The sequence below is a fragment of the Anomaloglossus baeobatrachus genome, unplaced genomic scaffold, assembly GCF_048569485.1.
Source record: "Anomaloglossus baeobatrachus isolate aAnoBae1 unplaced genomic scaffold, aAnoBae1.hap1 Scaffold_3513, whole genome shotgun sequence".
NCBI classification, from domain to species: domain Eukaryota; kingdom Metazoa; phylum Chordata; class Amphibia; order Anura; family Aromobatidae; genus Anomaloglossus; species Anomaloglossus baeobatrachus.
Window position 1 is genome coordinate 886 of NW_027442875.1, and position 72,089 is coordinate 72,974.

A 72,089-nucleotide genomic window follows, 5' to 3' on the forward strand; every position below is an offset into this window, starting at 1 on the left:
AATAAAGTAGAAGTCTCATAAACTTTGCTGGGGGAGGTAGGTGCATGTATTTGGGTGCGTCTTTGTGACCTCAGGGATGCACCAATAGATACATTTATTAAAAAACAATTCATATATATTTGAGATAAACAACAATGAAGTTCATATAAAGGGTGCACTAAAGGCCCATTTACACACAGCGACATCGCTAGCGATGTTGTTGCCGATTGCACCCGCCCCCGTTGTTTGTGCGTCATGGGAAAATCACTGCCCATGGCACACAATATCGTTAGTCCCCGTCACACATACTTACCTGCCTAGCGACGTTGCTGTGGCCGGCGAACTTCCTCTTTTCTAAGGGGGCGGTTCGAGCGGCGTCACAGCAACATCGCGCGACAGGCAGCCAATAGAAGCGGAGGGGCGGAGAGCAGCTGAAGGAAAGACACGCCCACCTCGTTGCCGGAGGATGCAGGTAAGATGTTGTTTATCGTTCCTGAGGTGTCACACGTAGCCATGTGTGCTGCCTCAGGAACGACGAACAACCTGCGTCCTGCAACAGCAACGATATTATGAAAATGAACGACGTGTCAACGATCAGCGATTAGGTGAGTATTTTTGATCGTTAGCGGTCGTTCGTACGTTTCACACGTAACGACATTGCTAACGAGGACGGATGTGTGTCACGAATTCCGTGACCCCAACAACATCTCATTAGTGATGTCGTTGCGTGCAAATGGGCTTTAGACGATTCACACTACCAATGTTTTAAAAAATTGCTTCCTGCTAGGTTTTTCTGTATAGAGAGGAACAATTTCGGTTACTCTGTTAATTTTTGTATATTTTTTAAATTGTATTCTACATTAAGATTGATTGAATTAGCATTGGATAACCTGTTGAGGAAAATGTATCAATCCATACTGGATAAGATGTGATACATTTAAATGATACTGGTATAACTCTGGTTTTATCTTTGTGTTTCAAATGGGGTCATCCTGTTCTGTAAGGTCTATATTTTGATTAATATCGTAATGCTTCTGGTCCTAATAATTCCCCTGCTTCCCCTTTTGGTAAAAATAGCATTTTCTTTATGGCTATACAATTACGATTATATTACAGCTACTCACTCCTCATGGGGATTTAGCTATTCTAGATAAATGTTTGCAAAAATCCAGTAAAAGATTTTCATGCAGCTAACGGACATTTAAACACCTGTACATAGATCCAAATCACCCTAAGTAATAAGCTCTTTATACATCTTAATATACTACCGCTTTTGAATCATTAGAGGTATGTTTTAAATGCTTTAATGCTTTATTCATCAGATCCTCCATCTGCATGCTATTGTAACTAGAAATAATAAGGATGAAGGCAAAAAGCTGCTAGATATATCTTGTTTCTTGGACACAGGCAGGAGAGGGACCCTTTGCAATAAAAGTATAGTCATGGCTAAAAATGTTGGCACCCTTGATATTGTTCCAGAAAAAGTATTTCTCCCTGGAAGAAAATTATCGGAATTACTTATGTTTACACATTTGTTTCCCGTAAGTGTATTGGAACAATAGATGAAAGTTGGACATAATTTTACACAACCCCTAAAATGGGCCTGTAACATTGTTGTGATTTTTCCAAAATTGTGGGTAAACAACTTTTTCAAGCATGTGATGCTCATTCAAACTCACCTGTGGCAAGTAACAGGTGTGGGCAATAGGAAAAGCACACCTAAAACTACATAAAAAGGCAAGAAGTTTACTCAATCTTTGCACTATGTCTGTGTGTGTCACACTAAGCATGGAGAACATAAAGAGCAGAGAAGTGTCTGAGAACTTGAGAACCAAAATTGGTGAAAAATATCAACAATATCAAGGTTACAAATTCATCTCCAGAGATCTTAATGTTCCTTTGTCCTTGGTGCGCAATATAATCAAGAAGTTTACAACCCCTAACACTGTAGATAATCTCCCTGGATATGGACAGCAGAGAAAAATGAATGAAAGATTGCAACACAGTGTTCCAAGGGAGGCATTTAGTTTGAAAAAAATATTGTTCAAAGCAGGCAGACATGCTAGGAATAATGGAATATGACTCAATTTCGATTCTGTTTGTTGTCAGTACAGGAGGTTATGATTAAGAGGGGAAAACAAAGTGAAGGAACTGGAACTGAATGTGGCAGACCAATTATTCAGTATATGGACACATATTCTTCAACCATGTTGTTGAAAGGCTGCTTCCTGTAATATTGAGTATATCAGATGGTCATGCAGGATGTTATGGCCTACTGAGGAATATTCTGTCACCTGCGTGCACTATAGGAAAGTGTTTCATTTAGATGAGTAGCACAGATCGACCATGCCCTCTCCTTGCAGCAGCTCCACCACCAGCAGCAGCATCACGGCGACATCACATATTTGATGCTCTCCACATTCTTTGCACCCAAAAAAGTGCAGTCTTACATGGCCTTTATAAAGAGAGAAAGTGTACCCATAAGATTATTATACTGCCTGTTTTCATAGTTCCCTCACAGAACCAAAATTTCAGCTTCAGTACTGTACACTATAGCTGTTGTAGTTAGAAAGCTGGCCATTGGATGTGGGTTGGAAAAGTTCCTCTATAGAGTAACAATTTAAAAAAGTCCCCTACAGAACCTGTTTTCACAGTTGACCCACACAGCAATGATTGACAAAGTTCTCCCACAGTGGATCAGTTTTCCAAAAGGCCCCTACAGAGCCTATTTTCATAGTTGACCCACACTGCCAATATTGGTAGAGTTTACCAACATAGCAATGATTTTAGAAAATGCCCTCTACAGAGTCTTTAATCAGAGTTGACCCACACAGCCAAGATTGGCAGAGTCCCCCAACAGAGCAACAATTTTCAAAATGGCCCCATAGAGCCTGTTTTCACAGTTGAGCCAAACAGCTAAGATTGGCAGTTCCCCCACAAAGCAACAATTTTTTTAAAAAAAGCCCTTACAGAGCATGTTTTCAGAGCTGAATCACATAGCCAAGATTGGGAGAGTTCCCTCACAGAGCAACAATTTTCTAAAAGGGCCCAACAGAGCCTGTTTTCACAGTTGACCCACTCTGCCAAGATTGATAGAGTTCGTCAACAGAGCAACAATTTAATAAAAGGCCCCCTATAGAGCCTATTTTCAGAGTTGACCTACACAGCCAAGATGATATGGTATTACAGTGATTTGCAGGCAATTCTTGCTTGTTTATTGGCTGAAAAACAGCTGCTTTTCTTGCGGGACAGGGACTTGAGCATGAGCACCAAGGATACTTGATTGAGTATAGAGCATATCCGAACACCCTAATGCTCGATCCAGTATCGAGCAGGGGTAAGCACGCTTTCCCATCACTAGTGACTGTATCAAGCATGTTCAAATGTGGCAAGAAGATCTTTATTTTGTTAAGATACATCTTGGTTGTCAACATACATATTAAATTTTCATTAGATCCTCTATACCCTATGTCAAAGCACATAATTCTGTGCCCCCATCCATGGTAGTGATGTCACTCACTGGTATTAAGTCCACCCCCTTACGACATCTTCTGACTCACTTAGAAGCTACGGCAGCAAGGGTGATAGAAGGAGAGAGCCAGCACCGGTCTCACAGTCCCACAGTCTCACAGCATCTATCACCCAGCATTCAAGACGTCTTCAGAGGGAGCAGTGATGCAAGTAACTGTAGTGAGTTACTGTAGCGCTGCCCTCTATAGCTAAACAAGACAGTTCAACTGTAGAGCTATGCAAATGTACTGCTCAATCTATTTATTGTATATAAAGTAAATTAAAAAAAATAGCAATTTTTTTGGCTTTTTCAAAACAATCCTGAAAATGTTTATGTAATGTTTATGGTGAGTACAAAAAAACGTTTAAGCATTTCGATGTTAGATTGCTAGTGGTATGACATGGAGCTGTAACTTGGTCCTGCAACCAGATGCAAACAGCGTGACAAAGCAGACCACCATAGTTGCAGTTCTCAAGAGTGGCCACTAAACAGTGTATGGAGCTGTGGTGTTCTGCTCCGTCACACTGTATCCACCTGCTGCTAGAGTTGCTACCAACTGATTGTGGGTGTGCCTATTTTTTGGACCTTGATGACCTAATTTTGATAAGTTATCTTAAGTTATTTAAGACAGTCCTATTTAACGAGATTACTGATCAGATGCATTTTCAGTTGTTTTGTACGTTATTTACAAAGCTATAACCTTTTCTCTTGATAGAATATTTAAATATTTTTAATGCATTTTTATTTTTTTATAAATGGGGCATTACTTTTATCTCATATTCTCACTTTTTCTTGAATTTACTGGAAAAAAAATAAGAAAATAAGTGTCTGTTTCCTGAACTCCCCCCCCCCCCTTTACAAGAGACGAGAGTATTTTTTAAGGATTCAAATTAGCTGAATTTCCCCTCCAAATTTGATTCAAGATGAAAAAATTAGCACAAATTGTATAATTAAAGACTCTTTAATTGCCTGGAAAATACATTGTGATTTCCCATTGCAGTCAATTTAACATGTTTTAAGCTTTACAATGCAAACAATATTTTTCATGTCTACTGACTTCCACCTATCTGGCTAGGGGAGAACGGATGTTAAATAGAGTTATCCTAACCAACAGCCTGTTTCACAACACTGCAGTATCATACTTTTTAGGCTTCCTAAATTTTATAAATGGTTGAAAAATTAGCCATTTTGCGGGGTGCAGATGGAAGTTAAATGGTAGTAAGTATACTTATACATACCTTGCTTCATGGTGTTACCCAGAGGATAATGCTGCAGTCAAACTCTCTTCCGTCCTGCTAATTAAAGTTCATCAATATTCACTACTTCCTCCTCCCACCTTCTGTGTCAGTGTCTGTGATTGGTGCAGACTGCTACACATGTCCCCCACCCTGTGTCCATGTCTGTGATTGGTTGCAGTCAGTTTGCTGTAAAGTAGTGTAAAAATAACTAAATAAATAATAAAGAAATGACATAGGCTTCTGCCATATTTTGATAGCCAATGCGGGTAAAACAACAGCTGTAGGTTTCAGTCCCCTCCTGTGAGCTTTACCATGGCTGGATATCAAAATAAAGGGGGAAAAAAGACATAGTGTCCCCTCTAGTTTTGATATCCAGCCACAGTAAAGCAAACAGGTAGGGACCAGTATTATCAGGATGGGAGGAGCCATGATTATTCCCCACCCACCCAAAATATACTAGCCCGCAGCTGCCCAGAATTGCTGCATTCATTTGATGCGAAAATGCCGCTACTTTTCTAAGCTCATCCAGATTGCCTTGGTACGGTGGAAATTAGGTTAATATAAGAGGTTAATCACTGCTGAGATTTGTAAAAAAATTACAGCTGTCATCAAGCACTAGATTAGTAATGTGAGGTGTCTATGAGACCCCCCATTACTAATCCTGTAAGTGAAAAGAAATAAACTGGCTGTGATGGTTCCAGAATTACCTACAGCCTACAAGCTTGCTGATCAGCTGCTCTGCAACCTTTCAATAAGCAGGTGACAAACCCGAACAGGAATCGGATGTACAGTCAAAAGTCTGTGTTCAGTGTTCAGCACCGAATACAAGGTGTTAGGTATGGATACTGAACTTTACAGTTCTGGTTTGCTCATGTCTAGCTGAGATTTAAGACTTGTCAGGAAAGAAGATACTTGGGAGTTTAGGGAGAGCAACGGCAGTCCCGGCAGCAGTACAGTCAAGCACTATGAAACACAGTGGGCTGCCAGTATGTGTGTGGCTGGCATGGTTATGCAATGGCTGGGACTTGGGTAGCATAGTAAAGAGATAATATAGGGTAGACAATAAATTGCTTGGAAGTTTAAGGCCAGAAATGTTAGACCTGGCTTTAGAAGTACTATAGTATACATGACATGGTCAAATTTTCCTGTTAATGTGTCAATGTTTGTTACCAAAAACTTTCTTAATATATTTGTAAAGAATTGATCTTTTTTGGCAGAAATTTAATTGAAGAAATTCAAATAATTTTTGTTCCATAATTTTGAAACAATTTTTCCCTTTCCGACCTGCTTTACACAAGGACAATGCACACACAGTGAGCGAAGTCAACACTTCGTGGGAGATTTTCTGGTGAGCACATCAAACAGGTTTTAACAGGTGAAAACACATTATAACTATAAAACATATACAACTGCACACTGAAATGCTAACAGTGAATAAGGGAACTCTGGTATTGCATTACTGCTATAGGATTATTTGAAAAAAAAAAAAAAAAAGAGAGAGGTATTTAGCATATGTATTGGCCAATGCATGTAAGCCCAGTAACCAATGGCAAGGTAATCTCTGTATACAGGGAACCTAACCTGTAATGCCACTATCTGGGTTTATAACCTCCATGTCTGGGCAACTAGACTAAAAACCTAACTTGAAATGCCACTATCTGGGTTAAAACTTCCATGTCTGAACAGCTAGACTCCTGCTATAAAGGATATAAAAACAGCCTGGTGATAGGGTGGAGTGCTCAATCAGAAAGAGATGCACTACAAATATCCAAAAAGACTGACCCATACATCCAACAAGTGTGAACAGGTGCTACCTGAAAATACATTATAACTAAAAAAACATATACAGCTGCACACTGAAATGCTAGCAATGAATAAGGGAAGTCTGGTATTGCATTACTGTGAGCCTGGTAAACAAATGGCAAGGTAATCTCTACATACCGGTAACCTAACCTATAATGCGACTATCTAGAAGCCCAGACATGGAGTCTGAATACCCCGCCCCCCAAAAAAAGAAAAATGTTAAATGATCAACAGTTGTTCTTAAATAGAGATGAGCGATGTTCGAGGTTCGCCAATTTCATGTTCGAGTGATTTTGGGGGGTGTTCGAGTCGTTCAACGAATTCGAACGATTTGCTAAAAGTTCGGCAGTTCGAGTTACGTTCGAGGACGTTTCGAGCATCAAAAGTGTGGCTTTTTACAGTAAGTATGTGCGCACCTTTCGTATCTGCATGCGTCCTGCATCCCCAGCACAATCCCTCTCTCTTTCCTACTCACCGATCATGGGCGTCTTGCTGCATGGCTGTCACAAATCTCCATCGGCAGTTCCTCGTTTGAAAATGGCTGCCGCTTCATTATTCAATTAGTTATTCCATGCTTTGCCCGCCCACCGGCGCCCATGATTGGTTGCAGTCAGACACGCCCCCACGATGAGTGACAGCTTTCTCACTGCAACCAATCACAGCCAACGGTGGGTGGCTCTATATCGTGCAGTAAAATAAATAAATAATAATAAAAATAAAAAATGCGGTTCCCCCCATATTTGATACCAGCCAGGATAAAGCCACACACCTGGAGGCTGGAATTGTCAGGATGGAGAGTGCCACATTATGGGGAGCCCACCACCCTAACAATATCACCCAGCAGCCGCCCGGAATTGCCGCATCCATTAGATGCGTCAGTCCCGGGACTCTACCCCGCTCATCCTGAATTGCCCTGGTGCGGTGGCAATCTGGGTAATATGGAGTTAATCATGGCAGGCATCTCCCCGAGATACCTTCCATGATTAAACTGTAAGTGAAAGTAAATAAACACACACAGCGAAAAATCCTTTATTTGGAATAAAAGACAAAAAAACACCCTCTTTTACCATTTTATTAAAATCACCAAATACCCCTCCAGGTCCGAAGTAATCCACACGACATTGTCAGCTCTGCTACATGAAGATGACAGGGAGCACCGTAGAACACGATTGCTGTGTCCTCTCCACGTAGCACCTGAAGTGAATCGCGCTGTCACTGGAGACTGCACTCTGCAACGCAGACATCAAGATTATCAAATCTGCCTATGTTTCTCATTAGAGCCAGGCTGAATGGTTAGAGCTCTAGCCTAAGGCTGGAAACACATCTATGCGAGTAAAATCGGTCCGAGTTGGCTGAAAAAAACTCGGCTGATTTTAGTTCACGTTAGGTCCGAGTGCAACGCAAGTGCGATGCTTTTTCTGAATAAATTAATGATTTTACTAGCGTGTGTAATGCGTATTTTTTACTATGTCATCTGCCATTCAGCTCTGCTACATGGCCGCTGACAGCAGACACAGACAGCCATGTAGCAGAGCTGAATGGCAGATGACAGAAGACACAGACAGAGCCGCACGATCAGAATGAACTCGGGTTAACTTCACCCGACTTCATTGTCATGCTGCGGCTCTGTCTGTGTCGCGTCCTGATTAGCGGTCACCAGTGAAGGACTCACCGGTGACCGCTAATCCCCTGAGTGACTGAAGTTAGCAGCCCTCTCTCATTCTCACCGATCCCCGATTCCTGGCGCGGCGCTGCACGGCATTCACACTGCTGCGGCGGCTTTTACTATTTTGAAAAAGCCGGCTGCTCATTAAACAATCTCGTATTCCCTGCTTTACCCGCCCACAGGCGCCTATGATTGGTTGCAGTGAGACACGCCCCCACGCTAAGTGACAGGTGTCTCACTGCACCCAATCACAGCAGCCAGTGGGCGTGTCTATACTGTGCAGTAAAATAAATAATTAAATAATTAAAAAAAACCGGCGTGCGGTCCCCCCAATTTCAATACCAGCCAGATAAAGCCATACGGCTGAAGGCTGGTATTCTCAGGATGGGGAGCTCCACGTTATTGGGAGTCCCCCAGCCTAACAATAACTGAATAGGATAACTGAAGTGAGCACTAATATATATATATATGAGTGCAAGCCAAAAATACATACTATATATAAGAATAAGGCTGCACATCAAACTTAGATAATGGTATAATGCCTCAAGCATATGGAAAAATATTGGAATATACAATGAAAAATGCTACTTGCTAATTTGAACATGTGAATAATGAATTGCATACCTGCCATGAATATTAGGAAAAAGGAGATATTTAGCAATCGCATTGATCAATGTAACTGAGCCCCAAGGCCTCGTCAAGGCATATCTCTATATTGGGGTCCCTAGCTCTGTGACCCTAACTGTGTGTCATCTCATTGCAATTAAAAACTGCTATGGGTGGAGAGGGGTAACTAAGGACTTTCTTATATAGGAGATGGAAAAAACATGGCCGAAAGGGGCGGAGCTGTGTTCACATTCAGAAAAAAACTACATATAACTGAATAGGATAACTGAAGTGAGCACTAATATATATATATATGAGTGCAAGCCAAAAATACATACTATATATAAGAATAAGGCTGCACATCAAACTTAGATAATGGTATAATGCCTCAAGCATATGGAAAAATATTGGAATATACAATGAAAAATGCTACTTGCTAATTTGAACCTGTGAATAATGAATTGCATACCTGCCATGAATATTAGGAAAAAGGAGATATTTAGCAATCACATTGATCAATGTAACTGAGCCCCAAGGCCTCGTCAAGGCATATCTCTATATTGGGGTCCCTAGCTCTGTGACCCTAACTGTGTGTCATCTCATTGCAATTAAAAACTGCTATGGGTGGAGAGGGGTAACTAAGGACTTTCTTATATAGGAGATGGAAAACACATGGCCGAAAGGGGCGGAGCTGTGTTCACATTCAGAAAAAAACTACATATAACTGAATAGGATAACTGAAGTGAGCACTAATATATATATATATATGAGTGCAAGCCAAAAATACATACTATATATAAGAATAAGGCTGCACATCAAACTTAGATAATGGTATAATGCCTCAAGCATATGGAAAAATATTGGAATATACAATGAAAAATGCTACTTGCTAATTTGAACCTGTGAATAATGAATTGCATACCTGCCATGAATATTAGGAAAAAGGAGATATTTAGCAATCGCATTGATCAATGTAACTGAGCCCCAAGGCCTCGTCAAGGCATACCTCTATATTGGGGTCCCTAGCTCTGTGACCCTAACTGTGTGTCATCTCATTGCAATTAAAAACTGCTATGGGTGGAGAGGGGTAACTAAGGACTTTCTTATATAGGAGATGGAAAAAACATGGCCGAAAGGGGCGGAGCTGTGTTCACATTCAGAAAAAAACTACATATAACTGAATAGGATAACTGAAGTGAGCACTAATATATATATATATGAGTGCAAGCCAAAAATACATACTATATATAAGAATAAGGCTGCACATCAAACTTAGATAATGGTATAATGCCTCAAGCATATGGAAAAATATTGGAATATACAATGAAAAATGCTACTTGCTAATTTGAACATGTGAATAATGAATTGCATACCTGCCATGAATATTAGGAAAAAGGAGATATTTAGCAATCGCATTGATCAATGTAACTGAGCCCCAAGGCCTCGTCAAGGCATACCTCTATATTGGGGTCCCTAGCTCTGTGACCCTAACTGTGTGTCATCTCATTGCAATTAAAAACTGCTATGGGTGGAGAGGGGTAACTAAGGACTTTCTTATATAGGAGATGGAAAAAACATGGCCGAAAGGGGCGGAGCTGTGTTCACATTCAGAAAAAAACTACATATAACTGAATAGGATAACTGAAGTGAGCACTAATATATATATATATGAGTGCAAGCCAAAAATACATACTATATATAAGAATAAGGCTGCACATCAAACTTAGATAATGGTATAATGCCTCAAGCATATGGAAAAATATTGGAATATACAATGAAAAATGCTACTTGCTAATTTGAACATGTGAATAATGAATTGCATACCTGCCATGAATATTAGGAAAAAGGAGATATTTAGCAATCGCATTGATCAATGTAACTGAGCCCCAAGGCCTCGTCAAGGCATATCTCTATATTGGGGTCCCTAGCTCTGTGACCCTAACTGTGTGTCATCTCATTGCAATTAAAAACTGCTATGGGTGGAGAGGGGTAACTAAGGACTTTCTTATATAGGAGATGGAAAAAACATGGCCGAAAGGGGCGGAGCTGTGTTTACATTCAGAAAAAAACTACATATAACTGAATAGGATAACTGAAGTGAGCACTAATATATATATATATGAGTGCAAGCCAAAAATATATAGTATGTATTTTTGGCTTGCACTCATATATATATATATTAGTGCTCACTTCAGTTATCCTATTCAGTTATATGTAGTTTTTTTCTGAATGTGAACACAGCTCCGCCCCTTTCGGCCATGTTTTTTCCATCTCCTATATAAGAAAGTCCTTAGTTACCCCTCTCCACCCATAGCAGTTTTTAATTGCAATGAGATGACACACAGTTAGGGTCACAGAGCTAGGGACCCCAATATAGAGATATGCCTTGACGAGGCCTTGGGGCTCAGTTACATTGATCAATGCGATTGCTAAATATCTCCTTTTTCCTAATATTCATGGCAGGTATGCAATTCATTATTCACATGTTCAAATTAGCAAGTAGCATTTTTCATTGTATATTCCAATATTTTTCCATATGCTTGAGGCATTATACCATTATCTAAGTTTGATGTGCAGCCTTATTCTTATATATAGTATGTATTTTTGGCTTGCACTCATATATATATATATTAGTGCTCACTTCAGTTATCCTATTCAGTTATATGTAGTTTTTTTCTGAATGTGAACACAGCTCCGCCCCTTTCGGCCATGTTTTTTCCATCTCCTATATAAGAAAGTCCTTAGTTACCCCTCTCCACCCATAGCAGTTTTTAATTGCAATGAGATGACACACAGTTAGGGTCACAGAGCTAGGGACCCCAATATAGAGATATGCCTTGACGAGGCCTTGGGGCTCAGTTACATTGATCAATGCGATTGCTAAATATCTCCTTTTTCCTAATATTTATGGCAGGTATGCAATTCATTATTCACATGTTCAAATTAGCAAGTAGCATTTTTCATTGTATATTCCAATATTTTTCCATATGCTTGAGCCATTATACCATTATCTAAGTTTGATCCCCAGCCTAACAATATCTGCCAGCAGCCGCCCAGAGTTGCCGCATATATTAGATGCGACAGTTCTGGGACTGTACCCGGCTCTTCCCGATTTGCCCTGGTGCGTTGGCAAATCGGGGTAATAAGGAGTTTTTGGCAGCCCATAGCTGCCACTAAATCCTAGATTAATCATGTCAGGCGTCTCCCTGAGATACCTTCCATGATTAATCTGTAAGTGACAGTAAATAAACACACACACACCTGAAAAATCCTTTTATTAGAAATAAAAAACACTAACAAATTCACTGGTTCACCAATTTAATCAGCCCCAAAAAGTCCTCCATGTCCGGCGTAATCCAGGATGGTCCAGCGTCGCTTCCAGCTCTGCTGCATGGAGGTGACCGGAGCTGCAGCAGACACCGCCGCTCCTGTCAGCTCCACGCAGCAACTGAGGTGAGTATCGCGATCAGCTGAGCTGTCACTGAGGTTACCCGCTGTCACTGTTGGAGGATCCAGCGGTGGCCGCGGGTAACCTCAGTGACAGCTCAGCTGATCGCGATACTCACCTCAGTTGCTGCATGGAGCTGACAGGAGCGGCGGTGTCTTCTGCAGCTCCTGCCACCTTCATGCAGCAGAGCTGGAAGTGACGCTGGAGCATCCTGGATTACGCCGGACATGGAGGGCTTTTTGGGGCTTATTAAATTGTTGAAACAGGGAATTTGTTAGTGTTTTTTATTTCTAATAAAGGATTTCTTTGGGTGTGTGTTTATTTACTATAACTTAAAGATTAATCATGGAAGGTATCTCATAGACGCCTGACATGATTAATCTAGGAGTTATTGGCAGCTATGGGCTGCCAATAACTCCTTATTACCCCGATTTGCCAACGCACCAGGGCAAATCGGGAAGAGCTGGGTACAGTCCCAGAACTGTCACATCTAATGTATGCGGCAATTTTGGGCGGCTGCTGACTGATATTGTTAGGCTGGGGGGCTCCCCATAACGTGGAGCTCCCCATCCTGAGAATACCAGCCTTCAGCCGTATGGCTTTATCTGGCTGGTATTAAAATTGGGGGGACCGCACGCCGTTTTTTTAATTATTTAATTATTTATTTGACTGCACAGTATAGACATGCCCACCAGCTGCTGTGATTGGGTGCAGTGAGACACCTGTCACTCAGCGTGGGGGCGTGTCTCACTGCAACCAATCATAGGCGCCTGTGGGCGGGTAAAGTAGGGAATACGAGATTGTTTAATGAGCGGCCAGCTTTTTCAAAATAGTAAAAGCCGCCGCAGCAGTGTGAATGCCGTGCAGCGCCGCGCCGGGGATCGGTGAGTATGACAGAGGAGGGGAAAATGAGCGACAGACTGTGAGAGAGGGACAGAGATAGTGATGGACCGACAGAGAGAGAACAGAGACCGAGAGGGAGAGACCGACTGACAGAGAATAGTGATTGACAGACATTGTGAGACATCACTCGTTTCCAGTGTTTTAGGAAACATGCGAGAAATGTATTTAGAAAATCGGATGTCACTAGGATGGTGTGAGTGCCGCCCCGTGACATCCGATTTTTTACACGCTCCCATAGACTTGCATTGGAGAGACTCGCAGTAGAAACTCGCAAAAAAGCAGCATGCTGCGATTTTTTTCTCAGTCCGATTTGGACTGAGAAAAAAAGTCGCAAATGAGAGCTGAATCATTCACTAACATGTGTCCGATTCCAATGCAAGTTTTTCTCGCATTGCTCTACTGCGAGAAACTCGCAAGTGAGAAGCAGCCCTAAGAAGCATTAGTTTAAGTCCCAGCCATCCCGGGAAAGAATTTAATTTATTTGTAAATTTAAATTATAATTATTATTTATTTATAATTCTAATTTAATTTAATTATGCACTGAGGGGAGGAGCCAGACATCAGCTGTGAGCCGCGGGACACACCTCTAAAATCGGAGCAGTTCACGGAATGAGGCTGCATTGCTCTCTCCTCTCTATCTTTTCTATCTTCTCTCACTTCTCTCTCTCTCTCTCCCTCTCTCTCACTCTCTTTTTCTCTCTCTCCCTCTCTCTTTTTCTCTCTCTCTCTTTCTCTTTCCGTCTCTCTTCTCTCTCTCTTCTGTCTCTCTCCTCTCTCTCTTCTCTCCTCTTCTCTCCTCTCTTCTCTCTCTGCTCTCTCTCTGCTCTCTCCTCTCTCTCCTCTCCTCTTCTCTCTCTCTCCCTCTTCTCTTTTCTCTTTCTTTTCTCTCTCTCCTCTCTCTTTTCTCTATCTTCTCTCTTCTTTCTCTCTCAGACCTGGCGATGATCAGCTGATGCGGTCACCTGACGGAATCACCTGACACTATAAGTCGAGCGGTGAGGCCAGCTTTTTACCACCCGGCTGGCTAAACTATCAGCTGCTGCTGTCGGACAGGAGTCTTCACTGAAGTGTGTAGTTTTTTTTTTTGCACTGATGCATCAGCTGAAAAGCCGTTTATACAATCAGCTGCTGTGTCATGTGATTCAGGCCCTTGAACCTGACACATCATCTGATTGCTTTGCCTTCCAGCAAACTGATCAGATGATATTGGATCTAGATTGGACAACGCGGGACCTTGACCCAGGATTACTGCGGAGGGGGGTTCTTTATTTCAATAAAGATGGAGTCACTAATTGCGTTGTATTTTATTTCTAATAAAAATATTTTTCTGTGTGTTGTGTTTTTTTATCTGTACTAGAAATTCATGATGGCCATGTCTAATATTGGTGTGACACCATGAATTTCGGGCGTGGGGCCAATTGATAATATACAGCAAGCCCTAACCCCATTATTACCCAGCGAGTCACCTGTCACCAGGGCAGCTGGAAGAGTTGGATACAGCGCTAGAAGATGGCGTTTCTATGAAAGCACCATTTTCTAGGGTGGCTGCGGACTGCAATTCGCAGCAGGGGTGCCCAGAAAGCTTGGGCACCCTGAGCTGAGAATTCCAATCACCAGCTGCCTAGTTGTACCTGGCTGGACCCAAAAATTGGGCGAAGCCCAAGTCATTTTTTTTTAATTATTTCATGAAATTCATGAAATAATTAAAAAAAAAAGGGCTTCCCTATATTTTTGGTTCCCAGCTGGGTACAAATAGGTAGCTGGGGGTCGTGGGCAGCCAGTAGCTGCCTGATGTACCTGTCTAGCATACAAAAACATGGCGAAGCCCATGTAATTTTGTTGGGGGGGGACAAAAAACTCCTGCATACAGGCCTGGATGGAGTATGCTGAGCCTTGTAGTTCTGCAGCTGCTGTCTGCTGCCTGTCTGTATGGAGAAGAGCAGAGAGCAGCTGCAGAACTACAAAGCTCAGCATAATCCATCCAGGACTGTATGCAGGAGTCTTTTGACCACCAAACAAATGACGTGGGCTTCGACGAACTGAACTGAACTCGAACGCTAGGGAGGTGTAACGGGGGCTGTCTGATTATAAAAACCAAAGGGATATCAGTCAGGGTCCACCGTACAAAGTCTCTGCTGCAGACTATGGCAGAGGATAAGGGGTATCTTGTACTATGGAAGCAGTACTGACACTGATACGTCTCAGTGACACTAGAGCCAATCACGGCATGTACTGTTAAAGTCACAGCGACTACCGTATTTAGCATTAACGTAAAAGGGATAGTTTAATGAGTGAGGAAGAGTATATAAGTGTGTCGCTGTAAATAGTAGTAGCACAAGTGCAGAGTGCAATACCTCTGTTAAACTCACAGAGGCATATAGTTAGGAAATAAAGCAATTCCTCCCTTACTCGGAGGGTGTGTGGTATGGTCTCTGTTAATGATAACAGAGACAAAAGCAGTGAGTGTGAAATGGCACCTACCTAGGTCCATTCCTCTAGTGGTGCAAGGAGACAGACAGCAGCGTAAGCCGCACAAAGCTCCTACCTGCGTTCGCTCCACTAGTGTGCGAGGACACGAACCACGAGATATGGCACCTGCCTAGGTCCGCTCCACTAGTGGTGCAAAAGAGACGGACAGCAGCACAAGCCGCACAAAGCTCCTACCTATGTTCGCTCCCCTATTGTGCGAGGATATGAACAACTGTCAGACGCAGTATAAGGAACATTACCCTAGCGGCAACGTCCACCTACGAGTAGAATCACAAGGTCCAGCCGGACCATGTGCCTCAGGCACCTGCCTTTATCCGCTCCACTAAGATGTAAGGATACGGACCGCAGCCGAAGCTGTAAGGTACAAGAATTCTACCCTGCCGGTAGCGCTCACCTAGCATAGACAGAGAGATGCCTAGAGGGACATGCACATAGCATCTACTCTCATGCATGAACCAAGAGGACTGAGCGCCGGGCGTCAGGGTCTTATATAGACTCTGTGCCTCATCCAAGATGGAGGACACCAGAGCCAATCCGCTGCCAGAACGACAGCAATGACGTCACGCTGGCCTATCACCGAGAAAAGCGTCACAAGCACATGACCAGCGACCAATCGGCATAGAAGGTGTCAGAGACATGTGATCACGTGTCACAAGCACATGACCAGCGACCAATCGGCATAGAAGGTGTCAGAGACATGTGACCACGTGTCACAAGCACATGACCAGCGGCCAATCAGGTTAGGTGGTGTCAGAGACATGTGACCTCGTGTCAGCGATGATGTCACCCGCACATGTGCAATGGCTCCAAGATAGGACTTAGTCTCCAGCGCTTGCACATGTGCAGTAGCAAGAAATCCGAACATAGTCTCCAGTGCCACAGCAACCATAACAGGAGGTGGCTCATCTCTATTTTTAAATCCAGGCATACATGTATTAGAGACCAAACATTGTCCAAGAAAGAGTTTGCCCTGAAATAAAAGTTCCTTAATACACTGTGCCATGTGTCATAGTACATCGTGCCATATGCCATTATATATCATTTCATAATACATTGTGCCTTAATCAGGGCCGCCATCAGGGCATTATTACTGGGCCTGGTGAAGAGGGGGGGGCCCGGCTGAGCCAGGAACAATTACTTAGTTTTATTAAGCCCCGGGCCAGCCGGGCCCTCCCCCCTCTTCACTGTGTCCCAGTCACATTCACAGCAGAGGGGCCCGGCAGTGCTGCTTTTGCCGCTATACACGTGGCTAATTTGCATCGCATGCAAATTAGCCACGTGTGCTGGAGATACCGCTGCAGCTGCACTGTGCTCCGAGGTTCAGGGGGACTCCCTGGCCTGTCAGGAATGAGGGAAATCTGACCTGTAGCTGTTCAAGGCTCTGGGGGCTCCTGGCCAGATTGCCCTCATGGCATGCAGCGTGCCAGGCAGGGAGCGATCCGCAGCTCTGTACAGTGTAGAGAGCGGAACTCAGGAGTCTGTCCTCTGCTCTCTGCCCTGCACTTTTCTGTGTGACACAGGAGCGCACTCCTTGATGACGTCATCACGCTGCGTGCACCTGTGTAATTTGAAAAGTACCCGGGAGCTAGGAGGTGAAGAGACGGCGCGGCACGGGTCCATATAGCAGATACAGGAGAGGTAAGGGTTAACTTTGCTTTTTTTTTTTATTTCAGGGGCACAGTGTGGGGTAAATGTATGTATACAATATATGTGACCTTGTTATTTTCAGGGCTGCGGTGATCAATGTGACAAGAAGAGTAGTGGCTGTAAGATGGCGACATGAAGGTCTGACCAGATGGAGAAGAGACAACAGAAAATAACTTACCAGTAGAGTTGAGCGCGGTTCGTGGTTCGTGGTTCTCCAGTTCGCGGCTCGAGTGATTTTGGGGCATGTTCTAGATCGAACTAGAACTCGAGCTTTTTGCAAAAGCTCGATAGTTCTAGAAACGTTCGAGAACGGTTCTAGCAGCCAAAAAACAGCTAAATCCTAGCTTGGTTTCTGCTGTAATAGTGTAAGTCACTCTGTGAATCAAACTATTATCACATTTCAGTGTATAGTGTGCGTGAACAGCGCCTTCAGATCACTGCTGTTTCTATAATGGCGATCGCCATTTTTTTTTTTTTTTCTTGTCTTCCTTCCCTAAGCGCGCGCGTCTTGTGGGGCGGGCCAGCATGTCAGCCAATCCCAGACACACACACAGCTAAGTGGACTTTGAGCCAGAGAAGCAACGGCATGTGTGATAGGATCTGCATGTCACATGTCCCTGCATTATAAAACCGGACATTTTCTTCACGAACGCCATTATCTGCCTTCTGCGTCTTTGGTGTCAGACATCAGTGTCGCAGCTCCGTCCTCCTGAGTCCTATAGCCGATACAGCTGTATGCGCTGCATACACAGCGTTAGACAGCTTAGGGAGAGCACATTCTAGCAGTCCTTTTAAGGGCTCAAAGCGGCAGGGTCAGAGAGCCATAAGTGACAGGTCCTGCAAACAGCAACAGCGTCTGTGTAGCCCAGGTCAGGGATTTCCTCCCTGCATTTCACCATTAGGAGGGAATAGAAAGGCAGGCTTCCATTCCTCTACCCAGAGCACCACAATCCTGCCACTGTACCCTCTTGTCCTCTGCACACTCCAACTCATTCTAAGTAAGCCATTATACTAGCAAACACTCAGTGTACCTAGTGGCATCCTAAACGTGGCTATTGGACTTTGCTATAGTCCCACTAGTGCAAAGACATTAGCAGAGCACATCTGCCTGCATTGCACACTCCAAGTTTTTTAAACTAAGCAATTTTACTAGCAAACACTCAGTGTACCTAGTGGCATCCTATACGTGGCTATTGGACTTTGCTATAGTCCCACTAGTGCAAAGACATTTGCAGAGCACGTCTGCCTGCATTGCACACTACAACTTTTTTAAACTAATCAATTTTACTAGCAAACACTCAGTGTACCTAGTGGCATCCTAAACGTGGCTATTGGACTTTGCTATAGTCCCACTAGTGCAAAGACATTATCAGAGCACATCTGCCTGCATTGCACACTCCAAGTTTTTTAAACTAAGCAATTTTACTAGCAAACACTCAGTGTACCTAGTGGCATCCTATACGTGGCTATTGGACTTTGCTATAGTCCCACTAGTGCAAAGACATTTGCAGAGCACGTCTGCCTGCATTGCACACTACAACTTTTTTAAACTAAGCAATTTTACTAGCAAACACTCAGTCTACCTAGTGGCATCCTATACGTGGCTATTGGACTTTGCTATAGTCCCACTAGTGCAAAGACATTTGCAGAGCACGTCTGCCTGCATTGCACACTACAACTTTTTTAAACTAAGCAATTTTACTAGCAAACACTCAGTGTACCTAGTGGCATCCTATACGTGGCTATTGGACTTTGCTATAGTCCCACTAGTGCCAAGACATTTGCAGAGCGCATCTGCCTGCGTTGCACACTCCAACTAATTATAACGAAGCCATTATACTAGCAAACACTCAGTGTACCTAGTGGCATCCTATACGTGGCTATTGGACTTTTGTCAATTCACAGTATTGGAACGTTATTTGCATGACATCTGCCTGCATTGCACACTCTAACTTTTTTAAACTCAGCCATTATACTAGCAAACACTCACTGTACCTAGTTGTATCCTAAACGTGGCTATTGTACTTTTGTCAATTCACAGTATTGGAACGTTATTTGCATGACATCTGCCTGCATTGCACACTCAAACTTTTTTAAACTCAGCCATTATACTAGCAAACACTCACTGTACCTAGTTGTATCCTAAACGTGGCTATTGTACTTTTGTCAATTCACAGTATTGGAACGTTATTTGCAGGACGTCTGCCTGCATTGCACACTCAAACTTTTTTAAACTCAGCCATTATACTAGCAAACACTCACTGTACCTAGTTGTATCCTAAACGTGGCTATTGTACTTTTGTCAATTCACAGTATTGGAACGTTATTTGCAGCACGTCTGCCTGCATTGCACACTCAAACTTTTTTAAACTCAGCCATTATACTAGCAAACACTCACTGTACCTAGTTGTATCCTAAACGTGGCTATTGTACTTTTGTCAATTCACAGTATTGGAACGTTATTTGCAGGACATCTGCCTGCATTGCACACTCAAACTTTTTTAAACTCAGCCATTATACTAGCAAACACTCAGTGTACCTAGTTGTATCCTAAACGTGGCTATTGTACTTTTGTCAATTCACAGTATTGGAACGTTATTTGCAGCACGTCTGCCTGCATTGCACACTCAAACTTTTTTAAACTCAGCCATTATACTAGCAAACACTCACTGTACCTAGTTGTATCCTAAACGTGGCTATTGTACTTTTGTCAATTCACAGTATTGGAACGTTATTTGCAGCACGTCTGCCTGCATTGCACACTCAAACTTTTTTAAACTCAGCCATTATACTAGCAAACACTCACTGTACCTAGTTGTATCCTAAACGTGGCTATTGTACTTTTGTCAATTCACAGTATTGGAACGTTATTTGCAGGACATCTGCCTGCCTTGCACACTCAAACTTTTTTAAACTCAGCCATTATACTAGCAAACACTCACTGTACCTAGTTGTATCCTAAACGTGGCTATTGTACTTTTGTCAATTCACAGTATTGGAACGTTATTTGCAGGACATCTGCCTGCCTTGCACACTCAAACTTTTTTAAACTCAGCCATTATACTAGCAAACACTCACTGTACCTAGTTGTATCCTAAACGTGGCTATTGTACTTTTGTCAATTCACAGTATTGGAACGTTATTAGCAGCACGTCTGCCTGCATTGCACACTCAAACTTTTTTAAACTCAGCCATTATACTAGCAAACACTCACTGTACCTAGTTGTATCCTAAACGTGGCTATTGTACTTTTGTCAATTCACAGTATTGGAACGTTATTTGCAGCACGTCTGCCTGCATTGCACACTCAAACTTTTTTAAACTCAGCCATTATACTAGCAAACACTCACTGTACCTAGTTGTATCCTAAACGTGGCTATTGTACTTTTGTCAATTCACAGTATTGGAACGTTATTTGCAGGACATCTGCCTGCCTTGCACACTCAAACTTTTTTAAACTCAGCCATTATACTAGCAAACACTCACTGTACCTAGTTGTATCCTAAACGTGGCTATTGTACTTTTGTCAATTCACAGTATTGGAACGTTATTTGCAGGACATCTGCCTGCATTGCACACTCAAACTTTTTTAAACTCAGCCATTATACTAGCAAACACTCACTGTACCTAGTTGTATCCTAAACGTGGCTATTGTACTTTTGTCAATTCACAGTATTGGAACGTTATTTGCAGGACATCTGCCTGCCTTGCACACTCAAACTTTTTTAAACTCAGCCATTATACTAGCAAACACTCACTGTACCTAGTTGTATCCTAAACGTGGCTATTGTACTTTTGTCAATTCACAGTATTGGAACGTTATTTGCAGGATATCTGCCTGCATTGCACACTCAAACTTTTTTAAACTCAGCCATTATACTAGCAAACACTCACTGTACCTAGTTGTATCCTAAACGTGGCTTTTGTACTTTTGTCAATTCACAGTATTGGAACGTTATTTGCAGGACATCTGCCTGCCTTGCACACTCAAACTTTTTTAAACTCAGCCATTATACTAGCAAACACTCACTGTACCTAGTGGCATCCTAAACGTGGCTATTGTACTTTTGTCAATTCACAGTATTGGAACGTTATTAGCAGCACGTCTGCCTGCATTGCACACTCAAACTTTTTTAAACTCAGCCATTATACTAGCAAACACTCACTGTACCTAGTTGTATCCTAAACGTGGCTATTGTACTTTTGTCAATTCACAGTATTGGAACGTTATTTGCAGCACGTCTGCCTGCATTGCACACTCAAACTTTTTTAAACTCAGCCATTATACTAGCAAACACTCACTGTACCTAGTTGTATCCTAAACGTGGCTATTGTACTTTTGTCAATTCACAGTATTGGAACGTTATTTGCAGGACATCTGCCTGCCTTGCACACTCAAACTTTTTTAAACTCAGCCATTATACTAGCAAACACTCACTGTACCTAGTTGTATCCTAAACGTGGCTATTGTACTTTTGTCAATTCACAGTATTGGAACGTTATTAGCAGCACGTCTGCCTGCATTGCACACTCAAACTTTTTTAAACTCAGCCATTATACTAGCAAACACTCACTGTACCTAGTTGTATCCTAAACGTGGCTATTGTACTTTTGTCAATTCACAGTATTGGAACGTTATTTGCAGCACGTCTGCCTGCATTGCACACTCAAACTTTTTTAAACTCAGCCATTATACTAGCAAACACTCACTGTACCTAGTTGTATCCTAAACGTGGCTATTGTACTTTTGTCAATTCACAGTATTGGAACGTTATTTGCAGGACATCTGCCTGCATTGCACACTCAAACTTTTTTAAACTCAGCCATTATACTAGCAAACACTCACTGTACCTAGTTGTATCCTAAACGTGGCTATTGTACTTTTGTCAATTCACAGTATTGGAACGTTATTTGCAGCACGTCTGCCTGCATTGCACACTCTAACTTTTTTAAACTCAGCCATTATACTAGCAAACACTCACTGTACCTAGTTGTATCCTAAACGTGGCTATTGTACTTTTGTCAATTCACAGTATTGGAACGTTATTTGCAGGACATCTGCCTGCCTTGCACACTCAAACTTTTTTAAACTCAGCCATTATACTAGCAAACACTCACTGTACCTAGTTGTATCCTAAACGTGGCTATTGTACTTTTGTCAATTCACAGTATTGGAACGTTATTTGCAGGACATCTGCCTGCATTGCACACTCAAACTTTTTTAAACTCAGCCATTATACTAGCAAACACTCACTGTACCTAGTTGTATCCTAAACGTGGCTATTGTACTTTTGTCAATTCACAGTATTGGAACGTTATTTGCAGGACATCTGCCTGCCTTGCACACTCAAACTTTTTTAAACTCAGCCATTATACTAGCAAACACTCACTGTACCTAGTTGTATCCTAAACGTGGCTATTGTACTTTTGTCAATTCACAGTATTGGAACGTTATTAGCAGCACGTCTGCCTGCATTGCACACTCAAACTTTTTTAAACTCAGCCATTATACTAGCAAACACTCACTGTACCTAGTTGTATCCTAAACGTGGCTATTGTACTTTTGTCAATTCACAGTATTGGAACGTTATTTGCAGCACGTCTGCCTGCATTGCACACTCAAACTTTTTTAAACTCAGCCATTATACTAGCAAACACTCACTGTACCTAGTTGTATCCTAAACGTGGCTATTGTACTTTTGTCAATTCACAGTATTGGAACGTTATTTGCAGCACGTCTGCCTGCATTGCACACTCAAACTTTTTTAAACTCAGCCATTATACTAGCAAACACTCACTGTACCTAGTTGTATCCTAAACGTGGCTATTGTACTTTTGTCAATTCACAGTATTGGAACGTTATTTGCAGGACGTCTGCCTGCATTGCACACTCAAACTTTTTTAAACTCAGCCATTATACTAGCAAACACTCACTGTACCTAGTTGTATCCTAAACGTGGCTATTGTACTTTTGTCAATTCACAGTATTGGAACGTTATTAGCAGCACGTCTGCCTGCATTGCACACTAAAACTTTTTTAAACTCAGCCATTATACTAGCAAACACTCACTGTACCTAGTTGTATCCTAAACGTGGCTATTGTACTTTTGTCAATTCACAGTATTGGAACGTTATTTGCAGGACATCTGCCTGCCTTGCACACTCAAACTTTTTTAAACTCAGCCATTATACTAGCAAACACTCACTGTACCTAGTTGTATCCTAAACGTGGCTATTGTACTTTTGTCAATTCACAGTATTGGAACGTTATTTGCAGCACGTCTGCCTGCATTGCACACTCAAACTTTTTTAAACTCAGCCATTATACTAGCAAACACTCACTGTACCTAGTTGTATCCTAAACGTGGCTATTGTACTTTTGTCAATTCACAGTATTGGAACGTTATTTGCAGGACATCTGCCTGCATTGCACACTCAAACTTTTTTAAACTCAGCCATTATACTAGCAAACACTCACTGTACCTAGTTGTATCCTAAACGTGGCTATTGTACTTTTGTCAATTCACACTACTGCAAATCTATGTGCAGCACCTCTGCATGACAACCTCGTGCTCTGTTTTTAATAAGCTATAATGATAGCACAAAATACTGCCATTTTGTGGCATCATAGAACTGGCTGTTGTATTCCATTAGTGCCCCACTGGTGACAAGCTATTTCTAGCACCTCTACATCACACCCTCATGCACATTTTGCTACGCTAATGTTATAGCAAACTCATGGAATTCATTGCTGCATTTCATAATTCGGAGGGATAGAAAGTCAGGCTTCCTTTAGCTTTTCCTTCTGTTCATAGACAGCATCTCCAAGACAAATTTCCCCTCCACGTCTAAGTGTGGAGAGGCAGCTAGTGCGCATGCGTGTGCCGATGTACCCCAGCTGCAGCATAATTACAGTGTTTCGCCTAGTGAGTATGCTCAGCCTGACTGTGCCATTCCTGACGCTAAGTTTTCATTTCGGGATACAGCGCATGCTCCCACACTAAGTGTGAAAAGCCTCTTTGCACAGGTGCTTGCATTCCGTGCCGGGTATAAGTCCTGTTTTGGGCATAGACACCATGCTAAAGCTGATAGTCTTTTTTCAGAGACTGTATTTCATGCTACTGAGCATGCTCAGGCACTTCCTGCATCAGAGACTAGGTCCGGTAATGAACTCTTTGGCCCTGGCCCTGATGTGGGGGTCCCATATAGACCACAGGGCATCAGGTGTCCTCCCAAATGGCTTGCAGAGGCCCACACCTATGACTTGTCACCGCATTATTGATGCTCAGACGATGACTGGTGAGGTGTTTGGGTCATGGCAGCCATGAGGTCATCATTGAAGTTGCGTTTCCAAATAGGACGCTAGTTATGCCACTCATGACGTGTCACTCTACTTTTGTCTCCAGGAGGTGCATTGTGGTTCACCCTGGTTTGGGGCGGACCCAGGTTATAAAAGGGGCTGGAGCCAACAAGGAGGTGCGCAGTCTTCTATTATGCTCCGAAAGAGCACACCTCCATGTGTTGAACCCATTGCGGCTTTAGGCCAGAGGTAGGCAGGGATCGGGTGGTGGATGCAGGCCACCACCACAGTTGGTAACGCAGAACGGTTAAGACCAGCTCCTGTCCTAACAGTCCTGCTTGTGCAGCCCAGTGGCATTAACAGGCCTGCTGCTGCTGATGCGCCTGCTGTCCACAGGTGTGGCCCCTACGCACACGGTCAGCGTACTCAATGGCCCCTGTGTTGTTAACAGGGAGTTCCTGGGCTGGGTGGGCATGTGGACCCTGTGACGCTAACAGGGCTCACAGTCTCCAGATCTGAATGGCGTCTAACTCGGTTCAGGCTACTATTAGTTTCATAGCCACACAGCTCTGTATCCTCCACCAAACCTTCAAGTTGCCAACCTCTCCTTTTCCAACTGGGAGCACGGTGGACACTGACTGCTGATGGGGATATATACCTTTCTCTTTCTTTTCTTATTAATTTTCGTTATATAGCGGTCACAGATTATATACCACTTTATCCAAATCTGCCAGTCCCACTGTAACAGATGTTGTTTCTTCAGCAAATGTTACAGTTGCTTAACCACCAAATCCACGGACCAAAACTTTTTTCCCCTTTCCAACACACCTGTTCCCCTTTCCAACAGCATCTGTCCTTTTTCAACTCATTTTGGGATATGACCAAAAGTGCAACTGTGCAGGGACACCGTACTCAACGCCATCTCAGCACAGCAGCCATCCCTCGGTCCCTCCGATGTGGACAAGTAAAAGACCATTTCCTCCTATCCATGACAAAGCGTTGAGATTCACTCTGTGCAGCACTGGTGTTTAGTGGACAAGTAGATCTAAGATTGCGTACCACATTCTGCAGATACTCCTGTATACGTGCGTCTATTTCTATGGCAGGAATTAGTTCGCCAAATTTTGTCTTGTACCGGGGATCTAACAGTGTGGCAACCCAGTATTCAGGATTAGTTCAAATTCATACAATCCGAGGGTCATGTAGGTAGTGCAGCAAGAAGGCGCTCATGTGTCTTGTGCATCCAGGAGGACCAAGTCCTTGGTGTGTTGGTGGCAGAGAGGTGAGAATCGTGCATCCTTCCTCTGCCCTCTCCCCCCAACCTCGCACAACCGAAATGTGAGCAAGCTCTCACTCATCTGCTGAGTCTTCCATGCCCATCGCCAGTTCGTCCTCCATTTCTTCATGGGCTCCTGCACTTTCATCAACACTTTTTGCTGATACTATGCGCCCTTGTTAATCCCTCTCCCTCACCATGACTGCCGCATAGGTGCCGCTGACCATCTGGACCTCGTAGATCTTGTTATCCCTTCCGCATATGACTCCTCCTGTACTTCCTCCCCTTCCTCTTGTCCCAACACCTGACTCCGAATAATAATTACAGTGTGCTCCATCATGTAGATGACCAGAATTGTCACGCTGAGAATGACATTGCCAGTGCTAAACATCTTCGTCGACATTTCAAAACTGTGTAGCAGGATGCATAGGTCCTTGATCTGACACCACTCCAGCAGCGTGATCTGCACCACCTCTGGATCAAGTTATCCCAGGCTATATGTCTTACCGTATTTCAGCAGGGCTCTGCGGTGCTGCCACACACGCTGCAACATGTGCAGATTCCAATTCCTGCGTGTCGAAACATCGCATTTACGGCGTTTAACTGCCAGACCCTAAGACTTCCGGAGTGATGAAAGTTGTTGAGCTGCTGTGTGCGCACGATGGAAGTGAGCACATAGCGAGCGTGCCCACTGCACAAGGCCATGTAGGCCGTGATGGTGTTTTAAAAATTGCTGGCGAATTCGGTTCAACACGTGAGCCCTAAAAGGCACGTGTGTCACATTGCCCTGAGGATGGCCCGCAGCCAGGTTTGCATCATTGCCGCACACGGCTGTTAAGTCACCAACGGAGTCCGCTCCGTCAATTTGTACTCCGGTCGCCAGGTGACAACGTGTTCCTTTCATGAATAGTGCTGATGATGGGAGAGTAGTCGATGCCAGCGGCGCAGGTGGACGCAGGTTATGCTCACCCACTGGGCTGCATTACCTTGACAGATGCAGAATCTCTGGCTGAATGTAGCTGGTGGGTATCTCACAGATTAAATACCATCATTCAGCTACAACCAATGGGAAGACACCACACCCTTTTTTATGCCCATCCTGTCTGCAGACCACTGCCAGACATAGCTATGAACCTCTGGTTAATTTTACCCCCAGTTCAGTTTTATGATTTTGTGTGCTTGTTACCTGACTACTTTTCCTGCTTGCTGTTTATGTACCTTGTTGGCCGATACGCATTTCACCTCTGCTTGTTTTCTGATTCTTTCCTGGCCGTCCCATTCTGTTCCTGTTCCTCAATTAATGTTTTGACCCTGCCTGACTACTATTCTCTGTAATAGTGGTGTGACTCACATTTCCCATACATTTCAAAGTAAAACTTTGACCGCCTGATGGCATTGAGCTCTGCTGCCAGCATAGTAAGGAGGTGTGTGGTAGTCCTTGTGCGCAGTTGCAAGGAAGGGTGGCCTGACCACACAGGGTTTGCGCCAAGGTAGAGGACCCACACGAGGTTGAAGAGGCAGAAGCAGTGTATTAACTTCTACATACAGAACAAGGATTGAAACAACTCGTGGGGACGGCAAGACTTGTACAGCAGACCCTTCTCCATCTCTCACCATAGTTTGCCAGTGCCCAGTCAGTGACATGTAATGACCCTGTCTATGCTTACTGGTCCAAGTATCTGTGTTGAAATGCACCCTGTCGCACACAGATTTTCTCAAGGAAGTGGTGATGTTGTGTGCGACATGCTGGTGTAGCGCGGGCATGCTTTTCTTGGAGAAGCAGTGGTGATTGGGCATCTGGTACTGGGGCACAGCGACAGACATAAGGTCTGTAAAATCCTGTGTGTCCACTACGCGTAAAGGCAGCATTTCGGTAGCCAACAGCTTACAGAGGGATAGAGTCAACCACTTAGCTTTGTCATGGGTCGCAGTAAGTGGCCTTTTATTTGACCACATCTGAGGGACAGAGATCTGGCTGCTGTCTGTAGACGGTGTTGAGTAGGGTGTCCCTGGAAAAATGCAGGTTTGTGAGAAAAGTGCAGGCGGAGACATGATGTTGCCTTCATCTTGCCTTCAGATCTGTTCATCTTGTATCATTTTTAAAAAACACAGCAAGCAAGGGTTACTCCAAGCGGAGTCTACCTTTTTTCCCCAAATTGGGCACACAGACACCCCATCAGTGGCAGGACTTGTGCCCTAGTTGCAAACAGGATGTTTTGATTTGCATCAAGCACATTCCAAATCCACAAGCATTTACTCTCCCCAGGATGACACAGGGGTAGTAAATTCCTTCTGGATCCATGACTTGTTCATTTTGATGAACGTCAGTCTGTCCACATTGTCACTGGACAGACGCGTGCGCTTATCTGTCAGCACACACCCAGCAGCACTGAAGACACGTTCAGAGACAACGCTGGCAGCTGGACACGACAAAATCTTCAAGGCGTAACTGGAGAGCTCTTGACATTTTTCTAGATTTGAAGCACAAAAGGAGCAAGGCTCCATTTGCAAAGTCATTGCATCGATGTTCATTTGGAGATACTCCTGTATCATCCTCTCCATCCGTTGACTATGTGACACACTTGATGTCTCTGGTGGCCTTGCAAAGGAGGGTCTAAAAAAATTATGAAAAGATTCCATAAAATTGCTGTTACCAGCACCAGATACGGTCCTACTGGTACGGGTAGACTGTTGAAGATGACGAGGCCGTCCCATGTTTGTCAAGTTACAACTGGGAGAATCACTCCCTTCACCTGCACGGTTGTTTGGTGGAAAAGCCGAGCTAAGATCGAGTAACAGCTTCTGCTGATACTCCTGCATACGTGCGTCCCTTTCTATGGCTGGAATTATGTCACAAAATTTGGACTTGTCCCGGGGATCTAATAGTGTGGCAAGCCAGTAGTCATCATCACTTCTAATTTTGACAATACGAGGGTCATGTTGGAGGTAGTGCAACAAGAAGGCACTCATGTGTCTTGCGCAGCCATGCGGACCAAGTCCACGCTGTGTTTGTGGCATAGAGGTGCTAACCGTTCTTTCTTCCTCTGTCATCTCCCCCCAACCTCTTTCAACTTAAATTTGACCAAGGTCCCCCTCATCAGCTGAGTCTTCCATGTCCATGGACAGTTCGTCCTCCATATCTTCATGTCCTCCTGCACCTTCCTCAACATCTCGCCTGCTACCATGCGCCCTTGTTGATCCCTGTCCCCCATGGTCCCATGCCTGCCGCGTTGGTGATGATGAACGTCTGGACCTTGGTGATGTTGTTGTGTCTTGCGCATATGAATCCTCCTGTAGTTCCTCCCCTTCCTGTTGTCCCACCCCCTGACTCCGAATAGTGTTTAGCGTGTGCTCCAGCATGTAAATGACTGTAATCGTCATGCTGATAATGGCATTGTCAGCGCTAAACATATTCGTCGCCATGTCGAAACTGTGCAGAAGGGTGCATAGGTCCGTGATCTGAGATCACTCCATCAGGGTGATCTGCCCCACCTCTGCATCTCGTTGGCCCAGGCTATACGTCATGACGTATTGCACCAGGGCTCTGCGGTGCTGCCACAGTCGCTGTAACATGTGGAGAGTTGAATTCCAGCGTGTCGCCACATCGCATTTCAGGCGATGAACCGGCAGGCCGAAAGACTTCTGGAGCGATGCAAGTCGCTCAGCTGCGGCGCTTGAACGGCGGAAGTGAGCACTGCAGACAGTTTCCGTGCCCTGGTCAGAAGGCCATCTAGGCCGGGATAGTGTGTTAAAAATTGCTGGACAACAAGGTTCAACACGTGAGCCATACAAGGCACGTGTGTCACCTTGCCCAGTTGAAGGGCCGCACCCAGGTTTGCAGCATTGTCGCACACGGCCTTACCAGGCTGCAGGTTGAGTGGAGACAACCATTTATTAAACTCGGACCGCAGAGCTGACCACAACTCCTCAGCTGTGTGACTCTTATTCCCAAGACATGTCAAGCTAAAGACCGCCTGATGCCGTTGCGCTCTGCTGCCAGCATAGTAATGAGGGTGCGTGATTCCTTCTGCGCAGTGAGAACGCTGGTGGCCTGACCAGGCAGGCTTGGGGCGGAGGTGGAGGACCCAGATGAGGTGGAGGATGCAGAAGCAGTGGCGGAACTTGGACAGACAGAGGATTGACACACAAGTCGTGGGGACGGCAAGACTTGTGCAGCAGACCCTTCACCATCTATCACCATAGTTACCCAGTGCCCAGTCAGCGACATGTAACGTCCCTGTCCATGCTTACTGGTCCAAGTATCGGTGCTGAAATTCACCCGTTCACACACAGAGTTTCTCAAGGAAGCGGTGATATTGTGTGCGACATGCTGGTGTAGCGCGGGCACACCTTTCTTAGAGAAGTAGTGGCGACTAGGCATCTGGTACTGGGGCACAGCGACAGATATAAGGTCTCTAAAATCCTGTGTGTCCACTAGGCGGAAAGGCAGCATTTCTGTAGCCAACAGCTTACAGAGGGATAGAGTCAACCTCTTCGCTTTGTCATGGGTCGAAGGAAGTGGCCTTTTATTTGACCACATCTGAGGGACAGAGATCTGGCTGCTGTGTGTAGACGGTGTTGAGTAGGGTGTCCCTGGAAAAATGCAGCTTTGGGAGGAAAGTGCAGGCGGAGACATGATGTTGCCTTCATCCAAAGTTGGTGCTATCGATGTCTGAGAGAGCTGTACACACTCACTTGTTTCCCCTTCCAAACCAACTGACGACCTACCAAGCAAACTGCCTGTTGCGGTTACAGTGGTGGAAGTTGTGGGTGGAAAAACAGGTGTGACAGCTGTCCCCACAGTCCTAGAAGATGACGAGCGCGCGGATGCCCTGGAAGGGGCAGGCGGTGGATGGTTGGCTCCACTAGGCCGCATTGCAGCACGGTGAGCTTCCCACCAGGCCATATGATATTTATTCATGTGACGATTCATGGAAGAAGTTGTCAAACTGCTGAGGTTTTGACCTCTACTAAGATAACCATGGCAAATGTTACAGATCACATAATTTGGCCGATCTTTTTTTATGTCAAAAAAGGACCAGGCTAGGCAAGGCTTAGAGGCCATGCGACCTGTTGATCCACCCCGAATAATGCTCAGAGGCAGAGTGGTGGCTGAGGATGCAGTTGTAGACGTGCTACCAGTGCTCCGACTGTGTCCAGGAAGGCGCCAGGTTACTTCGACGTCGGTTGCATCCTCCTCCACCGCCTCTATTGACCTCCTCGAGTGTCTGACTGTGGGTTGACAGTAGGTGGGATCTAGAACTTCATCATCAATTGTTGTGTTTGCACTCCCCTCCCCCTCAGACCGAGTTTCTTCTTGCCCTGACCGAATATTTAAGTTGTCATCCCAATCGGGTATCTGCGTCTCATCTTCATCAGTATGTTCCTCATTGCCTATAACCACAGTTGTTGGAAAGGCAGCATTTTGGTAGCCAACAGTTTGCATTTTATGAAAGTCAACCTCCAAGCCATGTCATGCCCTTCTAAAAGCATGTATAACACAGCGAGGGGACTCCAACCACAGTCTCCCTCGTTGCCACTCACTGGGCCACACACACCCCACTTGACTGGCATCGGTTGAGCCCCCTTTTGAAAAAGAAAAAGATGCTTTGCATGAAGCACTCTCAAAAATACGCGTGCCTTTCCCGTCCCCTGGCTGACCCCGGGGAAGAAAAGTCCTCTGAGAGCCATGACTTGTTCATCTTGGTTCTTTTAGAAACACAGCGAGGGGACTCCAACCACAGTCTCCCTCGTTGCCACTCACTGGGCCACACACACCCCACTTGACTGGCATCGGTTGAGCCCCCTTTTGAAAAAGAAAAAGATGCTTTGCATGAAGCACTCTCAAAAATACGCGTGCCTTTCCCGTCCCCTGGCTGACCCCGGGGAAGAAAAGTCCTCTGAGAGCCATGTCCACATTGTCAGTGGACAGACACGTGTGCTTATCTGCCAGCAGACCCACAGCAGCACTGAAGACAGGTTCAGAGAGAACGCTGGCTGCAGGACACGACAAGATCCCCAAGACGTACGTGGCGAGCTCAGGCAATTTATCAAGATTGGAAGCCAAGAATGAGCAGGGCTCAAGTTGCACAATAATGGCATGTTTCCTTGCATATACTCATATATCTGTGTGTCCTCCTCTTTTTCCTTGTCCAGCTCTTTTGTTTTCGCATGAGTATATGTCCTTGTCACTTTCCCATGTGTTGTGAGTTGTTTGTGACCTTTTGGACACCTTTGAGGGTGTTTTCTAGGTGTTTTTCTGTGTTTGTGATTGCCTGCCATTGTTTCCTATGCAGTTCGAGTTCGGTTCGTCGAACGTTCGACGAACCGAACTCGAACGGGAGGTCCGTTCGGCGAACCAACCTCGAGCCGAACCGCGACCGGTTCGCTCATCTCTACTTACCAGATGAGACGTCAGCGGTAAGTAACTTTCTGAAAACATTTATTCTGTACTGTATGACTTGGAGTATTGCTGTTATTTGTTAAATCCGTTAGGCCACATTATCATATTTGTGTGACATTTCCGTGTGTTGCCAGACTTTTTTTTATCAGACGGCATGTCGACCCCTAGAGTTTCATAGATGCATTCACATATCTGTGAAAATCACAGCTCTGAGAATGAGATCTGCGAGACTCGGAGCATGTGCTGTTCTGATCTGATTATGAGGAATAGGACAAACTCCATGGGTCTGTGTGCTGTCCGAGGAAAAAAAATTCAGGCAGCACACCGACACTGCACACGGATGCAGGATGCAACCTCATTATTTAGTGTACTCACTATGTAAAGCGCCGTCCTTAAGTACATCGTTTCTCCTTTTATTATGTATAACACTGTCCCGTATTAGCATCCTCGCTAGTTATGTATGGTGCTGTCCTTTTTATATAGTGTCCTCTCTTTCTCTGTATAGCACCATCTCCTATATAGCATATTCTCGTTATTTGTGTTATTCACAGCTCCCTCTCTTTATTATATAATCCTCTCTTGTTAGACATAAAATGACTGCTGTCCATCAGAAAATAAGCTTACCATGTTCCATCAACAGTCATGTAATTTTATATCTAACAAGAGAGGAAGCTATGAAATAAAGACAGAGCTCTATAAAAAACAAAAATGACAAGAGAATCCAATATGTAAGGAATTGTGCTGTACATCACAAAAGAGGGCACTATACAGTGCCTACAAGTAGTATTCAACCCCCTGCAGATTTAGCAGGTTTGATAAGATGCAAATAAGTTAGAGCCTGCAAACTTCAAACAAGAGCAGGATTTATTAACAGATGCATAAATCTTACAAACCAACAAGTTATGTTGCTCAGTTAAATTTTAATAAATTTTCAACATAAAAGTGTGGGTCAATTATTATTCAACCCCTAGGTTTAATATTTTGTGGAATAACCCTTGTTTGCAATTACAGCTAATAATCGTCTTTTATAAGACCTGATCAGGCCGGCACAGGTCTCTGGAGTTATCTTGGCCCACTCATCCATGCAGATCTTCTCCAAGTTATCTAGGTTCTTTGGGTGTCTCATGTGGACTTTATTCTTGAGCTCCTTCCACAAGTTTTAAATTGGGTTAAGGTCAGGAGACTGACTAGGCCACTGCAACACCTTGATTTTTTCCCTCTTGAACCAGGCCTTGGTTTTCTTGGCTGTGTGCTTTGGGTCGTTGTCTTGTTGGAAGATGAAATGACGACCCATCTTAAGATCCTTGATGGAGGAGCAGAGGTTCTTGGCCGAAATCTCCAGGTAGGCCGTGCTATCCATCTTCCCATGGATGCGGACCAGATGGCCAGGCCCCTTGGCTGAGAAACAGCCCCACAGCATGATGCTGCCACCACCATGCTTGACTGTAAGGATGGTATTCTTGGGGTCGTATGCAGTGCCATCCAGTCTCCAAACGTCACGTGTGTGGTTGGCACCAAAGATCTGGATCTTGGTCTCATCAGACCAGAGAAACTTGAACCAGTCTGTGTCAGAGTCCTCCAAGTGATCATGAGCAAACTGTAGACGAGCCTTGACATGACGCTTTGAAAGTAATTACGGGCTCGTCTGGAACGGAGACCATTGCGGTGGAGTACATTACTTATGGTATTGACTGAAACCAATGTCCCCACTGCCATGAGATCTTCCCGGAGCTCCTTCCTTGTTGTCCTTGGATTAGCCTTGACTCTTCGGACAAGCCTGGCCTCGGCACGGGTGGAAACTTTCAAAGGCTGTCCAGGCCGTGGAAGGCTAACAGTAGTTCCATAAGCCTTCCACTTCCGGATGATGCTCCCAACAGTGGAGACAGGTAGGCCCAACTCCTTGGAAAGGGTTTTGTACCCCTTGCCAGCCTTGTGACCCTCCACGATCTTGTCTCTGATGGCCTTGGAATGCTCCTTTGTCTTTCCCAAGTTGACCAAGTATGAGTGCTGTTCACAAGTTTGGGGAGGGTCTAAATTAGTCAGAAAAGGCTGGAAAAAGAGATAATTAATCCAAACATGTGAATCTCATTGTTCTTTGTGCCTGAAATACTTCTTAATACTTTAGGGGAACCAAACAGAATTCTTGTGGTTTGAGGGGTTGAATAATAAATGACCCTCTGAATAAACTTTTCACAATTTAAAAAAAAAAATAAAAAAAGAAATAACATTTTTTTTTTGCTGCAGTGTATTTCACACTTCCAGGCTGATCTACAGTCCAAATGTCACAATGCCAAGTTAATTCCGAATGTGTAAACCTGCTAAATCTGCAGGGGGTTGAATACTACTTGTAGGCACTGTATATATGTGTTTTATATACATATAAATCTGCAGCTTTGTCACCATAAAAAAAGGGAGGCCCAGGCACAATTTTTTGCACAGCTTTCACTGTCCGCTTCTGTGCTGGAGGCAGGGGCAGAGCAGGGCTTAGCGTGCAGCAGTATGATGAGGTCATCACACTGCTGCAGGAAAGCAGAGCCGTGGAGGTGACGAGGACTCGGCAACCGGCGGAGACAAGTATTCGCTCTGCGAGCCGAAGACAGGTGCAGGACAATCGCTGGGGGAGTTGGAGGGGGCTGCCGACCCCGCTCCCCGCCTTGCTTCAGCTGGATGTGCGTTCGAGGGTGCATATCCAGCTGAAATGCATCGTGGCTCAGAGAGGATGCCGCACGACTTGGGAGGCGGGAGGGTGAGTAAAATATAAATTTTATATATATATATATATATATATATTTATATATTTATAAAATGTTTTTGCAAGAGTAGTGGCAGACTGTGGAAAGTTTGCGGGGGTGGAGGCAGAGCAGGGGTGTAACCTGAGCGGAGTCACAAGGGGGCCCCATAATTTTGCCAGTATGGGGCCCTGAAAATCCTAGTGGCAGCCCTGGCCATAATAGATCATGCCGTGTGCCTTAACACCAAGTAATAATACAGTGTTCCATACAATATTGTGCCATGTACCATAATATATTTTGCCATGTGCCATAATACACAATGTCACGTGCCATAATAATTAATGCCATAATACATCATGCCATAAAACATAGTTACATAGTTACTTAGGTTGAAAAAAGACCTAGGTCCATCTAGTTCAACCTTCCTCCACCAGTGCTACATTTTATCCCTAAGTCATCTATAACCAACAACATGCATAATAGATCATACAATATGCCATTATACATCAAGCTATCATGCCATTAGACATTGTGCCATGTGTGATAATACACGGTACCATAATACATGGTGCCATATGCCATGATACATAGTGCCATGTGCCATAATACATCGAGCCAATGTGCCATTATACATCAAGACATAATACATCATGTCATGTGCCATAATATATAAAAATACAAAAATAAATAAATCGGGTTCAACAGCTGAACTTGACCCCAAACTTGACCCGTGGACAACGAACCCATACAAGTCAATCGGGAGCCACAGTTCTGGACTGTAAAATTATCAAAGTAAGGGCTAGGAGGTTGCTAAAGGAATCTAAAACAATAAAAAGTGTAAAAAGAAAGTTTTAAAAAATGTAACAAAAAAACACAAAAGTTAAATTACCCCCATTTTGCCTCATTGAAAATAAAACAATCAAACAAACAAAAAGTACACATATTTGGCATCACCGGGTTCAAAAATAACCTATCTATCAAAATATATAAAAAATCAATCTGATTGGTAAAAGGTGAAATGAGAAAAAAAATCCAAATGCCAGAATTACATTACATGTAATTCTCACATTCACACACCACAGTTCGATGCCTTCCCACAAGGGGGATGGCCTGGGGTAGCCATCATGCAACATGGGATTTTCCCGGGCACCAGGACAACCACCTGGGGAGCGGGCACCACTTCGGGAAAAGGGAAGGAGCATAGTCAGTTAGCCCCGGGCACAGCTTGGGGTGAGACGCACTTGGACCTCGGTCCACTGTCTTCGACCTCACATTTCTGGGAGCACCATAGGGCCCATGGCTTGGAGCATCCAGCTCAGCATGGGTTCTCTACAGCTACATGGGATTCCAGGGTCTGCGGTGAGTGCAGGAAACACTTGTGACCCGTTCCACATTCCACATACACTGGGATTGGAGGGACCCCGACCAGAAAGGACTCAGAGTGGCAACACCGGCAGTGATCTCAAATTGCTCAGGATCGGTTGGGGCCCATCATAGCGGTGGCCAGTGCTTCGGAAGCAGCAACCGGGTTACTTAAGGAACTGTGAGTAAAACACTTGGAACCCGCAGAGACTGTGTCCGGGTGTCATTCCCGATGCCGCCGCACCGCGTCTCGGCACCCGCCATCACTACTCCCCTCATCAGCCTCCCCGGGGCCTGCTCCACCTGTGGGGAGCAGAAACACCTCGGCTGCTACTACCATCTGCCCCGGAGGACAGCAACAGCAGCGGCGGCTAATTTCCTGGCTGCATAACGCAGGTGGCATCATGAAATCAACCTCCACCATCATCCTTTTCTCCCCTCTCCCTCCTTGTACACCTCGGGGCTACGAAACCAGGCAGGGCCACCCTTGGCATTCCTGACCCCTCTCCGGCTCGGTGACGAGTATTTTTTCCCAACCCCCTGGGATGTTACAATTGGCGTCATAAACTGGATAATGTTCCCAGGCCAAACGGGTACTGTGCGCCTCAAAGAACTGTGTTAAATTCTATTTCTGAAAAAAAGGACAGTCGCCTTTACTCGCACAGAGCAGGAAACGAGGGGGCGTGCCTTCGTGGGTGTAGTCCAGAAAGCGCGCCAAGAGAGAGCCCTGCTGCCAGAATTCAGCAGGAAATCCTGTGCCTGCAAAGACATGTCCACAGAGGAAAGAGACCAAATTGTCCCTGTTTCCGGAGCCGCAGTAGTGACCCCAGCTCCGGTTTTGACGTTTACCATGCCATATCTCCAGGAGAAATGTGGCTACTCCAGTATTCTGGGGAGGCATATACCCTGGCTGACTTGAAGGAAAGACTTTATTGTTTATCCGGGGTGTGCCAACGAAGGACCAGAAAGCCAGCGTCCTTATCGGTCAACTGACCGGGCCAGCCCGTCGAGAAGTTAAGTCCTGGCCGGAGACTGATGAAAGAGTAGCAAAGGACATTTTCACTAAACTCAAGGAAACCTTTGATACCCGTACAGCAGCCGAGATTAAGATGCAATTTTACGAATGCAAGCAAAAGGTGCATCATAGTGTTGAGGACTATGCCATAAACCTGCAGGAGGCAATGAGAGCTGTTCAGCAGGTGGAACCGGAGTGAGTGATAGATGAGAACCGTACTGACTGATTAGTTCATTGAGAGGCTTCTGTCCAATGCCCACCGAACCCAGATGCGCATTGTATCCATGCAAAACCCTGAACTCAGCTTTGCAGAATTCAAAGGACCGGGCCATTCAGGCATTGCGCGACCCGGATCCTTGCTTTGAAATACTTCAGCAGCCGGGGATGGTGCCAGCTAAACCACTGCGGGTGGCAGCCAAAGAACAGACCGTGGGTCAGGACCCCATCAATGCACTGCGGCTCCACATCCTGGAGTTGACTAAAACTCTGGCTACTCTGACCAAAGCGGTGCAACCCAAGCAAGGGACTCAGAAACCTGCATCTATTAAACTGGCTTATCAGTGCTGAGGACCACCCCTGGCGGCGACGCGGGAGAAACCCGCTCACCCAGATTCCTGATCGCTATGATATTGATGGACAGCCGATATGCTGGCGCTGCGACAATGTTGGACACTTTGCTCGCGGATATCCTTTGAGTGCCCAGAACCAGGGGGCTGGTACCAGCCCTCTGGCACCACCACTAGCTGCGAAGCAAGAATAATTGTTTTTCATGCAATGTTGATGTTTGTTTTGTTTACTGCATTGATTATACTGATGACCAGTAACTGTTTGAATATTTCCAAGTTTTAAATGTTTGATGTTGCCTCCCATAAAGGGAAAATTGTTAACCTGTTATTGCATACAAAAATTGTGGTGTTACTAAATTTGTTTGCAGTCCGGGAGTGCTGCCATTTGCTGTTGGGGAATGTGGCACCCATGAGGCTTCAGTCGCCACAGGGTACTGCATCTCTTTTAAGATGTAGTACTCATCCCAGGTAAGGAGAGGTTAATCGCTGGTGATTCTCACATTCCCACACCACAAACAGTTAGGTGCCTTCCTACTGGGGAATATATAGCATAGAATCTGGCTCACAATAAATAAGTTAGGTGCCGCCGAGAAGAAAAGTCAATGATGCAAAAAGTCAGCTCGGGCACTCAAAGAAGTGAAAAAACGAGAGTGTTGATGCTTATCAATGCCAATTTTTATTCATGCAAAGGTTTGTGCTATGACGTTTCGGCCATACAATTTTGGCCTTTATCAAATAAATGTACTGAAACAAAAGAAAGAAAAATACAATATCAAATCTCATAGACATGTACAGTCGATTTCACACCTACAGTCAATTTTTACACGTAATGCATGCAACAAAAAAATTCGGCCAATGCTTTTGGCGTTAGAACAACACATATGACAAACAGAAAAACCTAATGTACATTTGTATGAATTATCAATTCATGATTGTTCAATTGAGAGACCCTAATATACATAACATATATGTAAGAAGGCATTATATAGAAAATACGTACCACAAGAAACGTATATGAGGTTAGACTGGTGAAACTAAGTTCACATATGTTGCTCAGTGGTACCTTAGTGATCAACCTGAAGTAGAAAACAAACCCATCTTGAGAATATTATCAATATTTCATGTAAATGTATGAAAGGGACCGTAAAGAAAAACAAAAAAGATTTATGTGAAATACACAAAATCGCTAGACAAATTTACCTTTGCTATTATCTATGTGATATGTCTCTTGGAGACCCAAATGTTCACTAGCAAGCTGTGGTATATGGTCCGCTATAACGCTTGAGATACAAAGAGAATGTTAAGAATTAGATTGAAACCACCATCCGGTGAAAGAGAGGGTGGTGTTTCTGAAGAAACAGGGGGGGGGGGGGGGACAGGCTGGGCTTAGTACAGATTCAATCGCCATGTTGTGCTCAGTAAGTAATGTGGTGTTACCTTAATCACCGTCTTTTAACCTCTCAAGGTGCTCATGTTGGTGTTGTTGCTGCACTATGGGACCAAGTTCCTTCAAATATGAAGAATAAAATATGAAAAATAAAAAATAAAAATAAAAGGCAGACTGAGAAACATGGAGGGGATGAAACATATATATACAGGATAGGATTTTCATCACTCACCACTGTGTGTGTTGAAATTTAATCCTTGGTATACTTTTAGGGATCCTTTAGGGAATATCTCCTTGTGTATCTATAAGTTTTTTGTAGGATTATTAAAGAATCATTAACCTCTCTACGCCAGGAGTATTAATAAATCCCTATTCATTACCTGGATAGGTCAGATGCAGTGGTGGTTCAGTGGACTTACACTGTCAGTAATCCTGTAGGTCCTGTATCTACAGCCCCCCCTGTGAGGATCTGTAGGAATTACATAATCAATAGGTATATCATGGTAATTCTTCAAGAGAAAAAAAAGAGGGAAAGACCCCCTGTCCGTTACCTGAGTACGCAATTGCAGTGGTGATTCCATGGGGAAGAAAGCTGCGTGATGACCGGAGGTACCGGCGGGTGTATTGCGGCCGCCATTTAAAGCTAAAACATGTGCACAGGAAATCCTGTGAGTGACACGCTGTGCCGTCCGTGGAACGCATCAGCGCGCAGGCGCAGGGGGGTATCCCGGTCAGGAACGCCCCCCGCGCATGCGCACAAGCAGACCACAGGCGGCGTAATGCTGGACGTGGTGCAGGAGCGCGCGCCAGGATGGACGCGCGCCCATGCCCCACACACAGCATGTGACAGTGAATGGGGCGTGATACCCTTGTATGACTGACGCTAGCGCGGGCACGGGTATAGATCCCCGCGGCCGCGCACGCATGTGCACATACTCAGGATGAGTGTATACAGTACGTAAGGTAAAATTAGGTGAAGTCGGAGTGATCCATAGGTAAACGTGATGTGGTGATGACGTGACATCCGTGCTGGCATATTATGGTGCCTAAGGAATAAAGGAGAAAGCGATTAGTTTTATGAAGGATTACAGCAACACGTCCATAGTTCTAATTACCTAATCATATAAGATAAGAATATAGAAATATAGAAAACTGTCTAAATGCCCCTCAAAGCATGCCTATATAATCCTATAGTAAATGTCCCCTGTACCCCCAATAAAATTTAAATTCTCAAGGTCCCTTATTACATACAAAATTCTATTTAGATCAATAAGACACCTCATATTCACGATTGAGGCCATTGGGCTCGAGTGTCTGTAGGGTATAAATCCAAAAGGATTCCCTTTCTTTTAGTTTTAAGACCCTATTGCCTCCCCTCCTACTAACCGGGATATGCTCAATCACCTGATAACGCAATTGCGATACCGAGTGGCCTGCCTTCACTGAACCACCACTGCATCTGACCTATCCAGGTAATGAATAGGGATTTATTAATACTCCTGGCGTAGAGAGGTTAATGATTCTTTAATAATCCTACAAAAAACTTATAGATACACAAGGAGATATTCCCTAAAGGATCCCTAAAAGTATACCAAGGATTAAATTTCAACACACACAGTGGTGAGTGATGAAAATCCTATCCTGTATATATATGTTTCATCCCCTCCATGTTTCTCAGTCTGCCTTTTATTTTTATTTTTTATTTTTCATATTTTATTCTTCATATTTGAAGGAACTTGGTCCCATAGTGCAGCAACAACACCAACATGAGCACCTTGAGAGGTTGAAAGACGGTGATTAAGGTAACACCACATTACTTACTGAGCACAACATGGCGATTGAATCTGTACTAAGCCCAGCCTGTCCCCCCCCCCCCCCCGTTTCTTCAGAAACACCACCCTCTCTTTCACCGGATGGTGGTTTCAATCTAATTCTTAACATTCTCTTTGTATCTCAAGCGTTATAGAGGACCATATACCACAGCTTGCTAGTGAACATTTGGGTCTCCAAGAGACATATCACATAGATAATAGCAAAGGTAAATTTGGCTAGCGATTTTGTGTATTTCACATAAATCTTTTTTGTTTTTCTTTACGGTCCCTTTCATACATTTACATGAAATATTGATAATATTCTCAAGATGGGTTTGTTTTCTACTTCAGGTTGATCACTAAGGTACCACTGAGCAACATATGTGAACTTAGTTTCACCAGTCTAACCTCATATACGTTTCTTGTGGTACGTATTTTCTATATAATGCCTTCTTACATATATGTTATGTATATTAGGGTCTCTCAATTGAACAATCATGAATTGATAATTCATACAAATGTACATCAGGTTTTTCTGTTTGTCATACGTGTTGTTCTAACGCCAAAAGCATTGGCCGAATTTTTTGTTGCATGCATTACGTGTAAAATTGACTGTAGGTGTGAAATCGACTGTACATGTCTATGAGATTTGATATTGTATTTTTCTTTCTTTTGTTTCAGTACATTTATTTGATAAAGGCCAAAATTGTATGGCCGAAACGTCATAGCACAAACCTTTGCATGAATAAAAATTGGCATTGATAAGCATCAACACTCTCGTTTTTTCACTTCTTTGAGTGCCCGAGCTGACTTTTTGCTTCCTACTGGGGAATGGCCTGGTGTAGATAAGGGGATGGCAATCACGAAGCATGGGACTTTCCTGGTCACCAGGACAACCACCTGGGGGGCAGGCACCACTTGGGGAATAGGGAAGGAGCATCTTCACACATAGTCAGCCCCTGGGACATCTTGGGGTAAGACGCACTTGCGGACCTCGGTCCACTCTCATCTAACTCACACTTCTGGGAGCGCTATAGGGCCCATGGCTTGGAACATCCAGCTCAGCACAGGTTCTCTACAGCTACACGGGAGTTCAGGGTCTGCGGTGAGTGCAGGAAACACCCGCGACCCGTTCCACATTTCCCATACACCGGGATTGGAGGGACCCTGACCAGAAAGCACTCACAGTGGGAACACCGGCGGTGACATTGAATTGCTCGGGATCGGCTTGGGCCCATCAAAATGGTGGCCAGTGCTTTGGAAGCAGCAACCGGGTTATTTAAGGAGCTCTGAGTAAAATAAACACCTGTAACCTGCAGAGACTGTGTCCAGCTGTCATTCTCGGCGCTGCCTGCCCGCGCCTTAGCACCTGCCATCACTACTCCCCTAATCATCCTCCCTGTGGCCCCTCTCCACCTGTGGGGAGCAGAAACACCTCGGCTGCTACTACCATTTGCCCCGAAGGACAGCGACAACAGCGGTGGCTAATTCGCTGGCCGCATACCACAGGTGGCATCATGAAATCAACCTCCACCATCATCCTTATCTCCCCTCTCCCTCCTTGTACACCTCGGTGTCACGAACCGGGCAGGGCCACTCGTGGCTAGAGATGAGCGATGTTCGATGTTCACCAATTTCATGTTCGAGTGATTTTGGGGGTTGTTCGAGCTTGAGCTCGAACTCGAGCTTTTTGCTTAAAGCTCTACAGTTCGAGTTAGGTTCGAGAGCTGTTCGATCAACAAAAACATGGCTTTTCACAGTAAGGCTATGCGCACACTTTGCTATCTGCATGCGTCCTGCGTCCCCAGTACAATCCCTCTCTCTTTCCTACTCACCGATCACGGACGTCTCGCTGCACAGCTGTCAGAAATCTGAGGTGTCTTTTCCTCTTTAGAAAATGGCTGCCGCTTCATTATTCAATCAGGTTTTCCGTGCTTTACCCACCCACCGGCACCCATGATTGGTTGCAATCAGACACGCCCCCACGATGAGTGACAGCTGTCTCACTGCAACCAATCACAGCCGCCGGCGGGTGGGTCTGTATCGTGCAGTAAAATGAATAAATAAATTAAAAAAAATGCAGTTCCCCCCATATTTGATACCAGCCAGGGTAAAGCCACACGGCTGGAGGCTGGTATTGTCAGGATGGGGAGCGCCACATTATGGGGAGCCCACCACCCTAACAATATCACCCAGCAGCCGCCCGGAATTGCCGCATCCATTAGATGCGACAGTCCTGGGACTCCACCCAGCTCATCCCGAATTGCCCTGGTGCGGTGGCAATCGGGGTAATAATGAGTTAATCATGGCAGGAGTCTCCCTGAGACACCTTCCATGATTAAACTGAAACTGAAAGTAAAGAAACACACAGCGAAAAATCCTTTATTTGGAATAAAAGACAACAAAACACCCTGTTTCACCATTTTATTAAAATCCCCAAATACTCCTCCAGGACCGACGTAATCCACACGACACTGTCAGCTCTGCTACAGAACCCGAGTGTACTGTATCAGCTCCATGTAGCAATGAAGTGAATCACATGGTCAGCAGAGACGTCAGCAATGCAGACTTCAAGATTACCAAATCTGCCTATCTTTATCATTAGAGGCAGTAGCTCAGTGGATAGAGCGCTCGCCTAAGAAGCATAACTTCATGAGTTCTAGTACCGATCCCGTTAAAGAATTTAATTTATTTTTTTAGTTTTAATTTTAAATTATAATTATTATTTATTTATAATTACAATTTAATTTAATTATGCATTATGAGGGGAGGAGCCGGACATCAGCTGTGAGCGCGGGACACACCTCTAAAATCAGAGCAGTTCACAGAATGAGGCTGCATTGCTCTCTCCTCTCTATCTTTTCTATCTTCTCTCTCTTCTCTCCCTCTCTCTCTCCCTCTCTCTCTTTTTCTCTCTCTTTCTCTCATTCTCTCATTCTCTCTCTCCCTCTCTCTCCTCTCTCTCCCCTTTTCTCTCTTTTTCTCAGTCTCTCTTTTTCTCTCTCTCTCCTCTCTCTTTTCTCCCTCTCTCTTCTCTCTCTCTTCTCTCCTCGTCTCTCTCTCTTACTCTCTCCTCTCTCTCTTATTCTCTCCTCTCTCTTCTCTCTCCCTCTCTCTTCTCTCTCCTCTCTCTTTTGTCTCCTCTCTCTTCTCTCTCCTCTCTCTTTTCTCTCTCTCCCTCTCTCTTCTCTCTTCTCTCTTTTCTCTCCTCTCTCTTCTCTCTCTCCTCTCTCTTTTCTCTCTCTCTCCTCTCTCTCTCCCCTCTCTCTCTCTCCTCTCTCTTTTCTCTCTCTCTTCTCTCTCTCTCTCCTCTTTCTCCTCTCTCTCTCTTTTCTTTCTCTCTCTCTCTTCTCTCTCTCTTCTCTCTCCTCTCTCTCTCTCTCCCTTCTCTCTCTCTCTTCTCTCTCCTCTCTCTCTCCTCTCTCTTTTCTCTCTCTTATCTCTCCTCTCTCCTCTCCTCTCTCTTCTCTCTCTCTCTCTTCTCTCTCCTCTCTCCTCTCTCTTTTCTCTCTCTCTTCTCTCTCCCTCACTCTCTCTCTTTCCCAGACCTGGCGATGATCAGCTGATGCGGTCACCTGACAGCATCAGCTGACACTATAAGTCAAGCAGTGTGGCCGGCTTTTTACCACCTGGCCGGCTAAACTATCAGCTGATGCTGTCACACAGGAGTCTGAACTGAAGTGTGTAGTTTTTTTTTTTTGCACTGATGCATCAGCTGATTGTATAAAAGCCGTTTATACAATCAGCTGCTGTGTCATGTGATTCAGGCCCTTGAACCTGACACATCATCTGATCGCTTTGCCTTCCAGCAAACCGATCAGATGATATTGGATCCAGATTGGATGGTGCGGGACCCTTGACCCAGGATTACTGCGGAGGGGGGTTCTTTATTTCAATAAAGATGGAGTCACTATTTGTGTTGTGTTTTATTTCTAATAAAAATATTTTTCTGTGTGTTGTTTTTTTTTTATCTGTACTAGAAATTCATGGTGGCCATGTCTAATATTAGCGTGACACCATGAATTTCAGGCTTTGGACCAGTTGATAATATACAGCTAGCCCTAACCCCATTATTACCCAGCGAGCCACCCATCACCAGGGCAGCTGGAAGAGTTGAATACAGCACTAGAAGATGGTGCTTCTATGAAAGCGCCATTTTCTGGGGCGGCTGCGGACTGCAATTCTCAGCATGGGTGCCCAGAAAGCTTGGGCACCCTGAGCTGCGGATATCAATCCCCAGCTGCCTAGTTGTACCTGGCTGGACACAAAAATTGGTTGAAGCCCACATCATTTTTTTTTTTTAATTATTTCATGAAATAAATGAAATAAGGGCTTCCCTATATTTTTGGTACTCAGCCGGGTACAAATAGGCAGCTGGGGGTTGGGGGCAGCCCGTAGCTGCCTGCTGTACCTGGCTAGCATACAAAAACATGGTGAAGCCCACATAATGTTTTTTTGGGGGGGCAAAAAACTCCTGCATACAGTCCTGGATGGAGTATGCTGAGCCTTGTAGTTCTGCAGCTGCTGTCTGTCTGTATGGAGGAGAGCAGACAGCAGCTGCAGAACAACAAGGCTCAGCATGCTCCATTCACTAGTGTATGCAGGAGAGTAGACAGCAGCTGCAGAACTACAAGGCTCAGCATACTCCATTCAGGACTGTATGCAGGAGTTTTTTTGCCCACCAAAAAAATCATGTGGGCTTCGCCATATTTTTTTATGCTAGCCAGGTACAGCAGGCAGGTACGGCTGCCCCAACCCCCAGCTGCCTATTTGTACCCGTCTGGGAACTAAAAAAAATAGGAAAGCCCTTTTTTCAATTATTTCATGAATTTCATGAAATAATTAAAAAAAAAAATCGACATGAGCTTCGCTCCATATTTGTGTCCAGCTGGTACAACTAGGCAGCTGAGGATTGGAATTCGCACAGGTTAGCCCGACCTTTCTGGGCCCCTCTGCTGCGAATTGCAGTCCGCAGCCACCCCAGAAAATGGTGCTTTCATAGAAGCGCCATCATCTGGCGCTGTATCCAACTCTTTCAGCTGCCCTGGTAACGGGTGGCTTGCTGGGTAATAATGAGTTAATACTAGCTTTGTTTTACTAGCTAGTATTAAGCCAGAGATTCTTAATGTCAGGCAAGTTTGACCCAGCGATTAAGAATCTCCAATAAAGTGTTAAAAAAAAGACACCACACAGAGAAAACATTTTTTAATAGAAATAAATACACAGACACTTTTAGAGACTCCATGTTCATTACTCCCTTGCATCCCTCCACGATCCATGGTCTTCTGTCTTCTTTCTCCTTTAACCCATACAGCTCTGCTACATCAGACAGCACTGCATGGGAGGAAGACGCTGCTGCTTTCTGTGCAGTCTATATCACTCAGTAAGTAGCAGAGGCTACAGGCTGTAAGTGGTTATGTCACCGCTGACAGGCGCATTGCTATAGCAACGGTGATCTCCGTTATTGACCGACTGTGGCAGTCGGTGAATAACGGAACGGGGAAGCAAAACAGGGAAGCCGACCGTGTGCCATAGCATCTCGCCGGTACACGGAGATACACAAACGATCACCGCATACCAGAGACATCCACTGACAGGACCTAGCATGACGTCTAGCCATGTGACCAGTCTGTAGCCAATGAGATTATAGACACGTGACTGGTCACATGCTATTTTGACATCACAATAGGTCCTATCATCAGTGCTGGTTACCGGGAGGACGCAGCGATTTTCGGAAGGAAAAGCAGCGGGAGACAGAGTGCAGGACACGTCGCGGGGACCTGTAAGTGTTATGGCAATGTTTATTAACTGTATGTGTACATTTATAATGTGTTTTTATGTTTTTGTGTTTGCCTCCCATTGTTTTCAGTGGGATTCGAGAGGTCGGCGAACGGTTGGTCGAGCCGAACTCGAGCCTTTAGAGGCTCGCTCATCCAGGGCCGGCTCCAGGTTTTTGTGGGCCCCGGGCGGAAGAGTCCCAGTGGGCCCCATTAACACGCAGACACACACACATACACAGATACATACACGTACATATACATATTTAAAGACAAACTCACAAAAATACATATAAACAGACAAATCTATACAGTCATATACACTGACATACATAGATACACATCATACATGCATACATACAGAGACACACAGTGCTATGCTGCATACATACATACATACATACAGACACACACACACTGCTCTGCTGCAGACATACATATAGACAGACACACACACACACTGCTCTGCTGCAGACATACATATAGACAGACACACACACACACACACACTGCTCTGCTGCATACATACATACAGACAGACACACATATACTGCTCTGCTGCATGCATACATACATACAGACACATACTGCTCTGCTGCATACATATATAGACAGACAGACACATACTGCTCTGCATGCAAACATACAGACAGACACGCATACTGCTCTGCTGCATACATACATGCATACATACAGACAGACACGCATACTGCTCTACATGCATACATACAGACACGCATACTGCTCTGCTGCATACATACATGCATACATACAGACACGCATACTGCTCTGCTGCATACATACATGCATACAGACACGTATACTGCTCTGCTGCATATATACATACATACATACAGACACGCATACTGCTCTGCTGCATACATACATACATACAGACACGTATACTGCTCTGCTGCATATATACATACATACATACAGACACGCATACTGCTCTGCTGCATATATACATACATACATACAGACAGACACGCATATTGCTCTGCTGCATATATACATACATACATACAGACAGACACGCATATTGCTCTGCTGCATATATACATACAGACACGCATACTGCTCTGCTGCATATATATACATACATACAGACACGCATACTGCTCTGCTGCATATATACATACATACATACAGACACGCATACTGCTCTGCTGCATATATATACATACATACAGACACGCATACTGCTCTGCTGCATATATACATACATACATACAGACACGCATACTGCTCTGCTGCATATATATACATACATACAGACACGCATACTGCTCTGCTGCATATATACATACATACAAACACACACCTTGCTCTGCGGGGCCCACACACGCGGCTCTGCGGGGCCCACACACGCGGCTCCGGGGGCCACACACGCGGCTCTGCGGGGCCCACACAAGCGGCTCTGAGGGGCCCACACAAGCGGCTCTGAGGGGCCCACACAAGCGGCTCTGAGGGGCCCACACACGCACGGGGGGACAGGGAGGGGCGGGGAGGGAGTGATGTCCCACATACTGATCAGGTCACGGTGCAGATGGCTGGGGCCCACACAGCGCTGGAGGGAAGCGATTTGCTGGGGGTCGCTGGCTGGCACTGTGACTCCTTCATCTGTTTCTGTGCGACCGAGCAGGACGCCGGGCGGTAGCTCCGCCCACAGATGATGCTCAGTGCAGGAGAACACAGTGAACGCTGTGGTCTGCGGGCCTTAAAGGGCCGGCAGCCACAGTTTCCAGTGCCAAGGACTGCTGTCCCCGGAACTAAGCCCGGGGACAGCAGAACTGACGAGGCCGAGTGGGCCCCCCAGCTCTCCAGGGCCCCGGCATTTGCCCGGGTATGCCGCGTGCTGACGCCGGCCCTGCGCTCATCTCTACTCCTGACATCCCCTGACCTTCACCGGCCCGGTGACGAGTATTTTCCCCGACCCACTGGGGTCCTACAAAAACTTTATATATACCCCCAAAATTGTGTAATTAAAAATGGCAGATCAGGGTACAAAAAATAAGCCCTCAAACAGCTCCAGATCCTGATAAATGGGAACATTACGAGTCTTGGAAAGTGGCTACAAAAGCGCATTTTTTTTTAATTTTCTTTTTACAAAATTTCAGAATTATTTTCACCACTTAAATAAAAAAAACTATGCATGTTTCATATCTACAAACTTGTACTGACCTGGGGAATCATAATGCCAAGTCACTTTTACTATATAGTGAATATGGTAAAAAACCCCCCCCAAAACAATTGCAGAATTGCACTTTATTTGCAATTTCATTGCACTTTTAATTTTTTTATCTTTTTCCAGTACATTATGTGGCAGAATGAATGGTATAATTCAATAGTACAACTGATCTCGTGCTTCCAAACCAGATGCTATGAGACCTCTCATTAATCGCATTTAAAAATTACCGTAGTTCTGCCAATATTTTTATACATTAAACACATTCTTTTTTAAAGCAATGGGATTGGTAACAGCAATTTGTGTTGGCAGTGGCATTTTTAAAAAAATGCATTTGTTTATTTATTTGTTTATTATTTATGTTTTTACCAGTCATTTTTTTTTATTCATTTTTCATTTATTTTATACATTGTGCCCCCATAATGCAAAAAAACCCCTATAGAGAGTATTTAAATATTGACATATTTCTGTTTCCCTTGTAATTGGAGCCAGTATATTAGCCCCAGTTACAGGGGAAATGCAGCCTCCGGGTTGCATCACAGAGCTGCCTGCGTCTCCTATGACTTTCTCCCTATAAACATGATCACATAACCACTATGTATGGAGTAGGAAGTGATATTATCGCTTCCTATTTCTGTTTACAGAGTTGTTTGGAGCTTTGTGTACAGATATGAAGAAGACAGTCCACTGTCTCTGACAGCTGGATACACATGATGCAGATGTTTTACAGGGTCACTGCAGAGAAAGACTGGAACTGCTTGGATGATTAAAGGCTACAGGCAGTCCGTAAGCAATTAGGTATAGGTCTTCATGATTATAGAAGACATTCCCCTTAATCAGGGTGGACACAAAATTGGTGCAACCTATGCAGCTGCACAAGAACCCAAGAGGTTGGAGGCCCATCCCCACCTACAAAGCAGGTGGAATTGTCTGTTATGATGTTTTATTGTACTGTAAAGGGCTGTGACGCAGTAAAGGGTATGGTGGTGGATGGGAGATATATTCCACCTAGCAAATTACTTTTGCACTGGTGACATGCCGGGAAGGAGATCAAAACCTGGACTGAACCTTGTCTGCTATTGTGAAGCCCCACAGGTGTAGTGTCAGTGTCGGTGCATTACCTTCAGGGACTCCACGTTGCTGGATCTCCGTCACTGGTAGGAAATCTTCTTGTTTGATCGTGACGCCACTCTCAGTATTGCGGTCAGTGGGGACCGCCACTGCAGGTTAGGGGACGCCTGGGGCTGATGGTGGGTGCAGTCGGATGTAGTAGCCTCCTGAGAGTGAGGCAAGCCCCAGAGCCCTGTGTAGGTTTGTAGTACCACAAGTCGCAGAATAACCACACAGGCAGGAATGTCTTTCAAGGGCTTTACTCACATTTGATGGCAGGGTGAGTAGCCCGGGCGTAGCTGGGATGAACCAGGTGGGAACCAGGTATCCTTCAGGCTGACTTTATGAGGGTGACTACTGACTCGCCTTCCTTAGCCCTTGGTGGTTTGGGGTGACCCCGACTTTTAGTCCCTATGGGGGTCACCCAGGGAAGATGCTGCAGCCTCTCTCTCCCCTTCGGTCGCCGTATGCTTGTTCCCCGGACCAGGCCACTCCAGCTGCTTGCCTCCTGTGACCTATGGGCCCTCACTGTGGTTACGTGGCTGCGGCTTTTGTGGTGTTGTGGTGTGGGCTTTGAGAGCCCCACACCGGCAGGTTTAGCAGGGAAAGGTGGATCTATCCTTGCTTCGGGATCTGCCGCCCGGTTGGGCCTGGTGCTCTCTAGCAGTCTCCTTACTTCCCACTCCGTTGCACTCCCTAGCTGAAGCTGGCTTTCAGGTAGCACTCCTAGTTGACCGTTCTCCCCCGTCTGTAGCCACTGCGCGGACGCTGTCAGATTGCACAGCTCCAGGGATCTGCTCCTCACTTGAGCTCCCTGGACTCTACACTGAACTGGCTCACTGCTCCTCCTCTCCTGTTCTTGCCTACGCCACCTAGCAACCAGACTCTCCACCACACCCCTTGAGAGGAGATGGAGGCTCTACCCCCTCCACTATTCCAGTGAAGGTGAAGGCTTGCCCCCTCCTGGGATCCCCAGGGGTCCTCTCATGGGTACATGTGTGAGACCTGGTCACTATGCGCCTGTGTTCCACACCCCAGTCAGCCTTCTGGATTACCTGTATTGTACTGTCCCCAGCATGGGTGCAGTACTCAGTGGTGCCTGACCAGGTCAGGGGCGCCACATTCCCCCTTAGTTATCACCAGCACGTCCTCGGGCTGCAAGACAACATTTTAAAATGCATAAAACATTAAAACATGTAAAACATTTAAAAGCACCAGGTACCATACATCACCACCCTCCACCCACAAGTCCGTTAACCCACCCAAAACCCTTTCACGTTGGCCGCGGCTTCAGCCACTTCTGGCAGGATGTAGAGGCGGCTTTCATGGGCTGGTGGTTTCAGGGTCTACCTGGCCTGGTGGATCCGCGCCCTCAGCCCCTTCTGGCAGGATGTAGAGGCGGCCTCCACAGTTGGTGCTGACCAGGTACCCTCTTTGTGGTGGTGAGCCAAGGCCCCATAAACAGGCGTGCTCTCTGGTCGCAAGTGAGCCAAGGCCCTATATACGGACGGGCTCCTCCTGGTTGCAGACGAGCCAAGCCCCTAAACAGGCTGACTCTGGTGGCGGTGGTGCCCTTTTTGGTGTAACTATTTACACTGCGAGAGTTTGTGGCTATAGCAAGTTCATAGCCTTAAAGTTTATTTCTCACAATAGTTTTTGTGGGCACATGCTTAAACAATAACGTTGCAAACTTTTCAACTTGTCAAACTGGTCAAACTTTCGGTACTTCTTTCTTTACTTTACTCCTCGGTACCAGGGCTTTGGCCTATTGGGCTACGGCACCTGCTGTTTTCTTGCTCCTTGTCATCCTCTGAGGTAGTTTCATCTGTAGGCTCTTTGTCTTTTCTTTCTAGATCTTCATCTGTTTCCTTTTCTGCATCTGTTTCTTTATCTCTGTCTTTTCTTTCTTCTTTGGGACATGGTGCTACGTCTAAGGCATAGTAGCCCCTTTCTCCTTGATGCAAGGTGAACTGTACTGCGTCTCCAATTTTCAAATTTCTGCCTGAATGTCCTCTGGGCAGGTGGGCTTGAACATCTCTCCGATTCACAAATATGCCCTCTTTTATTCCTCTTGCTACAATAAAGCCGTATCCGCTTTTCAAATTGAAGTCCTCTACAACTCCTCTGCAAAGGGGTCCTCTGACCTGGGCTTTGGATCTTCTCAGGGCTCGTTTTTCTTGCAGGTCTCTGGCTGTGACTTCTCTCTGCTCTGGAGACTGTGGTGTTGGAGGATACTTTGCTCTGCTGCGCCGTGTCTTGCGGGCTGGGTTCATGCCTGCAGGCTCCCAGGTGAGGTCTTTGGGCTGATCTTCGTCAGCAGACGGGGTTAGGTCTTCCTCGTCCCAGCGAGAATAGGGCAGCATCTCTGGCTCTGGGTATGGGTCCACTGCTGGTGGCACTGGAGTCAGCTCCTCAGCTTCCTGGCCTCCTCTCCCCCTTAGTTCTTCGCTGCACTCTGGTTGTGGCAGCGCTGGGGCTGAGTGGTCCTCAGCTGGTCCGGGCGGTGGACTCTCTGGCGTGGTTGCTGCAGGGGTTGCCTTAGGGGTGTGCGGAGGGAGCATGTATCTGTCCACCATCTCCTGTGGGAACTTGGCCTCCAGGTCAGCCTTCAGCTGCCAGTATGCGGAGTCTTCACCTATCAGGGATTTCCTAGTAGGGACTTCCTCAGACCGGGGAGCGGTATCTGCTCTGGCCTTGCAGGCCGGGGAAAATGATGAGGCAATCTCTTGGCGGGCCGCGCCCTGTATGGCGGCGGCCTGGTCTTGGCGGGCCGGGCAGGGCATCGCTGCGGCGGCCTGGTCTTGGCGGGCCGCGCCTGGCATGGCGGCGGCCTGGTCTTGGCGGGCCGCGCCTGGCATGGCGGCGGCCTGGATCAGCGTCGCTGTTGCAGAGGGCTCTGTGCAGGCTGAGCTGGGCGTCGCTGATGTGATCGGGGCTTGACGGGCCGCACCTGGCGGGGCTGCGGCCTGGTTCAGCATCTCACTTGCGGCGCGGACGAGCGTCGCTGCTGCGGTGGGGTCTTGGCGGACTGGGCTCAGCAGGGTGGCAGCCTGGGTCAGCGTCACACCTGCGGCACGGATCAGTATCGCAGTGGTGGTCGGACCTTTGCGGGCCAGGCGGGGCATGGCTGCGGCGGCCTGGATTTGGCGGGCCGCATCTAGCGTGGCTGCGGCCTGGTTCGGTGGCGCCGCGCCGGGCGCCTCTTCTGGGACCGCGGGCGTGGCAGCAGGGGTCGGGGCACTTGCGCTGGCCGGGGCATCTCTGGACTCACCCATCGGTGGCACCATCGGGGTCTGAGTCGTCGCCGCTCGGTCTGGCAGGCGTCGCGCGGCTCCCTCCTCGTAGGTCCGAACCGCCGCCGCCATCTCCAGAAGCTCCGTGCGTTCTTCTCTGAGCCGTCGCACAATCCTGGCCTCCAGCTGGTCGCAGAAGATAGCAAGCTCCCGGCACCACCAGGCAGCAGAGCCTGGCTCTGGGTATCCGTGTCTGGACTCCATTTCTTCTAGCACGCTACTGGCTTCTTCTCTGCTCCGCCGTCTCTGGACGCTTCCGCTTTCTCCATCAGCGAGGTCAGGACTCTGCAGGGGATCTCTGGGTAGCCACACCTCTTCGTGGGCGGTAACTTCTTCCAGCGCGGGCTGCTGTGGTTTTTCAGCGCGCTTTTCATGGTGGCAATATGGCGGCGCTTCCAATTTTTCAAGCGGACCGCCCAGGCACATGGTCACCTGTCTGAACAGGTCTAGTCCTTATCCTGTTCGTGACGCCAGATGTGAAGCCCCACAGGTGTAGTGTCAGTGTCGGTGCATTACCTTCAGGGACTCCACGTTGCTGGATCTCCGTCACTGGTAGGAAATCTTCTTGTTTGATCGTGACGCCACTCTCAGTATTGCGGTCAGTGGGGACCGCCACTGCAGGTTAGGGGACGCCTGGGGCTGATGGTGGGTGCAGTCGGATGTAGTAGCCTCCTGAGAGTGAGGCAAGCCCCAGAGCCCTGTGTAGGTTTGTAGTACCACAAGTCGCAGAATAACCACACAGGCAGGAATGTCTTTCAAGGGCTTTACTCACATTTGATGGCAGGGTGAGTAGCCCGGGCGTAGCTGGGATGAACCAGGTGGGAACCAGGTATCCTTCAGGCTGACTTTATGAGGGTGACTACTGACTCGCCTTCCTTAGCCCTTGGTGGTTTGGGGTGACCCCGACTTTTAGTCCCTATGGGGGTCACCCAGGGAAGATGCTGCAGCCTCTCTCTCCCCTTCGGTCGCCGTATGCTTGTTCCCCGGACCAGGCCACTCCAGCTGCTTGCCTCCTGTGACCTATGGGCCCTCACTGTGGTTACGTGGCTGCGGCTTTTGTGGTGTTGTGGTGTGGGCTTTGAGAGCCCCACACCGGCAGGTTTAGCAGGGAAAGGTGGATCTATCCTTGCTTCGGGATCTGCCGCCCGGTTGGGCCTGGTGCTCTCTAGCAGTCTCCTTACTTCCCACTCCGTTGCACTCCCTAGCTGAAGCTGGCTTTCAGGTAGCACTCCTAGTTGACCGTTCTCCCCCGTCTGTAGCCACTGCGCGGACGCTGTCAGATTGCACAGCTCCAGGGATCTGCTCCTCACTTGAGCTCCCTGGACTCTACACTGAACTGGCTCACTGCTCCTCCTCTCCTGTTCTTGCCTACGCCACCTAGCAACCAGACTCTCCACCACACCCCTTGAGAGGAGATGGAGGCTCTACCCCCTCCACTATTCCAGTGAAGGTGAAGGCTTGCCCCCTCCTGGGATCCCCAGGGGTCCTCTCATGGGTACATGTGTGAGACCTGGTCACTATGCGCCTGTGTTCCACACCCCAGTCAGCCTTCTGGATTACCTGTATTGTACTGTCCCCAGCATGGGTGCAGTACTCAGTGGTGCCTGACCAGGTCAGGGGCGCCACACTATTTCAGGTTTTTGGGGCAACGCCCAAGTTGTACAGCTGCAGGATTAGCACAGTATAAATATGCTGCCAGAACTTCTCAATGTGGTGGGTGGTTGGGCTGGAAGCTGAAGCAGGTTCTGTGGGAATGTTGTAACTGAAAGGACTGGCACCTCAAGAACCTTTGTTGTGCTGTTTGACAAGCTGGACCTTTGCTTTGCATTCCTGTCTGAAGTAAGACTGTACATTTCTGTTTTGTAGCCAGTGTGAATAAAACACTGACTTTTTGGACTGAAAGCCTATCAGAGCTGAATCCATATGGGTCCCGTATACTGTTCTTGCGCAGTGGCCCTTTTTGGTCTGTGTCCACCAGTGCCCTTAATAAATGATACTGCTACTGGGACAAAGCCTCCATCCATAGTGATTACTGATTTTGTAAAAGATGTAATCTGTGTTGTGTATCAGTTCACATTTATCAGACTTTGTAATATACAGAACATCACAAATACCCACTAATATTAATCCACAAACCAGATTCATACTTAGCCTATCCTATCTTTTCATATTTCCTGCCCATCAGTACAACAAATACAGCTGCGTCTTCCCAGTTCTTGTATGGCTGACATCACGCAGGGTTAGTCAATGTATTTTAATGAGAAACATTTCCTCTACAATGATGGTGTCGGAAACGAAAGGACGCTTTACATTCAACCGTTTTGCATTCTGTCTCCCTATGATTTTACCTGATCACAATGCCTGATGTGTGATTTTATTTTTGAAGTGTGTCATAGTGATAACATGCATAGCTCGCACTTATATTATCTTTAGAGGCTCGCTGTGACAAGCTACCTATTAGTCGCTACACAACATCCCATCTTACAGGACGTCATATGTTGTCTCTTTTATTCCTGGAAGTTAGTAGAATAATTATAACTGTCCGTATACACTCATAGGGTGATATCTTGACAAGTTGTCTCCTTTCGGGTCATGAATACCCCGGTGAGTCTTTGATTTGATTACAGATAAGGTACTTTTGTTCTCCAGGAACCGGTCCCTCCCACTGTAGGGTGACACTGTAATGTATGTGACAGATTACAGCCTCAGGAAGCCGCAGTGTGCCGAGAGAGTAGATTAAGGTTCACTAAACAAATTTCTTTCATTTTCTCTAACTTGTCCTGCCAAGCGGAAAAAAATGAACTTTCCAGAAATTGTTCTTGAAATCCCATTAGTTCTTTGAAAACCATTTTCCCAGCAGCTGCTCTGCACCCTTCCCCATCACTAGGAGCTTTCCTTGCTCCTTGGATTGTTCTTTTTTTTTTCCTTTTTCCAATTCTTGCTTAACCCATAGTGTTCTAAAATGACATTAATTCACATGATATTCTTTCAGTCTACTAATAAAATGTTTTTTTTTTTACAAAGGGTCATAATTTACTACAATATGAAATCAGTTGAGGGTAAAAAAAAGAAAGAATACATGATATATAATGCAACAATGGCATAACATACAGAAAGGCACAACTACTGTGTGCATCAATAACTGTAGATTAAACCATGAAAAAAAGAGATAGAGAAATTAGACGTGAAGAGAGGGAACAAGGAAGGAGAGATAAGAGAGGCAGACGTAACCTCTGAAGTACAGATGAGATGGATGCGCAGATAGGCAGTGTTGGGTTGCTAGGAGAAGAACAGAACGTTGAAGATAATGCAGAATTTAAATCTTGCAAAAAGAAATGACTAAAACCATTTCATTCACATAAAGAGCCTAAAATTGACTTCAGTTCAAGGCTTTTGTATAGTGAGAATCTAAAGACTGTGCACAATAAAATGATTGATCTGAAAATCTGAAGGACAGACGAAAACCAAGATTGAGTTTTCTGCATCAATTTGAATGTACAGACTCATAATCTTGGTTTAATGCTCTTTTGTTTAATGCTTGTTAAAGCTATTTTGAAAAAGATTATACTGGTGCCAACTCTTATATGATTTATATATATTTTTATATTCTTGCTGAATAAAGACTAAGATCTAAAAAGTCATAAAGAGTACATACTGATTTATATGGATACTGTATGCTCATATTGTAAAATAGAAGCAAGTTAAGTAGTCCGGGCTAACTATATTTTCCCAATATTACTCTCACATGCATTTTGTGTACTCACCGTAAAATCGTTTTCTCTTAGCCATCATTGGGGGACATAGGACCATGGGTGTTATGCTGCCTATCCATAGGAGGACGCTAAGTAGATGCAAAAGCATAGCTCCTCCTCTGCAGTATACACCCCGTGGCCGGGCCAGGCAAGCTCAGTTTTAGCTTAGTGTCTGTAGGAGGCACTTCCTTTCAAGGTTTGTTATTTTTTGAGGGCGACGGTTTCCTTTTGGGACCGATCTCCCACTACCATCAACGGGCGGGAACGTGAAGCGTTGTCTACATGTGCCTCCTCCCACGACGCTGGATCCTGGGCTGGACAACGGGTTCCACAGACACCGATTTTCCAAAGCCCAGGGTAGAGGACTGTGCCCTATAGCCCAATCCTCAGCCCCTCTCCGCAGGCTCTGAGATGAAGATGGCACTAATTCCTCAGCCCCTCTCTGCAGGCTCTGAGTTGAATATGACACTGACACAGCAAGCTGGCTCTGCTATTTTCACTGCCTGGAAAGCAGTGTTTTAAGGTGAGATCCCCCCTGACTGGTTTCCCAGACAAAGGGAGAAAAGACGCTGCAGGTAAGGCTTCCAGGGCATTTACAGTATTTATTATGTGCAAGGAGCAAGGATCCTGCACACACAGTGTTAACTTTCTCTAGCTTGCTGGCTGGAGGAGGGGGAAGTTCTGCTGTTTGCAGAAAGTCTTGCAGATAATTTCCTGGTGGTAGGGGGGAGGGCCCAGGGCTCAGGGACTCACACTGTGTATTATCTGCTCTGTTTATTTACTCCAGCAAAAGCCGGCTGATAACAAACTGTGTGCTGACTGTAGGGAGAGGGAGGAAAACTCAGAAGCTCCCTTCCTGCCGTTTTTTACTACCCACAGCAGGGGGGCACACTGACTCATCTTCCCGCTCTTTTAGCGCTAAGCCCCACCCCCCCGGGGCCCAATAAACCCCGCCCCCCAGGGAAGCGTGCGAGATCTTCATACAGCTTATTCCTTCCTGAGGACAGGGCTATCGGCTGATTCTGGTGAGGTGCTTGCTATGAATTGTAGCTCTGCTGAGCATTGCTCCCCCTCCTGGCATACTCCTATTAGGAACATGCAGAAATCTAAGGGCACTAAGAGTACTAAGGCCCACATAGTCTATTACTCAGTCTGCACTGCCTGCCACGCTGTGTTACCACGTCAACACACCTCTTCTCTCTATGAGTCCTGTGCCCCTATAGCCCCTCAAGACCCCCTGCCACCACCGCCGTAACCGTCAGCCCAGAGCCTAGGGCTCCCAGCCCACCGGAATGGACACAGTTTCTGTCCCAATCCATGGGAAAAAATGTCACAGAACCTGGTGCTGGCTATGCAATGTCGTCCTCCACATCCTTCTGGGTCCCTGGACAGAGCGCAGCCTGAGGATACCCCTATGGAGGATCCTTTTGAGGTAATCCGGGCACATGCTTCACCGATTGCAGGGGCTCTCCCACACGCTCCACGGCTTCTGAAGTGCTGGAGGAGGGAGAATGCTTTTTGTACCAGGAGGATTCCTTGGTTTCATCACCCCCAGATGATCAAACTGCAATAGACTCCCTTATAGCAGCAATTAACCAAACTCTGCATGTGGAGGATCCCCCATCCACTACCACAAAAGATTTTTGCTGATCACCCAGTGTTTCAGGATATCCTCACAAAGCAAAGGGAGAAGCCTGACATGCGCTTAGGTAACCGAAAACTCATGGAGTCCCGGTACCCTTTTGCCTCACCTGACCCTAAGGGCTGGGCCGATTTGCCCTCGGTCGACCCCCCGGTCTCCCGCCTTACCACAAAGACGCTCCTGTCTTTACCCGATGGTTCTTCCATCAAGGACCCAACAGACAGACAGGTGGAGCACCTCGCCCGTTCTGCTTTTGAGGCTGCGGGTTCCTCCCTCAAACCCCCCTTTGCCTCTGTGTGGGTCGCAAAGGTGATCTCGGTCTGGGCAGAATCCCTTAACACTTTGCTTGAGGAATCCCAGTTCACTCAGACCTTCACAGAGGTAACAGCTCAAATGGCCGCTGCGGCGGAGTACCTCATCCAGGCCTCCATGGACGCTGCTACCTGGGCAGCGTTTGCCGCCTTAAATACCATAGCCATCCATAGAGCTCTCTGGCTCCGACAATGGCGAGTGGACTTTGCCTACAAGAAGTCTCTCACGGGCCTTCCTTTTTTTCCAGACCGATTGTTTGGCGAACGTCTGGACAAGCTCATTTCTGACGCCACGGGAGGAAAGAGTACCTCACTCCCCCAGCTAAAGTCCAGGACGCCCTTCTCCAGACATCCACAGTCCTCGTTCCACTCCTTTCGGAACTCATTTGGTTGGTCGACATTCCGTGCTGTCCCCGCCACCAGCCACGGACTCGCAGGGACCGACCTTCTCAGCTCTCCCCAAAACCCACTTTGTCATGGCAGCCTAGACCGAAACACTCCAGGTCTAGGGAGACTCGTCCACGACGTTTTCCCCCCTCATGACTCCTTCGGAGCCCCAGAAGACACACTCATTGTAGGAGGTTGACTGCGGCTCTTTCAACACATGTGGGCTGCCGCCTCAGACAACAAATGGATGCGAGACCTTGTGTCTTCCGGTTACCACATAGAATTTCGGACCTGACTCCCGAGTCGGTTCTTTCTCTCAAACCCCCCAAAGACTCGAAAACGAAGCAAAGCTTTTTTCTCAGCAATCCACTCGCTCCAAACAGCAGGAGTGATAATACCTGTACCAGACGATGAGAAGTTCGGGGGTTTTTATTCCAACCTCTTTGTGGTCCCCAAAAAAGATGGGTCAGTTCGACCCATCCTGAACCTCAAACACATAAACAAACATGTGCACGTACGGAGATTCAGAATGGAGCCCCTAAGGTCCATTATTGCATCCATGGTCGAAGGGGAATTCCTCGCCTCCATAGACATCAAGGACGTGTACCTGCACATACCCATCACCCCAGATCACCAAAAGTTCCTCCGCTTCGCAATTCAGGACTCACACTTTCAATTCGTAGCTCTACCCTTCGGCCTTGCCACCGCACCAAGGGTCTTCACCAAAGTCATGGCGGCCGCCATGAGCGACCTTCACGCCAGCGGAGTAGTCGTTCTCCCTTACTTGGACGACCTCCTCATCAAGGCCCCCTCACGACTGCTCAACCAGCGTACAGATCACTGTGGACACCCTATCCCGCTTAGGGTGGCTAGTGAATCTGGACAAATCATCCCCGATCCCATCACGAACCATCACCTTCCTGGGCATGTCCCTGGACACCCGTCGGGGCTTGATCCTTCTCCCTCAGGACAAGGCGTTCACTCTTCAACGAGCGGTACGCTGCCTTTTACGTTCTCCGTCTCGCTCCATTCGATTCAGCATGAAAGTACTCAGCAGGATGGTGGCGGCTATGGAAGCAGTACCCTTTGCTCAACTGCAACTCAGCCCACTGCAGCTAGCCCTTCTAGCGGTCTGGGACAAGAGCCCCTTCTCCCTGGACAGACATCTTCACCTGACGCCTTCAGTCAGGTACGCACTCCGCTGGTGGCTTCGGTCCTCATTCCTATCGAAGGGGAGATCTTTTCTCCCAGCGAACTGGCTGGTCCGGACCACGGACGCCAGCCTCCTAGGCTGGGGAGCAGTGTACCGGCACCACACTGCTCAAGGACGTTGGACGTCCCAGGAGTCTTTCCTTCCCATCAACATCCTGGAACTCCGCGCGATCTTCCTCGCGCTCAGAACGTTCAGCCCCCTGCTAGCGGGTCGTCAGATTCGAGTCCAATCGGACAATGCGACAGCTGTAGCCTATATCAATCGGCAGGGGGGCACCCGCAGCAAAGCGGCTTATCTCAAGGCCCACAAGATCCTCAGCTGGGCCAAATCGACGGGATCAGTGATATCAGCGGTACACATACCGGGGGTAGAGAACTGGGCAGCAGACTTTCTGAGTCGCCAAGGCCTGGCTGCCGGAGAATGGTCCCTCCACCCAGATGTGTTTCTACACATCTGCACTCGCTGGGGCACACCAGACGTGGACCTAATGGCTTCAAGGTTGAATGCAAAGGTACCCGCGATCATAGTCAGGTCACGCGACCCGCAGTCTATCGGCGCGGATGCTCTAGTCTGCTCCTGGCACCACTTCCGCCTGCCTTACATATTTCCACCTCTACCCCTGCTGCCGCGGGTAATCAGGAAGATCAAGGCAGAGGGAGTCCAGGTGATACTGATAGCACCGGACTGGCCCAGGTGCGCCTGGTACGCCGAATTAGTACAAATGCTCACAGATGCACCGTGGCGCCTTCCAGCCATCCAAGACTTGCTGACCCAAGGGCCCATTTCCCATCAGAACTCCAGAGCCCTGAAGCTGATGGCATGGCCATTGAGACCTGGGTTTTTAACAAGAGCGGGATTCTCCACCACGGTTATTTCCACCATGATCAGCGCCAGAAAGCCTGCTTCATTCCACATTTACCACCGTACGTGGAAAATCTTCCTTTCATGGTGCAGGGAAACTAACGTCCAGCCTATCCCTCTGGCCATCCCCAGAATTCTCGATTTTCTACAGTCTGGCTTGCAAGCGGGGTTGGCTCTCAGTTCCCTTAAAGGGCAGGTCTCAGCGCTCTCAATCTTCTACCAATGCCGCCTGGCTCAAAAACCGCAAGTCAAGACCTTCCTCCAGGGCGTTTCCCATCTAGTTCCCCCGTACAAACGGCCGCTGGAACCATGGGACCTCAATCTCGTTCTGGACAGTCTCCAGAGGTCTCCTTTTGAACCTCTCAAGGAATCCTCCCTTGCTCTTCTGTCCTGGAAGGTAACATTCTTAGTGGCAATTACGTCCATCAGACGGGTTTCGGAGCTGGCAGCACTCTCTTGCCGCGAGCCTTTTCTGATCTTTCACCAGGACAAGGTGGTTCTGCGCCCTCTCCCGGATTTCCTTCCAAAGGTTGTTACCCCGTTTCATTTGAACGAGGACATTGTCCTGCCTTCCTTTTGTCCACACCCAGTTAATAGGGTAGAAAGGTCTCTGCATTCGTCAGACCTCATCAGAGCTCTCAGATATTACATATCCAAGACTGCCCCCTTTAGGAAAACGGACTCTTTGTTCGTCATTCCTGAGGGGCCTTAGAAGGGACAGGCAGCTTCAAAGGCAACGCTGGCTCGCTGGATTCGCTCTGCGATCCAGGAAGTCTACCGCTTGCAACTCAAGCCCATTCCTAGTGGGCTGCGGGCTCATTCCACGTGAGCAGTTGGCGCTTTGTGGGCCATTCGGCATCAGGCTTCAGTGGAACAGGTGTGTAAAGCTGCGACCTGGTCTAGCCTACACATGTTTTCAAAGCATTACAGAGTCCATACCCAGGCTTGAACTGAGGCAAATCTGGGTAGGAAAATTCTGCAAACGGCAGTAGAGCACGTCTCTCAGTAGGCGCTCCAGGCTGTCCGGGACTGGTTCCTAGTCCTTGGGTTGTGTTGTCTTCTTTTATGTTTCCCACCCATGGACTGCTTTAGGACGTCCCATGGTCCTGTGTCCCCCAATGAGGCATCAGAGAAAAACGGATTTTTGTGTACTCACCGTAAAATCGTTTTCTCTTAGCCATCATTGGGGGACACAGCACCCACCCTGTTGCCCTGTTGGGCATTGGTTCTCTCAGTAGCTTATTTGGTTATGACTCTTTTTTTCTCATGTTCCTCTGTTGAGGTAGGTTTTTACTGTTTTTTCTCCTACTGCTTGTGTACTAAAACTGAGCTTGCCTGGCCAGGGGGTGTATACTGCAGAGGAGGAGCTATGCTTTTGCATCTACTTAGTGTCCTCCTATGGATAGGCAGCATAACACCCATGGTCCTGTGTCCCCCAATGATGGCTAAGAGAAAACGATTTTACGGTGAGTACACAAAAATCCGTTTTTTCAACTAACTAGTCTATGGTGGACTGTTGCTGTCACATTCCTGCCCTTGAAGACACCAACAATCTTGTGTAGTGCAATGTGAATAATGTCTTGCGTCTTTTGTAAATATTATGCAATGGGGACTGTATTGTAATGTGATGTGTTCTCGTGTAATGTATAGTGTAGCCTGTGATATCTACTGCTGATAATGTGTAATGTAAAGTGTAATGTATACAAAGTTACCAGTCTATAGGGTCAGTAATAGTTAAGTTGGGATTAGCCCACAATGGCAGAGGTTAGTTGATAGGGTAAGAGCAGAAAGGTTAGGGAAGACCTTGTGTGTGCTAGGTATGGACGTGTGGTCTGTGGGTCATTAAGGCGTTATCGGGGGTGACTTGTAACAAAGGGAGGAAGGCTGGGACTGAGATAGCGTGATCCTTGAGTGTTAACCAAGACACAAAGTGAGAACAATGTTGTTGCTAGAGACTAGAGATGAGTGAACCTATTCGTTTTGCATTCGTCAATTTCAGAATCGGTACGAGCCTTGGCCAGTTCGTTCGGGCTCGGCTTACAGAACACTTTTCTCAAAAGTTGTCAATGTTCAGTACATGTTCATTTGCAGAAAACCCACTCTCAGCCCTATTACAGCTGACTCGCCCACCCAGGGCTTTTGGTGCCGGGCCGGACTTGTCCGGGGGGTAGTCAGTGGTGGCGGGGCCCGACTACGTGACCCTGGCGGGGTTAACTAATATGGCAGTAGTGGGGATGGTAATCAATAATAGAGTTTGTAGGTTATTCGTGATGCCACCTGTGGAATGCGGCTATGGAGCCGCCGCTGCTGGATGGGACCTCCGGGGCTGATGGAGTGGCAGCTATGGTGGTTCTACTCCCCACAGGTGGAGCGGTACCCCGGGGCAACCGTTGGTGCTTATTAGAGTCTATGTTGGTGTTGTAGTTGGTGCAGTGCAGGCGAAATAATGGAGGCAACACCAGGGGGTGCAGTTTCAAGGTTTTACTCACTGGTTCATGGCTGTTGTGAACTGGTCGCCCACTGGTGTGCTGGAATTCCCTGTCAGGGACCTCCGCCGATCCCGGGTAGTTCTGGGAGTAAATGCCGGTACACCCTTTAGTTGTGTCTCTTCCCTCGGCTGTCTTCAAAGCATTGACTTTTTTGGATAAACCTGTCTTGGCCTACACTATAGGTTCTGGACAAGAAGGCTTGCCTGGATGGAACTTTGCCCTCTTCCCAGGGGTTCTATGGTGGGATGTGGCCCGAGCCGCTTGCAACCACCCTAGGCCTTCGGTGTTTACGTTGGAAATGTCTCTTTCCTTGGTTTCTAGAAACCGTCCCTGTATGCAGCCTGATCCCTCCACCCGATGACTTAGTGGAACAGGCCACAAGCTTGAAAGCCTTTCAGTGGCCCTGGAATCCTTTCTGTAGTTCACTGCTGTGGTGTCACCTGGGCCTAGCTGGGCCCCAGGGTCTCCACCAGGAAGCTTCACTTTCTGTTGCTGTTCTGAGGTATCAACCTCTCTCTCCCCTTCCAACTCCTCTCTTCAACTCCAACTTCCAACTACTCTTGACCTTCCTGAATCTGCTCTACTCTCTGCTGGCTCCTCCCACCTTCCCCGTTGCTAGGCCCCACCGTATGGGAGAAGGGATGGGTCTTACGGCCCCCCCAGTATGCAGCATGGGGGGGTAGCTGCCACTATCCCCGGTCCCAAAATATGCCTAACAATGGGTGTAGTGTTTATTTGCCTGTGGACCGGCGTTTACTCCTTTCCTTACCCAGAATGGGAAATCACACCTCTGGCTGAGGTGCAATGTCTCTGTGGCGACGGAAGCCTCAGGGGCGCCACACTCCCCCACAGCGAATCCCAGCACGTCCACGGACTGAAACAAGAAGACAGTGAGAGAAACTGCAAAGTTTTTTTTTTTATATATATGCATATAACAAACACATTTTTAAAACTTTACATCCCTTTATGGGAGGCACATTGCTTGAACATTGCAAACATTAAAATAATAAAACTTTAGAGTCTTTGGCTTTCCCACCAGAATTCTGGTAGGGGGCACAACATATATACAGGGGGATAGCTGACCACACCTAGTCCAGTGGCCCAAACGTCTGTTCAACTTGTTTAACTTAGAGGGGTAAAAAGAAGGAACCAGCCACTAAGTCCAGTGGCCTTGTCAAACATGAAACATCAATACACATATATAACAGTAGACCACTTTCCAGTCTAGTGGCCCGGTAGCACATCAACAGTGGGGTGACATCTTCGCAAAGAACATAAGGGCAGGACTTCAAGGAAGGGTGTCGTCTTCAAAAAGAACAATGGAATGGGGCAATGTAGAGGAAAGTCTTCAAGGAATGACGAGGGACAGACAGGGGCTATATACAGTTCTGTATTTTCTTCTTAGTTGCTGGGGTCCCGATGCGGCAGGGCCCTGGGCAGCATTTAGGCCATGGAGACCCTGGTCTGCATCTCCTGCGTATTACTTGTTGGCTTGCTGGAAGGTGCTGCGGTCTGGGCGCTGGCTGGAGTGGAACTGCTTGCTGTGTTGGTACGGCGCCACTCTGGCTCCTCCAGGGCTGCTTCCTCCCTCAGCACATGTACACCCAGGGCGTACCAGCCACGGCTCCCCATTAGCCGCGTGTACTCAACTAGGTCGCCGGGCTGGTCGTCGCGCCCTGGGTGGCCTCTGGTCAGGTGCTCCTCAATGTCCCGGCGGGAGACAAATACGTCCTTGCCCAGGCCAGGCTCCCGGATGAAGCCCCAGCCCTCGACCTGTCTAAAGTCGATTACTTGGCCCCTTCTAACTGGGCCCTGGGATCCTTTGCGGGCCTTCCGGATGCGGGCCTTGGAGGCCAGGTTGCACGCCTCCACTGCCCTCCGCTTTTCTTCCCGGCGTTCCCGTTCACGTTGTAACTGCTCCAGCTGCTGCGTGTAGGGCAGGTGGGCGGCTAGCGGGGTCGCGGTGGGGAGTATGGGCAGAGGTAGTCTCCCATCTCGGACGGGTGCGGCGTCCCAGTTCACCCCTGGTGAGGACGTATCAGGTAAACCGGTGGGAGGGCTCGGCAAGGGGCCCACTAGGTGCTCGGGGCCCGCGCTGCCTGGGAGGTCATCCTCGCTGCCAGGGTCTGTGGTGCTCTCCCCTGCCTCGGTATGGTCGTCGGGGACCCCCTGCAGGGGGGCTGGGCGATGGCATCTCGTAGTACCAGGGGCTTGGACAGGTAGGGGCGGCAGATGGCTTACCCGGGTATAGTACGGCGGCCTGTTCTTTGTGGCCTACAACCTCGGGTGCCGCCCGGTCCTCCCTTGCACTGGCCCTCCGTTCTCTGTCTTCCATCCGCCGGTCCACCTCCGCTTGTAGGGAGCATAACCTCCGGGTGAGGAGCTCCACTTCTTCCCGGAGGAAGTTCAGCTTGGGGTCCATTTTCTTGGTCCCTGGGGTGCTTTGCTGCAGTTTCTCTGCCATGCTGCTCGGCTGGTGACTGCTCGGCTCTGCACTGTTCGAGTGCTCAACCACGCCACTCGGCTGCACCCTTTCCCCTGCTGAAGGCGGGACCGGGGGCTGCACCAGCGCCTGGCGCCAGACTGGCACCCAGCCCACGGCCGGCATTACTCCGCCTATGATCCAGTACATTCTTGTGTTCTTCTAGTCTGGCATTTAAGATCACTCTGCCAGCCGTCCAGCTTCTCTATTCGCCATTTCTGTTTCCTCCGCTCTGCATAGCGGGCTTAGCTTCGCGCTCTTCTTGCAAGACAAGGGGGGGGCCTATTTTTGCGCTCTTTCTTTAGGCACGTCCCTCTTCTTCCCGCTCTCGGCAGTCTCAATGGCGGCAGTTTTTACAGTAAAACAGTCTTTTAAGCACAGTTTTTCAAGGCGCACAGTACCCGGTGGGTCCGGTCACGAAATCATGTTTGTGACGCCAAGGTTGACTTGCCCACCCCAGGGCTTTGGGACACCCCAAAGTCCGGTGCCGGGCCGGACTAGTCCGGAGGGTAGTCAGTGGTGGTGGGGCCCGACTCCATGACCCTGGCGGGGTCAACTAATATGGCAGTGGTGAGGATGGTAATCAATAATAGAGTTTGTAGGTTATTCGTGACGCCACCTGTGGAATGAAGCTATGGAGCCGCCGTTGCTGGATGGGACCTCCGGGGCTGATGGACTGGCAGCTATTGTGGTTCTGCTCCCCACAGGTGGAGCGGTAACCCGGGGCAACCGTTGGTGCTTATTAGAGTCTATGTTGGTGTTGTAGTTGGTGCAGTGCAGGCAAAATAATGGAGGCAACACCAGGGGGTGCAGTTTCAAGGTTTTACTCACTGGTTCATGGCTGTCAAGAACTGGTCGCCCACTGGTGTGATGGAATTCCCTGTCAGGGACCTCCGCCGATCTCGGGTAGTTCTGGGAATAAATGACGGTGCACCCTTTAGTTGTGTCTCTTCCCTCGGCTGTCTTCAAAGCCTTGACGTTTCTGGATAAACCTGTCTTGGCCTCCACTATAGGTTCTGGACAAGAAGGCTTGCCTGGATGGAACTTTGCCCTCTTCCCAGGGGTTGGGATGTGGCCCGAGCCGCTTGCAACTACCCTGGGCCTTCGGTGTTTACGTTGGAAATGTCTCTCTTTCCTTGGTTTCCAGGGACCGTCCCTGTATGCAGCCTGATCCCTCCACCCGATGACTTAGTGGAACAGGCCACAAGCTTGAAAGCCTTTCAGTGGCCCTGGAATCCTTTCTGTAGTTCACTGCTGCGGTGTCACCTGGGCCTAGCTGGGCCCCAGGGTCTCCACCAGGAAGCTTCACTTTCTGTTGCTATTCTGAGGTATCAACCTCTTTCTCTCCTTCCAACTCCTCTCTTCAACTCCAACCTCCGACTACTCTTGACCTTCCTGAATCTGCTCTACTCTCTGCTGTCTCCTCCCACCTTCCCCGTTGCTAGGCCCCACCCTATGGGAGAAGGGATGGGTCTTACGGCCACCCCAGCATGCAGCATGGAGGGGTGGGGTAGCTGCCACTATCCCCAGTCCCAAAATATGCCTAACAATGGGTGTAGTGTGAATTTGTCTGTGGACCGGCGTTTACTCCTTTCCTTACCCAGAATGGGAAATCACACCCCTGGCTGAGGTGCAATGTCTCTGTGGCGACGGAAGCCTCAGGGGCGCCACACAGCTATGTTAAGTATTGGCAAGTCTGTGATCGATGAGGAAAATTACTGTAAAAAAAAGGAAGCAGAAGGGTCACAGTGCGAAGTACTTACTGAGTCTCCCCATGGCTGTACTTCTGACTCGCTGATAATCTTCATATTTACCTAGTCTCCCCGCAGCTGTAAGTGCTCCCATGGCTGTACATCTGGGTCGGCTGATAATCCTCATACATATTCACTGCTTTCTCTGGCCACTGGTGTCTTATTGACTGCTTTCAGACCCCGTCCCCAGACAGCGTCTGTGATTGATTGGAATCACAAACGCTGTGTGTGGGTCTCTATCATGGTGTAAACTAAATAAATCAATTATCTCATGGTCCTACCATTTATTGATACCAGCACAGATAAAGCCCTAGGCTACAGGCTGCAGCCCCCAGCCATGTGCTTATCTTGGCTGTGTATCAAAATAAGAGGAACTGCATGCAGTCCCCCAATTTACATACACAATTCATTAAAAGTTCAAACAATTTTTAAACTCACACATAAACCAGCACTCAAGTTACACAACACAGAGTGTATGACAGGCCGTTTAACTGGGGGATAGCCCACTTAGAATTTACTGACTCCAGACAGTATTCAGACATGGATTTTAAGTCTGTTCACCTTCTCCAGAGGTATTTTTCAAAAAGGATCACAGCCCTCCATACACTGTCCTCAGTCAGATGAAGCGTACCATATCTTCCTTCAGAGAATTCTTTCAGAGAGGCTTTAAAACCTCTATCCACTGATTAGCAGATACCATGGTAGACATTCCATATTTACATCCCAGAGAACAACCACCTCCAGGATACATACCGGCCTTTTATAATGTGGCTAGTTGTCTTTTTACAATATATATGTACAGTACAGACCAAAAGTTTGGACACATCTTCTCATCTCTACAATGACTATTAAGAAAAGACTTTGTGCAGCAGGCCTTCATGGTAAAATAGCTGCTAGGAAACCACTGCTAAGGACAGGCAACAAGCAGAAGAGACTTGTTTGGGCTAAAGAACACAAGGAATGGATATTAGACGAGTGGAAATCTGTGCTTTGGTCTGATGAGTCCAAATTTGAAATCTTTGGATCCAACCACCGTGTCTTTGTAGAAAAGGTGAACGGATGAACTCTACATGCCTGGTTTCCACCGTGAAGAATGGAGGAAGAGGTGTGATGGTGTGGGGGGGCCTTGCTGCTGACACTGTTGGGGATTTATTCAAAACTGAAGGCATACTAAACTAGCATGGCTACCACAACATCTTGCAGCGGCATGCTATTCCATCCGGTTTGCGTTTAGTTGGACCATCATTTATTTTTCAACAGGACAATGACCCCAAACACACCTCCAGGCTGTGTAAGGGCTATTTGACTAAGAAGGATAGTGATGGGATGCTACGCCAGATGACCTGGCCTCTACAGTCACCAGACCTGAATCCAATTGAGATGGTTTGGGGTGAGCTGGACCGCAGAGTGAAGGCAAAAGGGCCAACAAGTGCTAAGCATCTCTGGGAACTCCTTCAAGACTGTTGGAAGACCATTTCCGGTGACTACCTCTTGAAGCTCATCAAGAGAATGCCAAGAGTGTGCAAAGCAGTAATCAAAGCAAAAGATGGCTACTTTGAAGAACCTAGAATATAAGACATATTTTCAGTTGTTTCACATTTTTTTAAGTATTTCATTCCACATGTTTTAATTCATAGTTTTGATGTCTTCAATGTGAATCTACAAATTATAGAGTCATGAAAATAAACAAAACTCTTTGAATGAGAAGGTGTGTCCAAACTTTTGGTCTGCACTGTGTGTGTATGTATATATATATATATATATATATATATATATATATATATGTAACGTCCTGGAGGTGGATTCACGGAACCGTGCACCGGATTCCCCCAGTGAGGCTACAGGGACTGTCCGGCCACCCCACCAGAGGGCCTAGATGCATGGCAGCTGGAACACTAGGGGTACGGAGTCTGAGTCCTTCAAAGGTCTGCACAGGGAAAGTCTATTAGTCCACAGGGACCCGTAGACAGGACGAATGTCTGGAACCAGGTTCAGGTGCCGAGAAGGTACAGCAGACGGGGTCCGGGTCCAACGACATTTGCAGGCTGAGCTTACCAGGTGGAATCGGGGGCCGGTGATGGAAACAGGCTGCTGGAAGATGCTGCAATCCACAGCGGACAGCCACTGGGACACTTCCTGAGCAATCAGCAATCTGGACCAGGTCAGGACGGCAGACGGACTCTGCGGAAGAGACAATGTTATATGGGACAAAAGGCACAGAGAGATCTGAACACCTAGCTATGGAACCACGTTGAACAGGCGCCGCCCACCTGGAAAGGGAAGTCTTAAATACCCTGTACCTGTAACAGCCATATCCTGTTCCCGGGATACTGACCTTGAACCACAAATAAATATAGAACCGAGGTATGGTATCAGCATAAGACCACAGAAAAAACAATACCTCTAAAAATATTTTAGTTTTATTTAGAAAATTATAAAAAATGACAAACAGTGTCTCTCTAAAAATACATAAAGGACAACACAGTGCCAGTGAGATGTTGGGAGGAGATAGTTTCAGCGTGAAAAGGATAGCGATAGATAGATATTCACAGAGTCGTCAGATTACTGATCTCATAGCCTTTATTGACCCTTCCTGACGACGGAGGGTGTCCTAAGTTACTGGACACTCCCCGTTCCGGGTGGCTGTCCCTCCCTGTCCCTATCTCTAGCCAAGGGGTGTCCACCACCAACCCAGGTGATTAGTGCAAAACCATAAATATACACATAAACACAAATGCGTTAAATTTGGTTCCTGACTCAATAAGATACTTCAGTCAGATGAATTTAAATTTTGTTAGGTGGAGCTGTAGGGGACCCGCTGCAGTAGCTGTCACCCCACGCTCTCCCGACGCGTTTCTCCCCCACCTAACGCAATGCTGGGGGATCATCAGGGGTAAAAAAAGTCATACCCTGTTGATGCACAAAAAAGAGAGGACAAGTAATGTCTTAATATAACTTCATCAAAGTAGATTGAAAAATCATTATATTCTCTTGGGGTATATAACTTACATAACGGTAATAGTTATAGAGCGGGATATGAACGGTCCAACCCGAAAGCCTTTTGATAATATACCAGAAAAACTTGGTTTTAATCACATGATATGCTGGCAGATATTCTCATTCAGAAGAACTTGTCTCTAAATAAAGCCGACAAGAAAATATTCTGAGGAACTGAGTTGATAGGCTTGGAAGGGGGGAAGGGGAATGGAAGGGGGGGGGGGGGGGGAGGGGGAAGGAGGGGGAGGGGGGAGGGGGGAGAGAGGGGGGGGGGGGAGGGAGGAAGGAAAGAGGTAACAAAGTGGATAAGATGAAAAATACCTCGTTATAACTCCAAAAATGGATGAATAGCCAATGGGATGCTAGGAGTTTAGTAAATCAAAAAAACTCCTAAGGTATCACATGAGTCTTCCTATCCTTGTGTTTAAAAGGCTTATGGATCACATCCTAACCATGTCTAGGTCACATTAGGGCAGCAGGGACATCTGCATAGACAGAGACAGTAAAATACCAATTAAACGAGGTAGATTCAGGAAACCTACAGTGTCCCATAGAGAAAAGTAGATACCTATACATGCAAAGAGTCCAATTTCTTTAGTTGATGGTGTTACACCAATATCTACACTGTTAGTGTGTCCAGTCCTAAAATGAAAAAAGGATAATAGTCATGGACCTAGAAGTACGTTGAATTCC

The 72,089-nt window shown here is 46.6% G+C and overlaps 1 long non-coding RNA gene across 1 annotated transcript in view; it reads right to left on the minus strand.

The window, feature by feature from the left end:
- Positions 1-71,414: 71,414 nt before the first annotated feature.
- LOC142272545 (uncharacterized) overlaps positions 71,415-72,089 on the minus strand; it is an 841-nt gene continuing 166 nt past the window's right edge. Inside the window, exons 2-4 of the long non-coding RNA XR_012737389.1 lie at positions 71,965-72,038; positions 71,718-71,881; positions 71,415-71,536 (exon numbers count right to left, since the gene is read on the minus strand). This is a non-coding gene — a long non-coding RNA (uncharacterized LOC142272545). The remainder of the gene's footprint in view (positions 71,537-71,717; positions 71,882-71,964; positions 72,039-72,089) is intronic.